The sequence below is a fragment of the Bos taurus genome, chromosome 11, assembly GCF_002263795.3.
Source record: "Bos taurus isolate L1 Dominette 01449 registration number 42190680 breed Hereford chromosome 11, ARS-UCD2.0, whole genome shotgun sequence".
Taxonomy (NCBI): Eukaryota; Metazoa; Chordata; class Mammalia; order Artiodactyla; family Bovidae; genus Bos; species Bos taurus.
The window spans coordinates 77,772,623-77,826,020 of record NC_037338.1 but is presented as its reverse complement, the minus strand read 5'-3'; the positions used below and the strand labels follow the sequence as shown (position 1 = coordinate 77,826,020).

At 38.1% G+C, this 53,398-nt stretch overlaps 1 protein-coding gene across 2 annotated transcripts; it reads left to right on the top strand.

Moving 5' to 3' along the window:
• Window positions 1-7,587: 7,587 nt before the first annotated feature.
• On the top strand, window positions 7,588-52,900 carry TDRD15 (tudor domain containing 15). 2 transcript variants are annotated; one of them, XM_059891820.1, is made up of 4 exons: window positions 7,588-8,303; window positions 14,429-14,532; window positions 17,501-23,741; window positions 51,944-52,900. In XM_059891820.1, exons 3-4 carry the CDS (start codon window positions 17,504-17,506, stop codon window positions 51,970-51,972), a joined length of 6,267 nt encoding a protein of 2,088 aa, XP_059747803.1. In that variant the 5' UTR covers window positions 7,588-8,303; window positions 14,429-14,532; window positions 17,501-17,503; the 3' UTR covers window positions 51,973-52,900. The 2 variants fall into 2 exon arrangements, with proteins under 2 accessions (XP_059747803.1, XP_059747802.1); XM_059891819.1 differs by lacking the exon at window positions 51,944-52,900 and adding an exon at window positions 33,917-34,408.
• The last annotated feature ends 498 nt before the right edge of the window (window positions 52,901-53,398 follow it).

Below are 53,398 nucleotides of genomic sequence, written 5' to 3'. Positions count from 1 at the left end.
CTGGCCCTACCTCATGCTAGGAACACCATATCTGACATATGTAAACAGCAATTCAATATTGAAATAAAACCAAACAACCCAATCAAAAAATGAGCAGAAAAACTGAATAGACATTTTTTCCAAAGAGGGAATGCAGATGGCCAACAACACATGAAAAAATGTTCAACATCACTAACCATCAGGAAATGCAAATCAAAACCACAGGGAGATATCACCTCATACCTATCAGAATGGCTATCATAAAAACAAAACAAAAAAAACCCCGAAAAACATCCAGTAACAAATGTTCGTGATGAAATGGAGAAAAGGGAACCCTCTTACACTATTGGTGGGAATGTAAATTAGTGCAGCCACTGTAAAAAACAGAATGGAGAGGTTTCAAAAAACTAAAAGTAGAACTATCATGACCCAGCAATTGCACTCCAAGTTATATATTTGAAAAAAACACAAACGCTGATTCAAAAGATACATGCACCCTGTATCACACCTGATGTTCATAGTTCAGTTCAGTCGCTCAGTTGTGTCTGACTCTTTGTGACCCCATGAATCGCAGCATGCCAGGCCTCCCTGTCCATCACCAACTCCCGGAGTTCACCCAAACTCACGTCCAATGAGTTGGTGACGCCATCAAGCCATCTCATTCTCTGTCATCCCCTTCTCCTCCTGGCCCCAATCCCTCCTAGCATCAGAGTCTTTTCCAGTGAGTCAACTCTTCGCATGAGGTGGCCAAAGTACTGGAGTTTCAGCTTTAGCATCAGTCCTTAGAAAGAACACCCAGGACTGATCTCCTTTAGGATGGACTGGTTGGATCTCCTTGCAGTCCAAGGGACCTTCAAGAGTCTTCTCCAACACCACAGTTCAAAAGCATCAATTCTTCTGTGCTCAGCTTTCTTCACAGTCCAACTCTCACATCCACACATAACCACTGGAAAAACCATAGCCTTGACTAGACAGACCTTTGTTGACAAAGTAATGTCTCTGGCTTTTTAATATGCTGTCTAGGTTGGTCATAACTTTGCTTCCAAGGAGTAAGCATCTTTTAAGTTCATGGCTGCAATCACCATCTGCAGTGATTTTGGAGCCCCAAAAAATAAAGTCAGCCACTGTTTCCACTGTTTGCCCATCTATTTGCCATGAAGTGATGGGACCAGATGCCATGATCTTCGTTTTCTGAATGTTGAGCTTTAAGCCAACTTTTTCACTCTCCACTGTCACTTTCATCAAGAGGCTTTTGAGTTCCTCTTCACTTTCTGCCATAAAGGTGGTGTCATCTGCATATCTGAGGTTATTGATATTTCTCCTGGACATCTTGATTCCAGCTTGTGCTTCTTCCAGCCCAGCGTTTCTCATGATGTACTCTGCATATACCTTAAATAAGCAGGGTGACAATATTACAGCCTTGACGTACTCCTTTTCCTATTTGGAACCAGTCTGTCGTTCCATGTCCAGTTGTAACTGTTGGTTTCTGACCTGCATATAGGTTTCTCAAGAGGCAGGTCAGGTGGTCTGGTATTCCCATCTCTTGAAGAATTTCCCACAGTTTATTGTGATCCACACAGTCAAAGGCTTTGGCATAGACAAAGCAGAAACAGATGTTTTTTCTGGAACTCTCTTGCTTTTTTGATGATCCAGTGGATGTTGGCAATTTGATCTCTGGTTCCTCTGCCTTTTCTAAAACCAGCTTGAACATCTGGAAGTTCACATTTCACGTATTGCTGAAGCCTGGCTTGGAGAATTTTGAGCATTACTTTACTAGCGTGTGAGATGAGTGCAATTGTGCGGTCATTTGAGCATTCTTTGGCATTGCCTTTCTTTGGGATTAGAACGAAAACTGACCTTTTCCAGTCCTATGGCCACAGCTGAGTTTTCTAAATTTGCTGACATATTGAGTGCATCACTTTCACAGCATCATCTTTCAGAATTTGAAATAGCTCCACTGGAATTCCATCCCCTCTGCTAGCTTTGTTTGTAGTGATGCTTCCTAAGGCCCACTTGACCTCACATTCCAGGATGTCTGCCTCTAGGTGAATGATCATACTATCGTGATTATCTGGGTCATGAAGATCTTTTTTGTACAGTTCTTCTGTGTATTCTTGCCACCTCTTCTCAATATCTTCTGCTTCTGTTAGGTCCATACCATTTCTGTCCTTTATTGAGCCCATCTTTGCATGAAATGTTCCCTTGGTATCTCTAATTTTCTTGAAGAGATCTCTATTCTTTCCCATTCTGTTGTTTTCCTGTATTTCCTTGCATTGATCACTGAGGAAGGCTTTCTTATCTCTCCTTGCTATTTTTGGAATTCTGCATTCAGATGCTTATATCTTTCCTTTTCTCCTTTGCTTTTTGCTTCTCCTCTTTTCACAGATTATTTGTAAGGCCTCCTCAGACAGCCATTTTGCTTTTGCATTTCTTTTCCATGGGGATGGTCTTGATCCCTGTCTCCTGTACAATGTCATGAACCTCCATCCATAGTTCATCAGGCACTCTGTTTTTCAGATCTAGTCCCTTAAATCTATTTCTCACTTCCACTGTGTAATCATAAGGAATTTGATTTAGGTCATACCTGAATGGTCTCATGGTTTTCCCTACTTTCTTCAATTTAAGTCTGAATTTGGCAATAAGAAGTTCATGATCTGAGCCACAGTCAGCTCCTAGTCTTGTTTTTGCTGACTGTATAGAGCTTCTCCATCTTTGGCTGCAAAGAATATAATCAACCTGATTTCGGTGTTGACCATCTGCTGATGTCCATGTGCAGAGTCTTCTCTTAATGATAGTAGTACTATTTTAAACTGCCAAGGTATGGAAGCAACCCAAGTGTCTACCAACAGATTAATGGATAAAGAAGATACATATTTGTAAAATGGAATACAACTTGGTCATAAAAAAGAATAAAATTCTGCCATTTGCAGTAACATGGATGGACTCAGAGGTCATTTTGCTAAATGAAGTGTCAGACAAAAAGGCAAATACTGAATGATATCACTATATGTGGATTCTAAAAAATGCAACAAACTAGTGAATATTACAAAAAAGGGGAAGACTTATACAGAACAAACTAGTGGTTATCAGTGTGGAGGGGGATTAATACAGGAGTGAGAGAGTGGGAGGCACAAACTATAGGCTCAGTGATGTACAGCATGGGGAATATGTCTAATATTATGTAATATCAGTAAATGGGAAGTAATATTTAAAAATGGATAAAATACTTTAAAAATGGAAAAAGCAATAATTCTTTTAGTAGATATCAACTTTATTTTTACCTATGCCCCTCTTCTTTTAAGTCATGTTTACATCACTAACAGTTTTAATTCTATATAATCATTAAATTTGTTTTAATGGTTTCCACTTTTATTTTGAGGAATCTTCAATTACTTCACAGATGTAGCATCAGCAATTATTTAAATTTTTGCTAATTGCTTAATTAGAAGAGATTTCCTTTTCATTTTAACTCTTCTGACCACAAACTCTGTTGGCTAAAGCAAATCAAACCACAAGGCCAGCCCATCAAGGGAAGGGAAATAAACTCATCTATTCGTTTGTAAGATCTGGAGAGTCATTCTGCATTTTAACCTTTCCAGTACCTACCCACCCTCAGAAAAGACTACTATGAAATCAATGGTGTGCCTTAAAATTGATGGCTTCTTAGAAGGGGGTTTGCTACATATACAGTAATGCCAGTTTAGCTCTCTCACACATTAATCCTTCATTAGAAACTACTGAGTATTTGTGTTCAATACACTGTACTAGGTGTAAAAGATATTAGCAGTGAGTAAGATAGATGTGATTCTGGTCCTTATCTAACTTACCTTAGGTCTAGAGTCCATAGTCACAAGGTTCTGTTAATTTGACATTCTAAGTAATCTTGAATCTGATCCATCTTCTCTCTGTTTCCTACCTCTGCTCTGGCTCAAGTCCTTAACATGTCTCACATCTGTAACTGAAAAAACCCCTCCCCACAAATTCATTTTTCCATAACAATCTGTGATTTGATTTCATCACATCTTAAAACTTAATTGGCTCATCCATCAATTCTAAGATGAGGTTCACTGTCTATAAAATATCATGCTCTGTCCTCTGTAGTCAGGTTTCTGCTACCCTTAGGCTATGTCTCTGAACAAGCTTCTTAATTTATCCCCGTGTATCACCGCCCTGAGTTTAGGCTCTGTGCATTTCATGCTATTTTTCTCCTCTCTGCGTTGGTCTATATTATCCTGACAAGCCACTGTCCTTGGTCTTTGGCTTGCCAAATCCTCCTCTTCCTTAAAGGCTTAATTCAGTGTCACCTGCTGGAATTTAGAAGAAGAAACAGAATTGGAGGTTTCAGGAAATACTATGAAAAGGGACATGAAAGCTATGAGGATGGAGCTGGAGGTCAGAATGAAGGAAAGCTGTGTTGACAAATGACAAAGGGCTGGGTTGAAAGGAAAGGGTGCTGGGGCCGTGATGACAGGGTGAAGCCTGGGCACTGGAGAAGGAATAGGACAGGGAGCTCCTAAGGAGGATGGGGAAAAGGAAGACTTATGTGGGAAGTCTTAGAGTGGTGTTTCTGGGACCTGGGAGCAGATTTAGGGAAATGGAAGCAAATGGTGCTTTTCTATGTAGTAATTAAAATTGTCTAGTGTAACAGAGCTGGTTATACATATACCATTTTGGGAAAATATTTCAACACTGTTGTTTTTTAACAGCTGCAAATTCCTGAATTTCTTATTGCTGAATCCTTACTTTGCTTCTAGTTCACATTATTATAAGCAAAGTCGTATGCATTGTCTCTGTAGCTGTATTTTTGCTCAGGGTCACAATAATTTCTTTAAGAGAAATGACTAGGGGTGGGAGAGTGGTTGTGGGAAGGAGGAGTGCCAGGGTAAATGGTATACACCCTTTGAAGGCTTTGGATGGATAGTTTTCAAATTGCTTCAATTAACACTTCTACCACAAGTATATGATGGTACTTGTTACACCACATCCTTATTAACAATGTATATTTTGGGGAAAAAGAGGTCAGTTTTAATTGCATCTTAAGTAGAGAAGACTTCTCACCTTAAGGAAGTGACAGAATGACTGCAGATGTATAGGCATCAAGGGTGAGATAGAGTGAGATCACAAACCAAGTTTGTGCTGCCTCCTGGTGGCACCTAAGAAACCAACATGACAAAAAATGCAGTTAACCAGAAAGGAGACTATGCCAACAAGTCATCAAGGTTAATTTATTTAATGCTAAAGTTCTGGAGAAGGCGGTGGCAACCCACTCCAGTACTCTTGCCTGGAGAATCCCATGGACGGAGGAGCCTGGAAGGTGCAGTCCATGGTGTTGCTGAGTCAGACACGACTGAGTGACTTCACTTTCACTTTTCACTTTCATGCATTGGAGAAGGAAATGGCAGCCCAATCCAGTGTTCTTGTCTGGGGAATCCCAGGGACGGGGGAGCCTGGTGGGCTGCCATCTACGGGGTCGCAGAGTCAGACACGACTGAAGCGACTTAGCAGCAGCAGCAGCAAAGTTCTAGAAAATCGGCAGTAGAAGTCTAGAAAAAAAATGGAGCTAACTTTAGGATATTGGAGGATACGGGAACTAGAGGAAAAATATTCTTACCCACATGTATCACACATGGCATGCTATACTCATAAATGATTAAACTGAATGATTAAAAAAAATAAATGGCATGTTCTGAGGACGGATCATGTACAGCTTCCATGAAAAGGGGTGATGGAAATGACTATATTTTATATGTTTTCCTACAAGATGGTAAAGGCCATGAGGCACAAAAATTTAAGAGACTTGCCCAGTTTATAGTCTTCTGGAGTTAAGTATTTCACTGAAAAGAACACGGTGCTTCCCAGATGGCGCTAGTGGTAATGAACCTGCCTGCCAACGCAGGAGATGTAACAGACGTGGGTTTGATCCCTGGGTCAGGAAGATCCCCTGGAGGAGGGCATGGCAACCCATTTGAGTATTCTTGCCCAGAGAATCCCATGGACAAAGGAGTCTGACAGGCTGCAATTCATAGGGTTGGATAGAGTTGGACACAACTTAGCATGCAAGCATAATAGCAGCTGGGTATTTCGGATTTTAGACTGGTTTGGTGTAGCAGGGTTATTTTTACTCTTGTATGTTTCCTGTGTGCAAGACACTGTGCTCCTTACTCAGGACAAAAGAGGAAAGGAAAAGAGGTGCAAAAACAAATGACACAGTTGTGGTCCTAATCGGAATTGTTAATACACTGTTCTTTTCAAGGGTTCCATCCTCTGCTTTGCTCACATGTTCCAGATAATCTCATCTAACTCCCAGACTGCAGATACCACCTAGACAGTAATGTATTTGTTCATTCAACTTCTCACTTAAAGATTCACTGAGGAAAAATAATATGCTCACTATTATTTCTATGAGACTTGATGTTGCAGGAGAAACAGACACTAATAATCATATAATTATGCAGATGAAACCCCCCTTATGGCAGAAAGTGAAGAAGTACTAAACAGCTTCTTGATGAAAGTGAGAGAGGAGAGTGAAAAAGTTGGCTTAAAGCTCAGCATTCAGAAAACTAAGATTATGGCATCTGGTCCCATAACTTCATGGCAAATAGATGGGGAAACAGTGGCTGACTTTATATTTTGGGCTCCAAAATCACTGCAGATGGTGACTGCAGCCATGAAATTAAAAGACACTTGCTCCTTGGAAGGCAAGTTATGACCAACCTAGACAGCATATTAAAAAGCAGAGACATTACTTTGCCAACAAAGGTCCATCTAGTCAAGGCTATGGTTTCTCCAGTAGTCATGTATGGATGTGAGAGTTGGACTATAAAGAAAGCTGAGCACTGAAGAATTGATGCTTTTGAACTGTGGTGTTGGAGAAGACTCTTGAGAGTCCCTTGGACTGCAAGGAGATCCAACCAGTTCATCCTAAAGGAGATCAGGCCTGGGTGGGTGTTCATTGGAAGGACTGATGCTGAAGCTGAAACTCCAATACTTTGGCCACCTGGTGCGAAGAGCTGACTCATTGGAAAACATCTTGATGCTGGGAGGGATTCGGGGCAGGAGGAGAAGGGGAGGACAACAGAGGATGAGATGGCTGGATGGCATCACTGACTCGATGGATATGGGTTTGGGTAGACTCCCGGAGTTGGTGATGGACACAGAGACCTGGCGTGCTGCGGTTCATGGGGTTGGAAAGAGTTGGACACAACTGAGTGACTGAACTGAACTGAACTATGTATTCACACATTGTAATTATTAAGGGGAAAAGTCCAGCTTGCTATGAGAAAATAAAATAGTTCAGTGGTTCCTAAACCTTTTTGCTATCATGCTGTTAATGCACCTGTATCTCTAATGACTGAATGATTGAGGAATTGACTAAATTCTTCAGTCTTCACTTTCTCTCTCTCTCTCTTTTTTTTTTTTAGTGCTAAAATTAGAGACCACTTGACTTGAATCATCTTTCTTAGTGTCTGGGAAGTTTCATAAAAAGGCCTTATCAAAAATTGCCAAATTATATGTGTTATTCTTTTTCTTAGATGTGACTCACTTAACAGATAAACTCAAGACAAATATTGTTAATTCCTACATTCCTTTTTCAAAGTTTGTGTTTTTCTTTTTTTCACTGAGGTATAATGTAAAGCATACTCAAGTGTACAGGTCAATGGCTTTTTAACATAAAGACAGTGGTAGCAATGAGACCTTTAATAACATTTTAGAAATGACCACTATCTGTTGCAGGGATCCGATTCAAGTTTCTGCAACACAGAGAAACAGAAGAAAATACAATAACGTACAGAAATACCTGATTCATTGGGGCTCAATAAGTGACTTATTTTCACTGGTCTGTTAAGTCTACAGACTGGGGGCACCCGGGTTTCTTTCCTGGGCAGTTACAAGGGGGATTGTCTGCGTGCTCTGCAGTCTTCACACAACCAGATACGAGGGGTGATTGCACCCCATGTGCCACATCCACCAGGCAAGCAACATCCTTTACAGCACCCTAGCCCTGCCCCCTTCCCCAGAGGCCTCCCACAAGGCTCTAACCCAGGTGTTAGCCAGGCCCTCAAAGACCAGGCTGTGAGGGTGCCCACCTGGAGTAGGTAGCTCAAATTGAGCAGCAAGCTTCGCAGAACCGCGGTGGCTGGCGTTCTCAGGCTGGAGGAACAGCTTGCACCTGCGAGCGAGCCTCCCGTGGCGCCCCCGGCCTCCACGTCCTGAGCCTGCGCCCCGCGGCGCACAAGGGGCGAGAACCGGCTTCAAGTTTACCGCCATCTTGGGCTGTGGGAGGAAACTGACCTGCGTCAGGAAGAAACGGACTCCCTCTGAAGGTCCGTAAGTCGCTATCTACAAAATGGTCAACTCGCGGTAGGCGGTATTGTTTTTGAAGGTGACACTTCTGCAGCCCCCTTCCCCCTTTGTTCCTTGACTGTTGTGGTTTTGGCTTCAGAGGAGCGGGGCGCCGGCCCACAGCCTTCGATCCGGGTCGGTATCCCCTCAGCTCTGTGACCTCCCGGCCTCCTAAAGGTGTTCGCTGCTCGGCCTCTGCGTGGGCGCCGGTGCCCTTGACCTGAAAAATGCTATTTTCAGAGAAGGTGTACCCTCCAGGTTTGGTTCAGGAATCGCTGATAGTATTGCGGAGGCCTTTTTTTCTGTGGAGGTCAAAAGATACCAAGTCGGAGTGTGACGTTGCTCTTTTGAAGAGATTGAGCTTTGCTGAGTCACCTCATTGTTGTAACAGTTTAATACACATTCAAAAATAACGTGTTACCTTTTGGAATTTAGAAAAAGAAATGCAAGCCTTTTGGAGTAGAGCAGCTAAACAGACCCACCCCCACCCCATTTTGCCAGTTCCATCTCCTAATTTATCCTTCTTCTCTTTTATCTGTTTGCAGACAGACACATTCCTGTACATATTTAGAATATTATTTTTGTTTTTTGTAAGTTACTCTGAGCCGCCCACCCCAACTTAACAGTATTCCTAAGACCTGTTCCAGTCAATAAAAATTGACTATAGTCCACGGGTCGCAGAGTCGGACACGACCCTTTCACTTTCACTTTCAATAAAAATAGATTGAACTTACTGCGTGGCTCAGAAGGTAAAGCGTCTGTCTACAGTGTGAGAGACCTGGGTTCGATCCCTGGGTTGGGAAAATTCCCTGGAGAAGGAAATGGCAACCCACTCCAGTACTTCTTGCCTTGAAAATCCCATGGATGGAGGAGCTTGGTGCAGACTACTATCCATGGGGTCCCAAAGAGTTGGGCACGACCGAGCGACTTCACTTCACTTTTAAAATAATAGAGACGCCATAATTTTACTCTTTTCAGGTTGTGTGTTTGTAGGGTGCGTGTGTGTTTGACAGCTTTGCTGAAGTATAATTCAGGTACAACAAACTTGCATGTGAAGTGTGTAGTTTGACACTTGACAGAATGTGTGTGACCATGAAATGATTATAATCAAGATAATAAATACATCGGACACCCCCAGAAGTTTCTTCTGCCCCCCTCAACACTGATCAACTTTCTGTCACTATAGTTTACATTTTCTAGAAATTTTATGTAAACAGTGGAATACAGTGTATATTGTCCCAGCTTTCTTTCACTCAGGGTAATTATCTTTGAGATCTATGTCTGCTGTGTGTACCAATACTTTGCTCCTATATATTGCTGTTTAGTTTTCATTGTGTGGCATACAGTCATTGTATGATTCCATTCTTACTTCAGAAACAAACTATGATCATTCAGATTTGGGTATTTTGCAGACATTTTCCTGAGAATGAGTAAAGTGAGCTTGACACTTTAAGGAAAACACCTGATTGTATTTGTCAATGATATAATTTAAGCTTTAAAGCCAAAATTGAAAAGTTGGAAAATATATGGACTGTTAATGCAAGCTTGATGCCTTCCCAGTATTTGGGTTTTCTAATAAAGTTGATGGTGATATTAATTTAACTTGATGTTGGTTAATGTGCTATGTATGAAAGTTTTGTATAACTGAATCAATATTTTCAAATCAGTGTATCTTTGAAATCATTCATGTTTGAAAATCTCATTCAAGGTGCATGATAGACCAAGGAAGTTTAAGGTCACAGAGTACAAAAATTTGTTAATATGATTTAATATTCCATTTTGTAAATAATTTCTAAGAAATGACTTCTCACAGAGCTTTTGTGAATATAAATAAATCCTCAGTTATATGAAAAAGCTGTTAAAGTGCTCCTCCCTTCTCTAACTACATTATCTGTATGTGGTCAGTTTTTATTCATATACTTTAACCAGAACAACCTATTGCATACTGAATGCAGAAGCAGCTGTGAGAATACAGCTATTTTCATTAAGCAGAGATTGAGGTTTTCAAAAATTGTAATTTTTTGGTTCTGAAAAATAATCTTCATGAAAGTACCAAAATTTAATGGGTTTATTGTTATTTGAAAGTGAATTACTAAATATTTTAAAATTTACCATTATTTATAATATGGTCAGAGAAGGCAATGGCACCCCACTCCAGTACTCTTGCCTGGAAAATCCCATGGATGGTGGAGCCTGGTAGGCTGATAGTCCATGGGGTCGCTAAGAGTCAAGACACAACTGAGCAACTTCACTTTCACTTTTCACTTTCATGCATTGGAGAAGGAAATGGCAACCCACTCCAGTGTTCTTGCCTGGAGAATCCCAGGGACGGCGGAGCCTGGTGGGCTGCCGTCTATGGGGTCGCAGAGGCGGACACGACTGAAGTGACTTAGCAACAGCATAATATGGTAAATGTTGACAGAGCCATGTATATGTTCTTTGGGGTCTGTCTTAGTTTGGACTGCTGTAACAAAATACCTTAAACTGAATGGCCTATAAACAATAGAAATCTATTTCTCATAGTTTTGCAGGCTGAGAAGTCCAAGATCAAGGTTCTTACTGATTTAATATTTTGTGAGAGCCTGCTTCCTGGTTTACATTTTTTCACTGATGTTTGTGTTTTGCCTCTTTTGTCTCATGAAGAAAGCTTTAAGATTAGATTGTTTTCTACCAATTCTTTAGATGGTTTTAAAGAATTCTTTTATCTCCCTGTTTTTGCTCTCAGCAAAGCATTTTCTTAACCAGTATTTTGGTATGGATAATTGCTGTGTTTTCATTGTTTCACTGGTCACATTCATGAGAACTCAGTTCTCATGAGATAGTCTTATCCCATCATTGGGAGATACAGTTTCAACATATGAATTTAGGGGGAGAGGACACACAACCTCAGTCCTCATTAACTGGTAGGTGTATAAAAGGGTCCTGAGGCCAGATATTTGAGAACCGGTAATCCACATTGTGTATTATATTTTAAAAAAGATCATCTGGTTACAGTGCTGAGAATCATCATGATTGAGAATAAGGTAGGGTTAAAGACAGAGCAGGAAGATAAGTTAGGGACTTAGCATTACAGATGATAGGAGTTTGGGCCAAGGTTGTAGCAGCAGAGATGGAAGAAATGTCAGAGTTTTTTTGTACTCTGGAGATGAATCTAGTAAGATTCCTTGATGGATTGTGTGTGAATGTGAAAGTCGCAGTCGCTCAGTTGTGTCCGTCTCTTTGCAACCCCATGGACTATACAGTCTATGGAATTCTCCAGGCCAGAATACTGGAGTGGGGAGCTTTTCCTTCTCCAGGGGATCTTCCCAACCCAGAGATTGAACCCAGGTCTTCTGCATTGCAGGCAGATTCTTTACCAGCTGAGCCATCAGGGAAACTGGATAGCTTCCACTTGGTAAAAAGTGGAGTCAAAGGTGACAGAATATATTTGGACTGAGGAAATCATTTTTTAAAATGTGGTAAATTATATTGACTTTTATATATTTTTAAATTGATTTCAATTTTGTTACAGCTTTATTTTTTGTAATATTTTAAATTAAAACTTGGTAGCCTCTTTTGTCTCATGAGGAAAACTTTAAGATTAGATTGTTTTTCTACTAATTCTTTAGATGGTTTTAAAGAATTCTTTTATCTCCCTCGGGTTTGTTTTTACTTTCAGTAAAGCATTTTCTCAACCAGCATTTTGGTATGGATAATTGCTTTTTTTTGTGGGAGGTTATTCTGTCCATTATGGGATATTTAGCAGCATCTCTAGCATATATTAGGCTTCCCAAGTGGCTCAGGTAAAGAATCTGCCTGCCAATGCAAGAGACGCAGATCCAATCCCTGGTTCAGGAAGATTCCCCTGGAGGAGGAAATGGCAACCACTCCAGTATTCTTGTTTGGGAAATCCCATGGACAGAGGAGCCTAGTGGGCTACAGTCCATTGGGTTGCAAAAGAGTCAGACACAACTTAGCGACTAACAAACAACTGGCATATGCCTGGTATATGCCAGTGGGAACCCTGACCCTGGCCCAGTTATGATAAGTGAATATATCTCCAGATGTAGCAAATGTCCCCTATGGGACAACATTGTCCTTGATTAAGGAACTACTTCAGTAAAGAATGTTAACAAAATTGAAGTACTGATTTTGAAATATGCAATTTTAAAAGTACTCTATGCTGTTTTATTTTTACTTTATCAGTATCCTTAAAGACCTAAACCTAGAAACCATTTTGAATATATGGAGAATATAGGAGGAGGAAAACCAAGGCACAGATGCCTAATTTGATCCAGTCTTTTGGAACATGGTAACCTTGCCAGAATGCTAGTCAGAGTTTGACCAGAATTATCTTAAATTTTGAAAAAGGAAGAATAAGCTGATTCTATCCCATAAGGGTGCTTTTCCTATTTTTTTTGTTGTTGTTTAGATTTTTGATTTGTATCTTTCACTTTTTATTTCTTGTCCATGATTACATGGGTTAGTTGAAAGAGCAGTGTGAAACAGTGGGAGTAATGTGGGAGGAGAACTTGGAGAACTGGACTGAATCAGAAAATGTAAATTCAAGCTCCCTCCTGTATTTCCTTTATCTTAAGTTTTTTCATTTGAAAAAAATGGAAGTCTTATTGCAAAGATCTGTTAAACTAATGTGCAGAAAACTTTTTTTAAAAAATGTAAAGTGTTATAAGAAGCTCTTAATATAAGGAAAGAATTCAAATTTTTGTTAGAAAATTTACAAATCAAAAATTTAAATTACTCTCATGACTCATTAAGAGTGGCATCATCTCTAATATGTATTCTGTAGAATCAGGGAATTTTAGTGTAGGAAGGGGTTTCCATATCAATTTTAATAGTTTTATGGATTGTATTTTCACAAACCTTAGCAGAACAGTGATACTTTGAATTTTTGACTTAAATTTAATTCATGAGTTTGTGAACTTTGAATTTAATTTTTAAAAATAGTCTACTTTTTAAAGAAATAAAATATTTCAATATGATATATTAAACTTAAAAGCAGTGATGAGCACTGATTAGTGCCATACAATTAATTTATTTAAATTGAGGCTGTACTGCATTTTTTTTTTTTAAGATTAAGAAAAAAGATTTATTGAGCTGATAAATTGAAAACAGCAAGAAATGGGGAGGTGACAACTAAATGCTTGGATAACTTCCTAATAGTCAATTTATAAACAAACCTTAACATACATTAAGAGGCAAATAGCATGACTCAAAAAAACACAATATGGGTTAAGTGATCTTCATATTTAAATAATTACTAGTGTCATCCTTGAATCCAAAATAATATGGATGTGTTTTTTAATTGAAGTATAATTGACTTACTGTGTTTCAGGTATACAGCAAAATGATTAAGTTATTTGTTTATATTCAGATTATTTTCCATTTTAGGTTATTATAAGATATCAAAGTTCCTTGTCCTACACAGCAAACATTTGTTGCTTGATCTATTTTAAGTATAGGAGTGTGTATCTGTTAATCTCATACTCCTAATTTATCCCACCCCTGCCTTCCCCTTTGGTAACTGTCTGCTCTATTTTTGTTTGAACTTACCTGTATCTGATCATGTACTATTGTGAAAGTGTTACAAATGTCTGAGCCTAATTTTTCCCCTAATACTGTTACCAAATACAATATTAAGGAAAATTATATGATGGAGCTGCTAGAAGACTGTGTTCATCAGAATGATTTTATTATTCTCATTTACTGGCTTTATAATTGTATAAATTTATGAAATTATTGGGGCTTCCCTGGTGGCTCAGAAGGTAAAGAATCTGCCTGCAATTCAGGAAACCTGGGTTTGATTCCTAGGTTGGGAAAATCCACTGGAGGAGGGCATGGCAACCCACTCCAGTATTTTTGCCTGGAGAATCCCCATGGAAGAGGAGCCTGGTGGGTTACAATCCATGGGGAGGCAGAGTTGGACATGACTGAGCAACTTAGCACAGCACATGAAATTATTAGCATACCATTTATGAATCTAACTGATAGATATTTGAAGTTTTATATTTACTTTTTGCACCTTTAGATTAAGAAGGATTTCTACTATTGCAAAAAAAAAAAAAATGTTCAAAAAACCCAAATTTAACTCAGCTCTCTCATTTTACAGATTTGGAATCTGATTCTAAGAAAACAGTTCCCCAAACTTCATACTGTTAATTGAATCTCAAGTAAAACTCAAGCTTCCTGATATCCTAATCTTGTGTACAAAGTGTAAGTACTTTCTGTCAGTGTAATAATAATCTAAGGAATATAATACTGAATAGAGTTTGGATCTAGAACATCTTTAAGTTATATCCTTAAATAATTGTCCCTTGTATAAAATAATTGGTTTAGTTTTAAATTTCCTGTTGATGTTTTTTCCCTAATTTTCTCTGAATTGTTATAGTTTGATGATCTTCAGATACACAAGGGTAGGAGCTTTATCCATGACCCAGTGAACCTTCTTCATGATCGTATTGAGCAAGCATTGGAGAGGCAGGTGCCGGAGGCTGATTGATAGTCATTGAATAAGTTCTGTCTACCTGATTAAGAATCTTTTCCATAGTGAGCCCTTCAATGCACATCACATGTGATCTACAAGTTTTATTCATGTGCCAAGTCTGAGAGGCTCATCCATATGCCTCTTCTTCAGATTTATTTTGTAACAAATCCTCCAGCCTTGTTCCTTCAGAATTGCTAATCATCCTGCAGAAACTATTAGCTGTGGCCTACTAATATGCATAGGTTGTTAACTGAAACAGTTTCTTCTTCAGGCAAAGTAGACGTACTGGTAGTCCTGTCAACTTCAATATCTCCTTTTATTTCTTTGGCAAGGACTCTCCTGGGTTGGGATACAGTGCTTTTGCGGTCCATTTCTGGAAGTTACTGGCATTAGGTGAGAGAGCATGTGCAGATCAAGCTTAGATTTTTTTCCCCCTTTCTCTCTGAAATTCTCCATGAGGCCACTTATTTTGTTTGAAGAAGGGACAGCGGTGTGGAGGAGCAGGCTTCTGGTAGTTGGGATAACCTCATCACATAACTTCCTTTGGGCTTTTCTTTGGTCTATTTTGTATATACCACATTCGCTTCATCAAGGAATCCTTCTGGCTGCATCTGCTTTTTATATCTAAAGTGTGTGTGATTCCTGGAAGACTTAACTATTTTTATCCTTTTCCTATCTACTCAGGTGACCCTTTGGGTGAATACCAAGAAGAATGTTCTTGGTATAATCAAACACAGGATCCTTTCTTAATAATACTTGGTCTTCCCTTCATGTAAGGTATTATAGATTTATAAACTGACTAAAGTCTGGTAATTGAGTAGAGGCCTGTGACTTTAATTAAAGGCGGCTTAGTCTGATGAGAGTCTTTAATGTATTGCTCATTGATTTTTATTCTTAAGGACATCAGGGTCAAATGAGCATTGCCTGGAATCTCTGTAGATCAAGCCATGCTGATTATCACACCAAGTTAATTATCTGGGAGGAAATAAGAACCGTACTCAGTACCCAGATGAACCTACATCATTCCTCTTTCTCTAGCTTTCCAGTGGCCTGTTTCACTGTGTGGACCTGGGTCTTAAGTCTAAAAAAGGGCTTCTCTTCTCTTATCTCTGAGATAACAACATTTATACTTTGGTAAGATTTTATATTCCTGTCCTTCATGCTTGTTTTTCATCTTTTTATCCTTCTGAGTGTTTTGGGTATTTCACAAAATTTTCTTGTCTTCCATTCATCTTTATTTTGCATTGACTTTCCTCATAGCAGTAGGGACATTCCCATTGACTCTTATGTGTGGGTAGTTATTCCTGATTTCAGTTGTTGCATCTTAATGACTACTTAGTCATATAAAGATGCATCATCCTCTTTTGGGCTTTTTAAAAATAGGAATCAAACTATTGAAAAACAATGTTTTGCTGTTTCCTTCAGTACAATGTTTATTCCTGAGGTGAGGGTTTCCTTGGTTTCTTTTAAGTGGTTCCCTCATTTTTTTTAGCTCCAGTGTTTCTGTCTGTCTGTCTCTCATTCTCATAGAAAAAAAAATTGCCAACTATTAGAGTCAAGCTGGAGTTATGCTGTATCCTACCACAATAGATGTTGGTTCTTACCTGAATTTGGGGGCTATTTTATACTTCTTGAATATTTGACTTACAGTTTTTAGAATTCTAACAATCCAGAGAAACTTAGCTGGAGCCGTAGTTGTAGTAGAGAGCTTTGCCTCTGTGCTAAAGATTTATTTTCCTCTCCCCCTCCCTCCACACTTTTTGTGGGTGCCACCCATGCCAGTGACAGAGGCTTCCCAGGTGGTGCTAGTGGTAAAGAACCACCTGCCAATGCAGGAAACATAAGAGATGCAGGTTCAATCCCTGGGTTGTCAAGATCCCCTGAAGGAGGGTGTGGTGACCCATCCAGTATTCTTGCCTAGAGAATCCCTATGGATAGAGGAGCCTGGCGGGCTATAGTCCATAGGGTTGCAAAGAGTCAGACATGACTGAGCAATTTGACACTTACACATGCTAGTGACAAGCCTGGATGTACTTAACCTGTCTCGGGGTCTTTCCATGCCTGGCTTTCATTACTGGTGTCCCAGCCTATCGTCTCAACTTGTTGCCCTCAGAGGAGGAACCTGGAGTTGTATAATGATGCTGATAGGGTCCACATACTGCCAATTGACACAAGGTAGGGAGGATAAACAGTGTGTCCCCTGTTGGGTAACCATCCACCCTTGCTTCTAGCACTCACCCCTTGGAATTATGGGTACTGGAAGAAGTCTGCATGAAGGAGTGTAGTTCTCTAGTAGACTTTATTTGGCTTTCTTCCATTACACAGTATCAGTCCAATATCTAGTAGAGATTTGTTGGTCTCTTGAAAAATACTGCCTTTTTTTTCTGTTTTCCAGTGATTATATTCATCTCCGTATTTTTAAACATATCTTGGTTATTTCAGTAGGATTTTTTGAAAGTGTGAAAGGCAGTGAGTGGTCAGATGCATTTTATTTATTTCGTCATCTTGTCCAATATATATAATTTTTACCAACATGTTCAGTTTGATAAATACAGACATGGAATTATTTTGATATTATATGTTTACATACATGTAAGACTAATTTGGTTTATGTTTACATACATATAAGAGTAATTTCATTTAATTTTGACAACTGTCAGTCCAGAAGCTAATAGGTTCTTATTATTTGCTTTTTAGAAAATGGATCCTACATCTTTGTTACCAACCCTTTTAAATGTGGATCTGACAATATCACATATAGAATGTCTTCCCAAGGACATTCTGGTGAAATTTCAAGGCAGAAATAATATTGAATGTGAGTTTGACTACCACATATTGCAGAGGGAAATACAGCATATTCAAAAAGGAAACAATAATGTAGACATTGATGACTTTTGTTTGGTAGAGGAAAGAGTATCAGGAGAATGGCAGAGAGGAAGAGTTGTGGAAAAGAAGAATGAACTCTATACTGTGCTCCTCATAGACCGCGGAGAGGAACTGAGAGTTGACAGTACACAAGTTGCTTCAGCCTGTGGCAACTTATTTGAGCTACCACCACGGGTAACATTTGGCATTTTGGCCAACATACTACCAGCTGGGGAAAAATGGTCTCCCAAGGCTTTGAATTATTTCCAGTCATTAGTAGGACTACAAGTGAAAGGTTGTGTACAAGCTGTTTTGCCTCTTCAGATGATTCTTCTTGAAGTGCCAAACATAATATCCCAGGTACTTGAATTACAATTAGGGAGACTCATCGATGGAGATTCATTTCGTCTTATTGTGGAAATGGTAAAAGAATTCCCCAAACAAATGCCAGATTCATTACACCATAAAAGACCTGAATCATCATTAAGTAATAACGATACTTTACTTGATATTCAGCATGTTCTGGATAATTTGCAACCATCTTTGTCAGTGGGCAGTACTGAAAGTGTAAAAGTATCATCTGCGTTGAGCCCGAGTAAATTTTATTGCCAATTAATTAAATGGATTCCAGAGTTAGAAAACTTTACAACATGTATGACGTTGCATTATGACATTATCAGCCAAGGAAGTGGTCCCACCTGTGATAATTTTGGACTACTTTGTGCTGCCAGAAGGAGAAATGGACAGTGGCATAGAGGAATTCTTCAGCAGCTTTTGCCCAATAATCAAGTGAGAATTTGGTTTATGGATTATGGCAGTACTGAGACTGTACCTTCAGTTCTCGTAAAGAAACTTAAACAAGATTTTATCTTAGTACCATTATTTTCATTTCCGTGTTCTCTAACATGTTTACACAGTCCAGACAGAGATACAAGAAAATTTCAACTGAGTATATTTAAACAAGCCTTGTTAGGACAGGTAGTATGTGCGCACCTTGATGGGTTCAATAAGGACGAGCATTTGTATTATGTAACCTTAGAAACTCAAGAGTCTACAATTAGTTCTAAGTGTCTGCTGAAGACTGTAGGCACGCAAGTACTTTGTCCAGTGTCTGATTCAAAAATTTATAATAGGCTGAGGGCGACTAGTGCTTCTGAGGTAAACAGCTTTGCAGTTGAGAGTTTTATTGCAAACACCAAGCAGTCAATAGACTCTCTAAGTAAAAAAGATACTTTAAAAATAGATTTTCCTGTTAAAACTGTAGAAATGAAGATAGAAGCTGCCTACATAGCTTTTGTAGTGTATGTATTAAACCCATCACATTTCTGGGTACGTACTAATGAACATCAGAATGAATTTCAAGATATAATGAAAAATATAAACAAATATTATGATTTGTGTGAAAATGATGAACTGATTCTAAGAAATCCAGAACCTGGATTATTTTGTTGTGCTAGATATAGCAAGGATAGACATTTTTATAGAGCTGTCATCACTGAAATTAACGGTCATAAAATTAATGTTTATTTTTTAGATTATGGAAATACTGATTCCATACCATTTTTTGATGTAAAAATTTTGCTTCCAGAGTTCTGTGAGTTGCCTGCTTTAGCCATGTGCTGTTCACTTGCACATATATTTCCTGTTGAAGATTTATGGGTGAAGGCTGCTGTTGATTATTTTAAAAAAATTGTCCTGAACAAAGAAGTTTTGCTTCAGGTTATAGCAAAAAAAGATGACAAATATACTGTAAATATTCAGAGTATTGAAGCCTCAGAAAGTAGTGATATTGTCTCTCTTATGTTACAAGCTGGATATGCAGAATATTGGGAAGTAGAACCAGAATGTTGTCCAAAATTTGTAAGTGAGTATTCAGTGTTAAATTTAAAATCTAAAAACAAAGTTAAGAAAGTCATATCTGCCCTTGAAGGACCTCAGTCTAAAAGGTACTATTCAAATAAGCTAAAAGAAAGTAACTTGTCTTTGTTAAAGTTCCCACCTGTTAATTTCTCTGATTTTAAAAACCCTTTCACCTTGTCTTTGGGACCTGAGTCACCATGGCGTTATAAAGAATATGTGTTTAAACCAGGAACAATCCTTGAAGTTAAGTGTTCTTATTCTTGTGGCCCAGGTGACTTCTTATGCCAGCTGCAATGTCAGTTAGAAGACTTAAAATTACTAATGGAACAACTTCAGCATTATTATAGTGTTCATTCTGATCCTTATCAGGTTGGGCACATGGCTTGTGTTGCTAAATCCTCTAAAGATGGGAAATGGTATAGAGCTGCTATTTTGACTCAAATATCAAAAAAAGAATTTGATGTAGTACTGGTTGATTATGGTTACCAGGAAAGAGTTTTAATTAGAGATCTTTGTGCTATTAAGCCACATTTTCTTTCTTTAGAAGCCCAGGCCTTCAGATGTAGTCTTAACCATTTAGTTGAACCCATTAGTTGTAAAGTACTCAGTTGGTCGAGAGAAGCATGCAGAGACTTTGAGAATTTTATTTCTTCATCTAGAGGGTTATTGACTTGTGTCATCTGTGCCATAGTTCTTATATATCCAAACTGTTTAAGTAATTTAGTGGATTTACAGTCTCCATTTACTAGTGCAAAAGAATTTCTTATTCGTCATGGCTCTGTACAATATTGTACAGTATCAAAGCCATTTCCATCTTCAGTTAGTCTTTACAGTTACTGTTATTCTTCCTTCAATATAAAAGTTGGAAGTGAGGAAGAAATATATATATCTCACATATATAGTCCTCAAAAGTTTTATTGCCAACTTAGTAGAAATAATAAAGACCTAGAGATGATAGAAACAAAAATCAGGGAAATTAGTTACCTCAGTGATTGCCCCAAATATAATTTTAGTAAAATGAGATTATGTATAGCTAAGTATGTAGAGGACGGTCTCTCTTACAGAGCTTTATCAATGCCAACAGATTCATTATCTGACATCCTGGTGTATTTTGTGGACTTTGGAAATAAGCAGTTAGTAGAAGAAAGTATGTTGAGGGCTGTTTCAGATGAATTTCCAGAGTTGCTGTTTACACCTATGCAAGCTATTAAATGTTTTTTGTCAGATCTTAGCGATGTAGATATTCCAGCAGAAATCAATAACTGGTTTGCAGATAAATATTTTGGAAAACCATTAAGGGCAAAAATACTGTCCAGGGAGCCAGATGGCCAGTTTGGTGTGGACTTATATGATGGATATCAACATATAAATCAGAAAATTAAAATGTTGCTTCATGCTTATGGAAAAAAACATTGTGACCAAGCACAGTGTGTGAAAAAGGATCATAAAACAAATGAGAATAAAAAGGAGGCTGTTGCCTTGAAAGGCAAAATAGAAAACAACTATCACCATAACGTAAGTAAAACTAGTCTGATAACATATTCTGAAAGCAAAACACATCAGCTAATGAATCCCAGAAGCATGTATGCTAGGCTTTTGAAACCATCAGTTTGCTGTAAAGTGGAACCTGTGTCAAAAAACAAGGTGAAGTCTTTGCAAGATGAACTTAAAGATGTAAAAATTGTCCCTGGACTTGCACATATTCTTGATGAACATGATGTGGGCCAACAATCAGTAAAGGTTGTATCACAGTCTTTTATCAGAGAATTAAATCAAGCAGCCTCAAAAAACATATATAGTCATGCCAGACCACAAATTAAAGACCTTCCTCAACCCAAGATTTACTTGAATGCCAGCGTTAAAGGATATGTTTCTAATATAAGTAATCCAGCGAGTTTCCATATTCAGCTTGCTGAAAATGAAAATGTAATCATCAGACTAGCGGCTGCTCTAAATACAAGAAGAGCCAGTATAGTGAGAGAGAGAATATCAGTTAAACCCATGGTGGGAGATCTTGTAGTTGCAGAATACTCTGGTGACAATGCCATTTACAGAGCAGTTATTAAGAAAATTTTGTCAAGAAATTCTTATGAAGTGGAATTTATTGACTATGGTAACACTGCAATAGTGAGCACATCTAAAATTTATGAAATTAAGAAGGAATTCTTAACCATTCCTCAGCTAGGAGTTCATTCTTTCCTTAGTGGAGTCAAGTGGAATGAACCTAATGAAATATGGGACAGAAAAACTGTGGATTATTTTGCTTCAAGAGTAAGTAACAAAACAGTTTCCTGTGAGTTTTTGAAAAGGCATGAACAGAAATGGGAAGTAAATGTAATTTGTGATGAAAAATGTGTCATTAATGAACTAGTGAAATGGACAGCATGCTTGAAACTACAGAAAACAGTATTACAGATGCCTCAGGTTGTCTCTCAAAAGGTGGGCCCTGTTGATAATGAAATGAAGAAAGGAGGATCAAATGGATATGAAGGTTCTGTGATCCTTCAGCCATCCTACCAACAACTGGTTAGTATTCCTTTTGAAGAGTTAAAACCTGGACAACTTGAAAAGGCTGAAATACTTCATGTTTCAAAAAGTGGAACGTTTTATGTGAAGTTATCTAAAAATAAAAAGATTTTATCAGATTTAACAGTATTAATTACTAAAGAAGTAAGAAACCCTGATTTTTTATCGGTGGAAAATATTGAGAAAGGCTTGGAATGCTTGGCAAAATCTAAGAACACTTTTCAGTGGTATCGATCAAAAGTAGATAAGTATGTTGATGAGAAAGTGCTTGTTTTTTTAGTAGATCGTGGTAAGTATGAAATAGTGCCTTTATGTAATACTAAGGTGCTTAGTAATGAAATCAGAAATATTCCAAGACAAGCTGTGCCTTGTAAATGGATTTGGTTTGAAAATTTTAGGAAGATGCCATTTGAGTCCATTGTGGGTTTGTTTGCTCATTTGGAAATAAAGATCCTTTTCCTGAAATATTTAGACTCTGCTTGGAAAGTAGACATTTTGATAGATGGTCTGTTACTTTTGGAATATTTAAATTTAAATACAGTTCATGTTGAAGAAAACAAATTTAGATCTTCAGGAATTATTTGTAGTATTGAATCTAAGACTCCTGTATCACCGTGTACCATAAGATCATTTACTTGGACACAGCTTCAAAATGGTAGGCAATATTTTGGTATTGCCACTGCTGTTTCAGATCCATCAGACTTCTGTGTTCAGTTGGAAGATTTCTTTGACACAATGAAATCTCTCTTTATGTTGCTTTCTGATCTACCAGAAGACTTACAAACAGTGCCTCAAGAGCATATAATTCCCGGTTCTGGTTGTTTGTTCAAATATGAATCGGAAGATCAGTGGAATAGAGTAGAAATTTCCGAAGTCTCTGATCAGAATTTACTTCTTACATTGATTGACTATGGATTTTCTGTTTACATACATTATTCAGATATAAAAAATCTTAAAGTTGTTCCTGAAGCACTTCTGAATTTGCCGAGGCTAAGTTACCCTTGCATCTTACATGGTATCTTACCTGCTGAAGGGAGACATTGGAATGAAGAAGCCAAAAGATTTTTTCAAGATTTCCTGAGTAAACCAGGCTTAGTGTTTCAGTTTAGGGAATACAGTTTTGAAACAAAACTGAAGGTAGACATCATTCATGAGAAAAACAATTTGGCAGACGTGTTAGTTGCCTCTGGTCTTGCAATTTATTCTAAAGATTCAGCTCATCTTGACGCAGTTACTACTACTGGATCTATTGAAGTCCAATATAAGTCAGAGAGTAAGCCTATTTGTCAATTGTTAGATCAAAATAATTCCAAAATAGAAAATATAAATTGTACATGCACTGAGAAGCAAGTGCTAAAAAATCAGAAAACTATAAAGAGGAAAGACATCTATAAACACCTCTTAAGGAAAAGCCATATTACTAGAAGATTACAGTCTGGAAACTCAGTACTGAGGAGGAAGAAGGTTGATACTGGAAAACATAATCCCCAAAGTACCATTACATTTGATACATGTGCAACAGCTTCATTTTGGGAACTACCTAATGGTTTGAAGAATAACACCAATTGCATTGAAACCGTTTTTGCAAAGCTAAGTGAAGGATTGCAGGAAAATAATACAGTGGACTTAAGAACAACAGGAAAAGCACTGCATGTTAATGAAGTAATGGTATCAAAACATTTGAAAGGTAAGTGGACATTTTTAAAGAAATCATTCTTTTTTGTAGATTTTGTAGATTCTATTTTTGATTATTTAAAGGTTTGTTATTTACTAAAATTATTCAAGTTGAAAATGCCCTGCAAGATTTTACTAAAAATTTGAATAAATGGATAACTAGATCACTTGAATTATAAAATGATGCTTTGCTCTTTTTACCTTTTATGAATGCTTTGTGAATGTAATGAAGGTAGAGGATTTGAACCACATATGCATGAACACGTGCATGACATTTTGCAAACTTCAGGGGTTTCTCAAAACTCCTGAAGGTCCACAGATCTCAGATTGATCTTACTACTGTTAGAGAGCTTCCTGGGTGCATTTTGAAGGTGTATTATACTTTGATTCTTATCACATTAAATATATCTTGAGGTTTTTTGAATGTGATTTTTAGCATATTGACAATGTAATTAAACTTGTAGAATAAACTGACTCTAGCATATTCATCTGAAAACTTTTAGACATCAAGCTGTTTGTAAACATTAAATTTTTAATAGCCTATGTGCTAGAGTTAAAATTTTAATATTCTGTGTGGAATATTATCTTTTTTTTGCTTATGCATGTTATATTTCATTTTATATATGAATTAGTGAGGATTTATAGGTTATAAAGAATATTCTATGCTTAATGAATGCTCCAACTTGTATATTATTCCACATTATAACTAGTATAACAGGTTACATTGTTTCAATGAATGGAGGTATCTTGTTTTTAATTGATATATTTTAGAAAGAATATTTCATTTGAATTCATATTAGATGTTTTATAGTGAATTGATGAATGCTGTAATATGGGCCCTTTTTTTCTAATTTTTGAATCACTCTTTTATCATAGTAGCAATAATGGTCGAATGCTTATTATGTTCCCAGGTACTAGGTGGAGTTATACATATTAGCTTATTTAAAGCTTTCCACCACTCTTTTAAACTCTACTAAAATGTAAACTAATAACTAGTATCCTACTTCCTTGCCTGAATTCAAAACCACCTTACAGAGACAAGCAGAAAGACAATTGAGCAATATACTACATTTATTAAAAACAAAACAATATTTTAATGTGGCTTACATACATGGGTATATGGGTTTCCCAATACTGAATCTATAATATAGGCTTAACCCACATAGGCACAGAGGAGAGTTTCTCCATGAGGGCTTACCCATGTAAAATTTACAGCTTGAGGTAGCCATATCTATAAAGGGAGAGAGGAAGGAGGAAGAGACTAATAAAACATAGATCTTTCTCACTGTAAATGAAACAGATTGCCTCGACTTCTCGAGTATGAGTAAGGATGGAATGAGACCAGAGGGTTGTTAATCTAGGAATGTGCCTCAATCATGAATACTTCACATGGAGGAAGATCAGGAATGAGAAGTGTCCTTCTCCCCCAAAATTATTATGAATATTTTACACTAAGGCTCAGGGACATTAAGTAAATTGCCCATGGACATAGAGCTGGTAAGTAAGAAACTGAAATTTTAAATTCAGATTTCTCCAACTACAGAATCTACTTTTGGCCATTATTTATACTTTAAAAAATTGTTTATTTTAGAAAGAGTTTTTCTATAAAACTCCTGACCATCAGTCCATTCATTTTGGCACTTACATATCTTTTATTGTTCCTTTACCTGTGAACGTTTTTGCTTTCTTTGTTTTGCTCATCAAATTCTTTAAGATCCCACTTTTGTTCACCATGTCTATCCCACCTCCTGCATCCTTAGCACACAGTGAGTCAAAAACTTAAAAGTGTTGAAAGTAACAGTTATAAAAGGAGTTAGAGAATCAAATATTAAATTATACTTCTAAAAAATTTGAAGTCCCTTCTAAGGAAAGATCATAACTTCAGTGATACAAAAATATATGGTTTTATGGACAAAGAATAGCGTGATAGATTTGCTATCATCATAGTTTTAAAACAAAACAAAATAAGAAAACAACATAAACTGATTTCATTGCCTGGAGTGCAATCTGGGTTCTACCTGTATTACTTATCCAAGGGCGATAGTAACAACTGCTGTTCGCTACTATTATTGGCTGTAGCTTGTCTGAGTCTAGAGCAAAATAGTTTTAGTAGTTCTTATTTGAAGATAATCAATACTTGAGAAACTTTCTTGACTATTAAAAATGTTAGCAGAGGGACTCTAACAGCCATGCTTTTCAAGCTAGGCTTTGCATTGGCGTTAAGAAAGGATGTTTTCTTTTTTTAAAATTCTGATGCCTGTGTGTCAGTTTTACAGATTGTAGATTGTTTTAATTGGTCAAACTGTGGCCTTGCCATTAGGATTTTAAAGCTCCCCAAGTGATTCTGATATATAGCTAAGGTACAGAATTGCTATTTTAGAAATTACTATAGATAGCTGCTTGAATTGTGGAGAAAATAGTAATTTTGCATTTTTATGTGGAGAAAATGTTTAGAATTGTTTCTGTATTTGGAGTCCAGACTATACATAATAAGTCAGACTAATCCTCTGCTAAATCTAATTTAAGGTAATGGACATTGTATTAGAAATGGCCTAGAAGTATATAATGCATTTATTTCTTCTTGCTCAGGTATTGTTTTAGTTATAGAAGTTTGTTGTTGTTCAGTTGCTAAGTCATGTTTGACTCTTTGCGATCCCATGAACTGCAGCACACCAGGCTTCCCTGTTCTTCACCATCTCCTGGATTTGCTCAAACTCATGTTCATTGAGTTGGTGATACCATCCAACCATCTCATCCTTTGTCAGCCCCCTCTCCTCATTCCCTCAATCTTTCTCAGCATCAAAGTCTTTTCCAATGAGTCAGCTCTTTTGCATCAGGTGGCCAAAATATTGGAGCATCAGCTTCAGCATTAGTTCTTCCAATGAATATTTGGGGTTGCTTTCCTTTAGGATTGATTGGTGTGATCTTGCAGTCCAGGGGATGCTCAAGAGTCTTCTCCAACACCACAGTTCAAAAGCATCAATTCTTCAGTACTCAGCCTTCTTTATAGTCCAACTCTCACATCCATACATGAGTACTAGAAAAACCATAGCTTTGACAATATGGACCTTTGTTGGCAAAGTGATGTCTCTGCTTTTTAATACACTATCTAGGTTTGTCATAGCTTTTCTTTCAAGGAGCAAACATCTTTTAATTTCATGGCTACAGTCACCATCTGCAGTGATTTTGGAGCCCAAGAAAATGAAATCGTACTTTGTCCACTTTTTCCCCATCTATTTGCTATGAAGTGATGGGACCAGATGCCATGCTCTTAGTTTTTTGAATGTTGAGCTTTTTCACTCTCCTTTTCATCAAGAGGCTCTTTAGTTCCTCTTTGCTTTCTGCCATTAGCTTGTAGAAGTTGCTGCCTCTAATATTTAGACAAATGTCTAGATTTAGCCTTATAGTAGGCTAAATGGCACCCCACTCCAGTACTCCGGCCTGGAAAATCCCATGAATGGAGGAGCCTGGTGGGCTGCAGTCCATGGGGTTGCTGAGGGTCGGACACGACTGAGCGACTTCACTTTCACTTTTCGCTTTCATGCATTGGAGAAGGAAATGGCAACCCACTCCAGTGTTCTTGCCTGGATAATCCCAGGGACGGGGGAGCCTGGTGGGCTGCCGTCTATGGGGTCGCACAGAGTTGGACACAAATGAAGGGACTTAGCAGCAGCAGCCTACTATAACATATGAATATTTAAATGTTCAAGGCAATTGTTTTTATTTACAGACTGTTTTCTCCAAAATAAAAATTACTAGTCCTTCTCCAGGATGTTTTTACAGGGTTCTTTTGTTTTTGTTTTATTGGTGTGGTTGGTTGGTTGGTTACTTGCTTTTTTATTTTGCTCTGGAAGTCCTGTAACAATTATTTCAAAAAGAATCTTCATGTGAACTGTGCTTGCGTGCATGCTAAATTGCTTCAGTCTCGTCCAGCTCTTTGTGACCCTATAAAATGTAGCCCACCAGGCTCCTCTGTCCATAGGATTCTTCAGGTAGGAATACTGGAGTGGGTTGCCTTGCCCTTCTCCAGGGGAATCTCCTGATCCTGGGACCGAATCCACATCTCCTGTGGCTCCTGCATTGTAGGCAGATTCTTTACTGCTGAGCCAGATTCTTTTCTCATTTGGGTTATTACAGAATATTGAGTAGAGTCCCTTATGCTATACAGTAGATTCTGAAGTGAAAAGTGCTCAATCTTGTCTAACTTATGAGATACCCCCCTACCCCCACCACCATGGACTGTAACCCACCAGAATCCTCTTGCCTGTTGAATTTTCTAGAAAAGAATACTGTAGTGGGTTGCCATTTCCTTCTCCAGGGGATCTTCCAGACCCAGGGATTGAATCCGCATCTCTGGTGTCTTCTGCTTTGGCAGGAAGATTCTTTACCACTAATGCCACCTGGGGTCCTGCGTGTAAGCTTTATCTCTGACTTACATCACTTATGATAAACTTCAGTTCATTCATGTTGCTATAAATGGCATTTTTTCATTCTTTTTAATGGCTGAGTAATAGCCCATTGTATATATTACTACATCTTTATCCATTCATCTGTAACTGTACCAATTTGCATTCTTACCAACAGTGTAGGAAGGTTCTCTTTTCTCCATACCCTTTCTAGCATTTACTGTTGTAGGTTTTTTTTTTTTTTTTTTTAAATCATGGCCATTATAACAAGTGTGAGGTGATATCTCATGGTAATTTTGGTTTGCATTGCTCTAGTAATTAGTGATGTTGAGGATCTTTTCATGTGTGTAAAGGTTTCCTTTGTAGTGCAAAAGCTTTTGAGTTTAAATTGGTCCCATTAGTTTTTTTGTTTTTATTTTCATTTCTCTAGCAGATGGCCTGAAGAAGATATTGCTGTGATTTCTGTTAGGGCGTGTTCTGCCTATGTTTTACTCTAAGAAAAACAGTGATATTTGTTACAGTGATGTTTTCGGGTTTGTGCCAATACCTGTTGTTTTTATGACTGTAGCTTTGTAGTATAGTCTTAAGTCAGGGCACCTGGTTCCTTCAGCTCAGTTTCTCTCAAGATTGCTTTGGTTATTAGATGTCTTTTGTGTGTCCATACAGATTTTAAGGTTTTCTTGTTATAATTCTGTGAAAAATGCCATTGGTTACTTGATAGGGATTGCACTGAATATGTAGTTTGCTTTGGTAGTATAGTCATTTTGAAAATACTGATTCTTCAAGTCCAAGAACATAGTTTATATTTCCATCTGTTTATGTAATCTTCAATTTCTTCCATCAGCATCTTGTAGTTTTCAGAGTACATGTCTTTTGTTTTCTTAGGGTAGGTTTATTCCTAGGTAATTTATTCTTTTTGATGTGATGGTAAATGGGATTGTTTCTTTAATTTTTTTCTAATCTTTTGTTGTTAGTGTATAGAAATACAACAGATTTCTGTATATTAATTTTTTATCCTGCAACTTTACAGAATTCATTGATGAACTCTAATAGCTTTCTGGTACCATCTTTCAGTTCAGTTTAGTCGCTCTGTCATGTCCAACTCTTTGCGACCCCATGAATTGCAGCATGCCAGGCCTCCCTGTCCATCACCAACTCCCGGAGTTCACCCAAACTCATGTCTGTTGAGTCGGTGATGCCATCCAGCCATCTCATCCTCTGTCGTCCCCTTCTCCTCCTGCCTCCAATCCCTCCCAGCATCACAGTTTTTTACAATGAGTCAACTCTTTGCCTGAAGTGGCCAAAGTATTGGAGTTTCAGCTTTAGCATCAGTCCTTCCAAAGAACACCTCGGACTGACCTCCTTTAGGATGGACTGGTTGGATCTCCTTGCAGTCCAAGGGACTCTCAAGAGTCTTCTCCAACACCACAGTTCAAAAGCATCAATTCTTTGGCACTCAGCCTTCTTCACAGTCCAACTTTCACATCCATACATGACCACAGGAAAAACCATAGCCTTGACTAGATGGACCTTTGTTGGCAAAGTAATGTCTCTGCTTTTGAATATGCTGTCTAGGTTGGTCATAACTTTCCTTCCAAGGAGTAAGCGTCTTTTAATTTCATGGCTGCAGTCACCATCTGCAGTGATTTTGGAGCCCCCCAAAATAGTCTGACACTGTTTCCATTGTTTCCCCATCTATTTCCCATGAAGTGATGGGACCAGATGCCATGATTTTAGTTTTCTGAATGTTGAGCTTTATGCCAACTTTTTCACTCTCCTCTTTCACTTTCATCAAGAGGCTTTTTAGTTCCTCTTCACTCTTCTGCCATAAGGGTGGTGTCATCTGCACATCTGAGGTTATTGATATTTCTCCTGGTACCATCTTTAGGATTTTCTATATATTGTATCATGTCATCTGCAAGCAGTGACAGTTTTGCTTCGTCTTTTCCAATTTGAATTTCTTTTACTTAACTTTTTCTTCTCTGATTGCCATGGCTAGGATTTCTAAAACTGTGTTGAATAAAAGTGTCAAGAGTGAACATTCATTTCTTGCTTCTGATCTTATAGGAAATGCTCTCAGCTATTCACCAATGAGTATGTCTTATACAGTTTGTTTATTTACCTGGAAGACATCTTTGAAAGAAATCTGGAATGGCAACCCAGTTTTAGAGAAGAATATTGTTTCACATTTTAAATTTGAGATATCTGGACATCCAAAGGGGAGTGGCTGACAAGCATGCAAAATGCCAGATGGAATTTTGAAAATATAACACTAAGTGATATATATTCATAAATCACCTGTATTAAACCTAGCATGGTAGTGAAAAATATGGGCATTGAGGCCAAATTCCCTGAATTTGAATTCCTTTTTCCATCCTTTATTAATTGAGTAGATAAGCTTTTTAACTGATCTGTTCCTCAGCTTCTTCATCTGTAAAATGGAGATCATCGTAATTACTCCATTGTCTGGTGGAGGATTAAATAAAACACAAAGTGTTTTCACTAGTACCTCAGTTCAGTTCAGTTCATCAGTCATGTCCAACTCTCTGCGACCCCATGGACTGCAGCACGCCAGCCCTCCCTGTCCATCACCAAATCCCAGATTTGACCCAAACTCATGTCCATTGAGTTGGTGATGCTATCCACCCATCTAATCCTCTGTCGTCCCCTTCTCGTGCCTCAGTCTTTCCCAGCATTAGGGTCTTTTCAAATGAGTCAGCTCTTCGCATCAGGTGGCTAAAGTACTGGGGTTTCAATTTCAGCATCAGTCCTTCCAATGAATATTCAGGACTAATTTCCTTTAGGATGGACTGGTTGGATCTCCTTGCAGTCCAAGGGACTCTTCAAGAATCTTTTCCAATACCACAGTTCAAAAGCATCAATTCTTCGGTGCTCAGCTTTCTTTATACTCCAACTCTCACATCCGTACATGACTACTGGAAAAACCATAGCCTTGACTAGATGGACCTTTGTTGGCAAAGTAATGTCTCTGCTTTTAAATATGCTGTTTAGGTTGGTCATAACTTTACTTCCAAGGAGTAAGCGTCTTTTAATTTCATGGCTGCAGTCACCATCTGCAGTGATTTTGGAGCCGCCTCAAAATAAAGTCAGCCACTGTTTCCCCATCTATTTCCCATGAAATGATGGGACCAGATGCCATGATCTTAGTCTTCTGCATGTTGAGTTTTAAGCCCACTTTTTCACTCTCTCACTTTCATCAAGAGGCTCTTTAGTTCTTCCTCACTTTCTGCCGTAAGGGTGGTGTCATCTGTGTTTTAGGTTATTGATATTTCTCCCAGCAATCTTGATTCCAGCTTGTGCTTCATCCACCCCAGCATTTCCTCATGATGTACTCTGCATATAAGTTAAATAAGCAGGGTGACAATATACAGCCTTGACCTACTCCTTTTCCTATTTGGAACCAGTCTGTTGATTCATGTCCAGTTCTAATGGTTGCTTCCTGACCTGCATACAGATTTCTCAAGGGGCAGGTCAGGGGGTCTGGTATTCCCATCTCTTGAAGAATTATCCAGTTTATGTGATCCACACAGTTAAAGGCTTTGGCATAGTCAATAGAAGTAGATGTTTTTTCTGGAACTGTCTTGCTTTTTCAATGATCCAGTGGATGTTGAAACTTTGGTCTCTGGTTCCTCTGCTTTTTCTAAACCCTGCTTGAACATCTGGAAGTTCACGGTTCATATATTGTTGAAGCCTGGCTTGGAGAATTTTGAGCATTGCTTTACTAGCGTGTGAGATGAGTGCAATTGTGTGGTCATTTGAGTATTCTTTGGCATTGCCTTTCTTTGGGATTGAAATGAAAACTGACCTTTTCCAGTCCTGTGGCCACTGCTGAGTTTTCCAAATTTGCTGACATATTGAGTACATCACTTTCACAGCATAATCTTTTAGGATTTGAAATAGCTCAACTGAAATTCCATCCGCTAGCTTTGTTCGTAGTGATGCTTCCTAAGGCCCACTTGACTTCACATTCTAGCATGTCTGGCTCTAGGTGAGTGGTCACACCATTGTGATTATCTGGGTCATGAAGATCTTTTTTGTACAGTTCTTCTGTGTATTCTTGCCACCTCTTCTTAATATCTTCTGCTTCTGTTAGGTCCATACCATTTCTGTCCTTTATTGAGCCCATCTTTGCATGAAATGTTCCCTTGGTATCTCTAATTTTCTTGAAGAGATCTCTATTCTTTCCCATTCTGTTGTTTTCCTCTATTTCTTTGCATTGATTGCTGAGGAAGGCTTTCTTATCTCTCCTTGCTATTCTTTGGAACTCTGCATTCAAATAGGTATATCTTTCCTTTTCTCCTTTGGTTTTCACTTCTCTTCTTTTCACAGCTATTTGTAAAGCCTCCTTAGACAGCCATTTTGCTTTTTTGCATTTCCTTTTCTTGGGGATGGTCTTGATCCCTTTCTCCTGTACAGTGTCACGAACCTCTGTCCATAGTTCATCAGGCACTCTGTCTATCAGATCTAGTCCCTTAAATCTATTTCTTACTTCCACTGTATAATTATAAGGGATTTGATTTAGGTCATACCTGAATGGTCTAGTGGTTTTCCCCACTTTCTTCAATATAGGTCTGATTTGGCAATAAGGAGTTCATAATCTGATCCACCGAAGAAGGCAATGGCACCCCACTCCAGTACTCTTGCCTGGAAAATCCCATGGATGGAGGAGCCTGGAAGGCTGCAGTCCATGGGGTCGCTGAGGGTCGAACACGACTGAGCGACTTCACTTTGACTTTTCACTTTCATGCATTGGAGAAGGAAATGGCAACCCACTCCAGTGTTCTTGCCTGGAGAATCCCAGGGACGGGGGAGCCTGGTGGGCTGCCGTCTATGGGGTCACACAGAGTCGGACACGACTGAAGCAACTTAGCATTAGCAATCTGATCCACAGTCAGGTCCCGGTCTTACTTTTGCTGACTGTGTAGAGCTTCTTCATCTTTGGCTGGAAAGAATATAATCAATCTGATTTCGGTGTTGGCCATCTGGTGATGTCCATGTGTAGAGTCTTTTCTTACGTTATTGTAAGAGGGTGTTTGCTATGACCAGTGTGTTCTCTTGGCAAAACTCTATTAGCCTTTGCCCTGCATCATTCCGTATTCTAAGGCCAAATTTGCCTGTTATTCCAAATGTTTCTTGACTTCCTACTTTTGCATTCCAGTCCCCTACAATGAAAAGAACGTCTTTGTTGGTGTTAGGTCTAAAAGGTCTTGTAGGTCTTCACAGAACTGTTCAGCTTCAGCTTCGTCAGTGTCACTATTACCTGGTTCATAGTAGATGCTTATTGTTAGCCAGTAATCATTATAATAAAGCAACTATATTTACTTTGAAAATATTTTGGGAAATGGTAACATGAAAAAGTTCTGATGCTACTCTGTAAGAAGTGTTTAGGACAATGTATGCGTGTGCACACATCCTACTTAACAGTATGAGATTAATGGTTAAATTTCTATTTTGAAGTTAGGACTTATGATTAAGAGATAATTATTGTTTTAAATAAGCATTGGAATAGGCTATAGGTGTTTCACAGAGGTTATACTTGTTTAAGAAAGCTATTTTTAGTTTCTCTGTATATGGTTATTTGTTTACATTTTAGTGTATGCATAATTTGTTTATGCTGTATTTCATATCTTTACTTTTTATATTGGGACTTTTAGGAATTATGTAGAAATTCTATTTATGTCAAATCTTGAGTAACTATTAATTGAACCCATAATGCTTTGAAAATTGTATTCATCATGTTCATTTTTGTTTGCTTTTTCAGTAGAGGGAGAAGAAAGTTCAGATGGTTTATGCATCAACAGATGGTACATAGGATACACAGTAATTGCTATAATTAGACGTTCCAGATATATTTTAAAAGTTGTAAGTGTAGAACAACTTCTAATATATTAAAACTGTTAAAATAATCTAGATTGTTCAGATTATTTTCTCAGGAGACAGTAACTAGAATGTTAGAGAAATTTTTGACACCAAGAATTGTTATTTGATGTAAAAAGTGTTACTTAGGAAATGTGTTTCACCTCTAAAGTATCTTGAAAAACTTTTATTCAAGAAATAATTTTTACACATGCTTTTACAGTCACTAGATAATATCATTTCAATATTTTCAGCTGTCTTCACTGACTAATGTCTGTGTTTCAGTTGCTGCTTTGTAGGGTCCTAATTTCAGTCCTGAGTTATATACAGAGTTACCCCTGTGTAACTGTATTCCCTCAGAAGTAGAGGTGCTTATAGGACTGACATTTATCAGAAGGTCATGGTTAATCCTATTTTCCCATTTTTTTAGCTCTTCAGTTCAGTTCAGTTCAGTCACTCAGTCGTGTCCGACTCTTTCCAACCCCATGAATCGCAGCACTCCAGGCCTCCCTGTCCATCACCATCTCCCGGAGTTCACTCAAACTCACATCCTTCGAGTTGGTGATGCCATCCAGACATCTCATCCTCTGTCATCCCTTTTTCCTCCCGCCCCCAATCCCTCCCAGCATCAGAGTCTTTTCCAATGAGTCAGCTCTTCGCATCAGGTGGCCAAAGTACTGGAGTTTCAGCTTCAGCATCATTCCTTCCAAAGAACACCCAGGGCTGATCTCCTTTAGAATGGACTGGTTGGATCTCCTTGCAGTCCAAGGAACTCTCAAGAGTCTTCTCCAATACCACAGTTCAAAAGCATCAATTCTTCAGTGCTCAGCTTTCTTCACAGTCCAACTGTCATATCCATACATGACCACTGGAAAAACCATAGCCTTGACGGACCTTTGTTGGCAAAGTAATGTCTCTGCTTTTGAATATGCTATCTAGGTTGGTCATAACTTTTCTTCCAAGGAGTAAGCATCTTTTAATTTCATGGCTGCAGTCACCATCTGCAATGATTTTGGAGCCCCAAAAGATAAAGCCTGACACTGTTTCCACTGTTTCCCCATCTATTTCCCATGAAGTGATGGGACCAGGTGCTTTTTAGCTCTTACTATGGTGTTTTTCTTCCTTTCATTTTATCATTATATCTACTTTTAATTTGGGTTTGGGTTTATTGCTTGTGGATATTTGTGGTATGTGGGTATTTGTGACATTAAAGAACATCCTTCTCTAGTGGTAGGTGTATAGATATTGTCAGAGCATTTACCTGTGAATTGAAATTTATTTTGCAAGTAAATATTGTCGCTCAGTTGGTAAAGAATCCGCCTGCACTGCAGGAGACCTGGGTTCGATCCCTGGGTTGGGAAGATCCCCTGGAGAAGGAAATGGCAACCCACTCCAGTATTCTTGCCTGGAGAATTCCATGGACAGAGGAGCCTGGTGTGCTACATTCCATGGGATTACAGAGTCAGATACAGCTGTATGACTATGTTTAGTTCAAATATTTATTGGGCAAATCCAGTGTTTTGGTGCAAAGATAGAACCTTAAAATTATACAAGTGTGCTTAAGAGTCAGTGTAAATCAAATAGTTTTGAAAAACTAGAGATCTAGGGATACAAAGAATTTTGTGAAAAACTTAAATTTTCAAAACTGGCTAAGGGAATAAGCTTTGTCATTTGTACATATATATTGAGTGTTGAATATGTGTTGGTATTACTTTTTGAGCCTAGGAAATAATTTCCAGAAATACTATTTATGAATATATTGACATTTAAATTTTGTATCCTGAAAGTTAATTTATTCAAGGCAGGTAGACATTATTTATATATTTTTACATTATGAGTTAATATCTAGTTGTGATTATTTTAGAAAGAGTTTTAACATTTACTCATTCTTACCTAATTTTTTTGAATAATTTTGTGTTACTTGCCCTCAAACCTCACCAGATAGTAAAGTTATTTACTACAGTTTAGAAGAGTGATTCTATTGGAAAATAATTCACTCTACATAACTTCTATGACTATTGTATCTCTGGGTTGCTTTTGTTCTTGTGTGGGTGTTTTTTTTTTTTAATGATTTGATTAGTTTTAAAGAATTTGAATGCTAAAGTAAGATAAAGTAGTAATAATGAATTTTTGGGCACTAATTTAATCACGAAGGGCTGCATACTCCTTTAGATTTTTAGAATTCTTTTAACTTCATTTATGTCTTACTGTATAGTATTTTATGTTTGGAAATGATCAGAAATGAACAGACTTATTCACAGAATTGAATTAATAAATCCTGTAGAAAATATTTTTTCAAGTCTGCATTTCAGATTTTAATAAGAATATTGAGCTCTAATATTTTAAATGATAAAACTTTCTTACATTATTAATGAATATTATTTGTGTACACCCAAAGAAAATTATTTTTGTTTTGTGTATTGAATGTTTTGAGTTAAATTTTTTCACTGTAAAATAATTGTGATACTTCCTAAACAGTATATGTGTGTGTATATGTTTTAACAAAATCATGCCATATGCATATTGTGATTAAAAATTTAATTCATTTAATTTTATTTACAAAGATAGTTCTTACTCAAACACATTATAGTTTCATGTGTTTAAAAATAGTTTTGTCTTCTCAGAAAACAGACTTTTAAAAATATTCTTCATCCTTTTCACTTTTAAAAATTGAAGCTCTCTTTTAAAACATTTTTTTGGTTTCTACTCTGAATTCTCATCCATTTTCAGAAGTCTCCAGCATTGTATTTTTATCTCTACTTGACTTTTAGAATAATTTTTCTTGGTATGGATATCATAATATAACCTAGATACGTTTAAGATTTATTCTAATAGTCATTCCCCTTTGGCTATGATGCTTTAACATCTTCGTGTGAACCCTAAGTAATAGTTTTAATATATTTGCTTAGTTTTGTCATAATTTTTTAGTAATCATAAAGTGATCAGTTGCTGACTAAAGCTACTCTTGTCATAATGCTTTCGTGTAGCACAGTGTATTTATTTCTGTCTTTATGTCCTTGAACATAATGATCTTTGAATATCTTCTCGTTACTAAATCATCATCCTTTTTAAACTCATTATATTCTTCTTATGGTGCCTTCATTCATCAAAAGTTTTGAAAGTCACTGTATTAGATGTAGGAGATAGAAAAATAAGTCAAATTCTGCTTCTTAAAGATATGTCATTTACAGTGGTGGAAACCAATTTGTAAACATTTATTATAAAGGTTGATATGTAGAAAGTGGGGAGTGAAAAAGTTGGCTTACATCTCAACATTCAGAAAATGAAGATCATGGCATCTGGTCCCATCACTTCATGGGAAACAGATGGGAAAACAGTGGAAACAGTGTCAGACTTTATTTTTTTGGGCTCCAAAATCACTGCAGATGGTGACTGCAGCCATGAAATTAAAAGACGCTTACTCCTTGGAAGGAAAGTTATGACCAACCTAGATAGCATATTCAAAAGCAGAGACATTACTTTGCCAACAAAGGTCTGTCTAGTCAAGGCTATGGTTTTTCCTGTGGTCATGTATGGATGTGAGAGTTGGGCTGTGAAGAAGGCTGAGTGCCGAAGAATTGATGCTTTTGAACTGTGGTGTTGGAGAAGACTCTTGAGAGTCCCTTGGACTGCAGGGAGATCCAACCAGTCCATTCTGAAGGAGATCAGCCCTGGGATTTCTTTGGAAGGAATGGTGCTAAAGCTGAAACTCCAGTACTTTGGCCACCTCATGCGAAGAGTTGACTCATTGGAAAAGACTCTGATGCTGGGAGGGATTGGGAGCAAGAGGAGAAGGGGACGACAGAGGATGAGATGGCTGGATGGCATCACTGACCCAATGGACGTGAGTCTGGGTGAACTCCGGGAGTTGGTGATGGACAGGGAGGCCTGGCGTGCTGCGATTCATGGGGTCTCAAAGAGTCGGACACGACTGAGCGACTGATCTGATCTGATGTAGAATGCAATAAAGGTATATAAGAGGTGTTTTACGTCCACAGAGGATGGTGTATCTAACTGCCTAGGAACCAGTTAAAAGACTTAAAGAAGTATAATGTTTGAGCCTGATTCTTAAAAGGTGTGGTATAGTTTGGTAGGGAACTTAGGAGTACCGGAAAGAAAATTATAGAAAGCATAGTACAGCCAAGTAACGCTGACTCACTACAAACACACTACTTTTGTTTTGATTCCCAAGGCCTGAGGGGAGGTAGGTGATGGGTATGGGGTTTCTCTTTGGGGTGATGAAAAATGTTCTGAAGTTCATTGGTGATAGCAGTTGCACAACTCTGAATATACTGAAGCTCATTGAGTTTTACACTTTAAAAAAGAGAAATTTTATGACAAGTGAAATCTTAGTTAAACTTCTTAAATTACATGTATGATGCATATGTATAGCTTATGAATTAAGTAAGCTATCCTTTGAAACTGTTGAAGAAAGAAATGTAATGAATAGTTCTGATATCTGTTGGAAGGGTTTCAAAATTAAATGAAATATCAAACCTCAAGGTTTTTTTTTTTTTTTTTTTTAAGACCCAGGAAAGGGAGCACAGCATCCTGAACCAAGAACATTCTTTGCATGTCATCATTAGTTATTGGCATATAATGCATTTTAAACTTTTGTTATTTTAAAATGTAGCATAAAGAAAACTGCACCAAACAGAATTATGCAGTTGGAGGGATTACTTCTGATTGAACACTGATGATAACCACTACACATGTAAGAATAGAACATTGCCAAAACTTCAGAAGTTCTTTCCCTCTCCTTTTTGATATTTATGCCTTTTCCAACTGAACTGCTATCTTGACTATTGCATATTTCCCTTCTTACTTTTTATGTTTTAAAAAGTTTTACCACCTAATATTGCCAACAGTAAAGAAGTAATGTTGCTTTCTTTTCTTTTAATGGTTTTCAGTGGAAATCATGGTCTGTTTTTGTATCTGTAATTTGCTTTTGCAGTTTTTTAGATGTTAAGATTCATCCATTTCATGTATAGCTATGGTTCATTCATTTTCTTTTTCAAATTTGTTTTCAAAACAATTTTTATTGTTAATTTATAATAGTAAGTTTCAGGTGTGCAACATAGTGATCCAGTATTTTTTATAGATTATATTTAAAGTTATTACAGAATAATGGCTATATTTGAATACTTTCACTTTATATATTGTAATTTGTACCTCTTAATCCCCAACCCTTGTTGTCCCCGGCCCCTCCCCGCATTGGTAATCAATCACTAGTTCTCTATATCTGTGAGTCTGTTTCTGTTTTGTCATCACATTCATTTGTGTTAATTTTTAGATTCCACATAGAATTAATAAAGTGTTTGTCTTTCTCTGACTTATTTCACTAAGCATAATATTCTAGATTCATCCATGTTTTTGCAAATGACAGAATTTAATTCCTTTTAATGAATAATATTCCATATTGTGTTTTTTTTGTGTGTGTATGTACGTACCACTATTTCTTATTTGTTATTCTGTTGATGGACACTTGGGTTGCTTCCTTATCTTGGATATTGTAAATAATGTTGCTGTGGACATTGGAGTACATATATCTTTTTGAACTACTATATTTATTTTTTTCAGATACATACCTAGCAGTGGAATTCCTGGATCATTTGGTAGTTCTATTTTTAGTTTTTTGAGGAACCTCCATAGAAATCGTGCCAGTTTACCTTCCCAGCAGCAGTGCACAAGGGTTCCTTTTTCTCTACATCCTCACCAATGTTTGTTGTTTGTATTTGTGATGATAGCCATTTTGACAGTTGTGATGTGATTTCATTGTTTTAGTTTGCATTTCTCTGATTAGCAGTGTTGAGCATTTTTTTCATGTACTTGTTGGACATCTGTATATTTTTGGAAAAAGTGGCTATTCAGGTTGTCTGCACATTTTTAATCATGTTTGAGTTCTCCTGTTGAATGGGCTGTTTATTTTGGATATTAACCCTTTATCAGTCATATCATTTGCAAATATTTCTTCTATTCCATAGGTTGTCTTTTTGCTAATGGTTTCCTTTATGTGAAGAAGCTTTTACATTTAGTCAGGTCCCATTTGTTTATTTTTGCTTTTGTTTTCTTTGTTTTGCTGTGCTGTGCTTTTTTGCTCAGTCATGTCCCACTCTTTGCCACCCGTGGACTATAAGCTGCCAGGCTCCTCTGTCCATGGGGATTCTCCAGGCAAGAATACTGGAGTGGGTTCCCATGCCCTCCTCCAGGGATCTTCCCAACCCAGGGATTGAACCCAGGTCTACTGCATTGCAGGCAGATTCTTTACTGTCTGAGCCCCGGGGAAACCCAAGAATACTGGAGTGGGTAACCTATCCCTTCTCCAGGGAATCTTCATGACCCAGGAATTAGACTGGGGTCTCCTGCATTGCCAGTGGATTCTTTATCAGCTGAGCTACCAGGGAAGCCCTTCTTTGTTTTGGGAGACAGATTTTAAAAAAATAGTGTTACAGTTTATGTTACGGTGTCTTATTATATTTGGGTCCTTAATCAATTTGGGTTTATTTTTGTATATGGTGTGATAAAATGTTCAGATTTCCTTCTTTACATGTAGCTGCCCAGTTTTCCTGCTTGTTCAAGAGAGGCTGTCTTCATTGTATGTTCTTGCCTTCTTTGTCATAGATGAATTGACCATTAGTGCTTTGGTTTATTTCTGAACTCTTTTCTGTTCCATTGATCTGTGTGTCTTTTTGTGCCAGTACCAAACTAAAAGAAAGTGGAAGTTGCTCAGTCCTGTCTGACTCTCTAAGACCACCTACTATACAGTCCATGGAATTCTCCAGACCAGAATACTGGAGTGGGTAGCCATTTCCTTCTCCAGGGGATCTTCACAACCCAGGGATCGAACCCAGGTCTCCCACACTGGAGGCGGGTTCTTTGCCAGTTGAACCATCAGGAAAACTCAAGAATACTGGAGTGGGTAGCCTGTCCCTTCTCCAGGGGATCTTCCTGACCTGGGAATTGAACTGAGGTCTCCTTCTTTACTAGCTGAACTACCAGGGAAGCCCATGTATGATGGTTTTTGTACCATGCTGTTTTTGATTAATGTTGTTAATAGGGAGTTTTGGTCTGTAGGCTTTTTTTTTTTTTCCTTCCTTGTGATGTCTAGTTTGGATATGGCATCAGGATAAAAGAATGACTTGGGAAATATTTACTTCTCTATTGTGTGAAGAATTTTATGTAGGATTGGTATTATTTCTTCCTTTAAAATTTGACAGAATTTACCAGTAAAGCTCTTTGAGCCTGGGCTTTTCTTTACAAGAAGTGCTAATTCCTACTTCAGTTTCTTTGCTTGTTATAGGTATGTTCAGATTTTGTTTTTTTCCTGAGTCAGTTTTGGTTATTTGTGTCATTCTAGGAATTTGTTCGTTTCACCCACATTATCTAGTTTGTTTACATAAATTTGCTCTAGGAATTATTGTAGGGCTGCCTTCCAGGGCCTGTGGAGAATGGGTAGAACTTCTGTGCTAAGAGCTGAAATGGCTGTTAACTGCAGTTTACCCCCTATTCAAACTTTTTGCTCGGCAGTTGTAAGCAACTTAAAGAAGTGAAGTTGCTCAGTTGTGTCTGACTCTCTGTGACCCCATGGACTGTAGCCTACCAGGCTCCTCCATCCATGGGCTTTTCCAGGCAAGAGTACTGGAGTGGATTGCCATTTCCTTCTCCAGAGGATCTTCCTGACCCAGGGATTGAACCCGGGTCTCCCGCATTGTAGGCAGACGCTTTACCGTCTGAGCCACTTCAATTATTTTAAATCTTTGTGTAATAGAATTATTTAATACTGTAGACTTGTTTCAAGTATTCTTCAGCTGCATCTTGTAAATTTTGAAGTGTTTGTTTTCATTTTTGAAGTTATTTTCTGATATATTTTAATTTATATTAATTTGGCTCTTAATAACAATGAATTTTTTCAGTTTTTGTCTGTGACTTTTAATTTTGCTGCTTTAAAAACTAATTAGAGGCATGTTTTCATATCATATACCCTTTTCAAGTGTAGAATTCAATGTCAAGTGGTCTTAGAGAGTCAGGACTGAGCAACTTCCACTTTCTTTTAGTTTAGTACTGGCACAAAAAGAAACACAGATCAATGGAACAGAAAAGAGTTCAGAAATAAACCAAAGCACTAATGGTCAATTCATCTATGAGAAGGCAAGAACATACAATGAAGACAGCCTCTCTTGAACAAGCAAGAAAACTGGGCAGCTACATGTAAAGAAGGAAATCTGAACATTTTATCACACCATATACAAAAATAAACCCAAACTGATTAAAGACCCAAATATAATAAGACACCGTGACATAAATTGTCAGTGTTTTTTTGTAATTAAAAAAGTTGTGAACTGTCATCAGAAATAATTTTTATAACATTTTTATCATCCACTATCATTTCTGCTAAACATTAATCCCTGCATTTCATTGTGTGAATACACTGTTTTAGCTGTTCCTAAGTTTCCACTATTATGATTAGTGCTGCTAAAAAGATTTTATAAGCATTTATGTGAATACATGTGTTCCTTTCTTTTGGCTATATATCTGAGTAGAATTACCGGATCATAGAGGAAAACAACAGAATGGGAAAGACTAGAAATCTCTTCAAGAAAATTAGAGATACCAAGGGAACATTTCATGCAAAGATGGGCTCGATAAAGGACAGAAATGGTATGGACCTAACAGAAGCAGAAGATATTAAGAAGAGGTGGCAAGAATAAACAGAAGAACTCTGCAAAAAAGATCTTCACGACCCAGATAATCACGATGGTGTGATCACTGACCTAGAGCCAGACATGCTGGAATGTGAAGTCAAGTGGGCCTTAGGAAGCATCACTACAAAGCTAGTGGAGGTGATGGAATTCCAGTTGAGCTATTTCAAATCCTGAAAGATGATGCTGTGAAAGTGCTGCACTCAATATGCCAGCAAATTTGGAAAACTCAGCAGTGGCCACAGGACTGGAAAAGGTCAGTTTTCATTCCAATCCCAAAGAAAGGCAATGCCAAAGAATACTCAAACTACCGCACAATTGCACTCATCTCAAACGCTAGTAAAGTAATGCTCAAAATTCTCCAAGTCAGGCTTCAGCAATTTGTGAACCGTGAACTTCCTGATGTTCAAGCAGGGTTTAGAAAAAGCAGAGGAACCAGAGATCAAATTGCCAACATCTGCTGGATCATGGAAAAAGCAAAAGAGTTCCAGAAAAACATCTGTTTCTGCTTTATTGACTATGCCAAAGCCTTTGACTGTGTGGATCACAATAAACTGTGGAAAATTCTGAAAGAGATGGGAATACCAAACCACCTGACCTGCCTCTTGAGAAATCTGTATGCAGGTCAGGAAGCAACAGTTAGAACTGGATATGGAACAACAGACTGGTTCCAAATAGGAAAAGGAATACGTCAAGGCTGTATATTGTCACCCTGCTTATTTAACTTCTATGCAGAGTACATCATGAGAAACGCTGGACTGGAAGAAGCACAAGTTGGAATCAAGATTGCCAGGAGAAATATCAATCACCTCAGATATGCAGATGACACCACCCTTAAGGCAGAAAGTGAAGAGGAACTCAAAAGCCTCTTGATGAAAGTGAAAGTGGAGAGTGAAAAAGTTGGCTTAAAACTCAACATTCAGAAAACGAAGATCATGGCATCTGGTCCCATCACTTCATGGGAAAGAGATGGGGAAACAGTGTCAGACTTTATTTTTCTGGGCTCCAAAATCACTGCAGATGGTGACTGCAGCCATGAAATTAAACGACGCTTACTCCTTGGAAGGAAAGTTATGACCAACCTAGATAGCATATTCAAAAGCAGAGACATTACTTTGCCAACAAAGGTTCGTCTAGTCAAGGCTATGGTTTTTCCCGTGGTCATGTATGGATGTGAGAGTTGGACTGTGAAGAAGGCTGAACGCTGAGGAATTGATGCTTTTGAACTGTGGTGTTGGAGAAGACTCTTGAGAGTCCCTTGGCCTGCAAGGAGATCCAACCAGTCCATTCTGAAGGAGATCAGCCCTGGGATTTCTTTAGAAGGAATGATTGTAAAGCTGAAACTCCAGTACTTTGGCCACCTCATGTGAAGAGTTGACTCATTGGAAAAGACTCTGATGCTGGGAGGGATTTGGGGCAGGAGGAGAAGGGGATGACAGAGGATGAGATGGCTGGATGGCATCACTGACTCGATGGACGTGAGTCTGGGTGAACTCCGGGAGTTGGTGATGGACAGGGAGGCCTGGCGTGCAGTGATTCATGGGGTTGCAAAGAGTCGGACACAACTGAGCGACTGAACTGATGGTAAATTTATGTTTAACATTTAAAGAATCATTGAACTGTTTTCCTGAGTGGCTGCACCATTCTTCCATTTCTACTAGTCATATGTATGCACCTGATTCTCTGTATCTCTGTTAATATCTGTTACTTGCCATTTTTATTCTTGCCACATTAGTGTATGTGAAATGCTGTTTTCTGGTTTTAATTTGCGTTTCACTAATGACTAATGATATTGGGCATTTTTTCATGTGGTTATTAGTCATTTGTATATCTTTTTTTGTGTAAATATGTCCAAACTTTTTCACCGCAAAAATGTTTTTGTCTTTTTATTGTTAAATAATAAAATTTCTTTATATATTCTGGATACAAGCCCCTTATCCTGTATATGGTTTACAAATATTTTCCTCTGTTCTGTAGGTTATCTTTTTACTTCTTGATTGATGCTCTTTTGAAGCATAAGAGTTTTAATTTTGGACTTCAGTGTACCTGTTTTTTCTGTTGTCACTTTTGCTTTCAGTGTCATATATAACAAATCATTGTATAATCCAGGATCATGAAGATTTACACGTTTTTCCTAAGAGAATTTTAGCTCTTATGTTTAGATCTTTGATCTATTTTAAGTTAATTTTATATATGGTATAAAGCCGGGTCTGCATTTTTTTTGGCAAATGGATTTCCAGTTTTTATAGCACCACTTTTTTAAAAAAGACTATTCTTTGCTCATTGAGTTGTTGTGGAAACTTTGTCAGAATTAGTTGACCAAAAATGTAAGGATTTACCTGGGGACTCTTAATTCTATTCCATTGATCTGTATGACTAGTCTCATGCTGGTACCTCATTACTTTGATTATTACAGCTTTGGAGTATTTTTGATGTTAGAAAGGTAAGTCTCCATAGTTTTTTTGTTTTTCTAATTGTGGGGCTCCATTGGCTATATTACATTTTTATTTGAATTTGAGAATCATCTTGTAAATTTTCACAAAAAGCCAGCCAGAATTTTTATAAACATTTGGTTGAATGTGTGGATTAATTTGGAGAGAATTGCTTTCTTAGCAGTAGTATCTCTTCCAATTTGTGAACAGGGAGTATCTCTACATTTGTTATTTAATTTCCCTCAGCAGTGTTTGCAATTTTTAGTGTACCAGTCTTGAACTTCTTTTGTTTCTAAATATTTCATTCTTTTGATACTAAATTTTTAAGTTTCTTTTTTCAGTTATTCATTGTTGATCTATAGGAATACAGTTGATTTTGAATTTTGATCTTCTGTCTGGTGACCTTTCTGTCTTTTTCATTGGTTCTAATTTGTACATGTGTGTATATGTATGTGCGTGTGTGTGCCTTTGAATTTTCTGCATAGAAGATAGTGTCATTTACAACTAGATAATCTTCCCTTTCAAGTGTAGATGCCTTTCTTATCAGATTACATGAGGTAGAACTTTCAATATAATGTTGAAAAGTTGTGAGAGCACGCATCTGGGCTTTGTAGTCTGTCATGGAGGAAAGACCTTCTGTCTTTTCACCATTAGATATGATATTTGTGGTAGGTATCTTAACTTCTAATCATGTTGTGCAAGTCCTTTCTATTCTGAGTTTATTGAGAATTTCATCATGAATAGATGCCTGATTTAACCGATTATTTTCTCTTGGTTATTGATCAGTCTTTCCTGCCTTTTTAAAAAATTATATGATGGATGGTGTGAATTTATATTATAGTAGCTTTGTGGTTGGGAGAAGGCAATAGCACCCCACTCCAGTACTCTTGCCTGGAAAATCCCATGGACGGAGGGGCCTGGTAGGCTGCAGTCCATGGGGTCGCTAGGAGTCAGATGCAACTGAGCGACTTCACTTTCACTTTTCACTTTAATACACTGGAGAAGGAAATGGCAACCCCCTCCAGTGTTCTTGCCTGGAGAATCCCAGGGATGGCGGAGCCTGGTGGGCTGCCATCTGTGGGGTCACACGGAGTTGGACACAACTGAAGTGACTTAGCAGCAGCAGCAGCAGCAGCAGCTTTGGGGTTATGTTATTTTCTTCTTAAGTCTTTTAAACTTTTTGTTCTGATAGGTAGATAAACTGCAAATGCATCACCTGAATCATACCAAGATTTAGTTTAAGGAAAGATCTATTTCAGTTTTATTTTAAGGAAAGATCTGTTTGTTTCTCCACTTTGTTCATGGTCCCCACTTCTATGGCATAAGTTTTCTTGGGTCTGAACTGAATGCCAGGGTTGCTTTATGGGGTGCTTATGCTCTAGTTTGGCCCCAAATGCAAAATCTTTCAGGCACTCTTGTTACCTCTAGAATTTCTTTTCAGTTTCAGCTTCTTAACACAACCAATTAGAATCTTGTCCTGTAAATTTGCAGTTTAGAATTTGGCTAAGGACTAAGGGCTTATCATGCAAGCCTGAGGGATTCACTCTTTCTGGCCCCCCTCAGTATGGCATTGCGAATTCTACCTACCACAAGGTGCACTGAACTTTGATTTCTGCATCCTTAATTTAGCAAAACTACTGTCCTGTGCTTCCATTTTCTGAACTTTGGCCTGTGTAATTTTCCGAGGGAGAGAACTTGGATGACTACGGGGATTCTCTTGTGTCTTCTTTCTTACAGCCCTACATAGGTGCTTGAAGATTTTATATATTCATTCTTGGTTTTGTCTCCAGTTGTATTTAATAGGAGAAGTCTAATACCAGGTACTCATAGCCAAGACCAGAATTTTCTAGTTTTTCATTAACTTTTACCATTGGACAGCTCAATCTTCTGTTTATATGCTTGGTATTTTGATTACGTTTCTTGATCTTGAAGTAGTAGTCTTAGGTAACGAATGTCCTGTAGAGCCCAGAGGCATGCTCCCCTCTGGTTAGCAGAGCCATGTGCTCTAAGAATGCCCCCTATATGTTCTGTGTGGTCCCTTCTGTTGGGGCAAGGGCTGCTGTGGGTACAGTGGTAGGTAGTATTGGTCCCTGGCACAGTTGACTACAGTCTGCATCAAGTGGCTGCAGGTTTACTGGAGGGTGGGTAGGCTTCTTGTGTGGTTGGCTCTGTGGCGCAAGCCCTCTTGGCACTATTGCTGGCTCACAAGAGGGTAATTCATTATTCTGCAGTCTGTGTGGCTTCTGGCAGCTTGGGGCTAGGGCAAGCCTTGGTCCTTGCAGGGCTTCCTGTGTTGCCTGGAGTTTGGGAGCTGGGCTGGGTCCTAGAGTAGCTGACTATGGGGGCTCTAGGAGCTCAGGTTTTGTGCTAGCCTGCTGGTGGACAGGTAAGCCACTAACACTCACAGGCTAGAGGGAGGATCCAAAATGGCACTTGCCAGCACCAGTGTCCTCTTCGAACAAGATCTCCAGATGGCTTCTGACAGCATCTGTTTCTCTGGGGGGTGGGGTTCCCCATTGCCTCCCATCTCTATGGGTTGGAGGCTCTTTAGGATTAACAACAGGTGAGTCCTTTCAGATCACTATCTTTGTGCTGGGACTCAGAGCCTGTGAGATTTTGCATGTGACTTTTTAATCTGTTTCCTATAGGTTTCCAGCTCACCTGAACAAAAACCCTGCTGGTTTTCAAAGCCAGGTTTTCTGATGCCTCGTTTTCCCTGTGCAGGACCCTTAGACTGGGGAGCCCAATTGCTCAGACACCTCACTTCTTAAGGAGGAGACCTCTATGATTGCACTATTCCTCTGTTTGTGTGTTGCTGAAATGGGGATGTGGGTCCTGACTGTACTGTTTCTCCATTCCTCCTGCCCTGTATTATTCTGTTTCTGCCTATATGTCTTTAGTTGTTGAAAATATTTTCTGCTAGTCTTTTAAGTTGATATTCTATCATATGATATCATAAATATCATAGACGGTTGCTCCTGTAAGTAGTTGTAATTGTGGTGTGTCTATGGAAGGAGGGGATTCAGTGTCTTCCTGCCTTGCCATCTTAGCTACCTATCCTCAACAACTGCCCATCATTCTTACTGATTATAGTGAACCCATAATAAAGGTAGCATGAAAATTGAACGTGAAAGTCACTCAGTCATGTCCAACTCTTTGCAACTCCATGGATTCTAGCCCGCCAGTCTCCTCTGTCCATGGAATTCTCCAAGCCAGAATACTGGCGTGGGTGGCTATTCCCTTTTCCAGGGGATCTTCCCAAACCAGGGATCAAATCAGGTCTCCCACGTTGCAGGCTGATCCTTTACCATCTGAGCCACCAAGGAAGCCCCATATTTCACTTTAATAGCTGGCATGCTGATAATAGTCAGAGCCTTTGCCCCAGTATATTTCTTTTTTTCCTTTTAATTGGAGGATAATTGCTTTATGATATTGCGTTGGTTTCTGCCATACCTCAGCATAAATCAGTCAGGGTATACATATGTCCCCTCCCTCCCACTCCCTATGTCCCTCCCACCCTTCTGGGTTGTTACAGAGCCCCGGTGTGAGTTCCCTGAGTCATCCCAATGCATTTGTTAAATCAGTTGTGAAGAAAATGTTTTTTGAGTGTTCTTTGGGAACTAGGGAATTAGTGAACAAGTCACATAGTAAATACACTTGCATTGTTAAATCCCTATGAATTTCTTCTATATCAAAGGTTTTCAAACTGCATATATCCTATCTTTTGGAGGATTTGTTAAAACAGGGATTTCTGGGTCCCAGTGCCAAAATTTCTGATTTAGTAGCTCTGAAGGAGGACTGAGAATTTTCATTTTAAACAATCCCTAGGTAATGGTGGTGTTGCTGGTCTGGGGAGGCCATCATTTGAGAATTGTTTTATATTATACAAATAGAACCCTGGAGAACCCTGGGTCAGGAATATCCTCTGGAGAATGAAATGGCAACCCACTCTAGTATTCGTGCCTAGGGAATTCCATAGACAGAGGACCTTGGCAGGCTACAATCAGCGGGGTTGCAGAGTCAGACAGGACTGAGCGACTGACACTTTCACTTTCAAATAGAATTCTGGACATCTCGATTTCCATGTGTAGCACCATTGAGTCCACATTTTACTCAACCAGTTGAGCAAGCTATTGGAACCACTCTCAACTACTTAACACATTGTAATAGTTACACAGGTAAGATAGTTGAAAGTGTTCACAAGACTCTTGTATACTCGTAAAATACTTTAATAAAGGTTGGACATACAGTGTGATAGGAGAAAGTAAGCAAAGGCAGACATATGAAAGCTTTTCTCTGTCACCCAGGACATGCTTCATACTTAAATTGTGACCCATCAGAAAACATGTGAGATCCCTTTGACTTAGGAGAGCCACATCCTCATCTGAGAGAGGATCTTTCATATCCTGGGGTTATTTTTTTATAGATCTGTGTTCTGTTTTAGTGATGCAAAAATGTTTTTAAGTTTTATTTTGTTCTTTGCACTGTTGGTTTTGTTCTCCTAGATTTTCCTCAAAATTTTTTTTTTCAGTCCACTCATGTTGGTTAGTGAAGAGACTTAAAACAATGATTGGAACTTCTCCATTCATATGCTGAGGTATGATCTTACAGGAGCAAAGCATTTTGTTATGTTGGCTTCTCTTTGATCCATTTTCCCTGCTAACAGTCCTCTTATCTACTACTTGGTGGATATATGCCAGGTTGTCAATCTGGAAGCTAAATTAGGAAACAGGTTGGTGAATTCTATGTATAGTATTTCATTTTGTCTCTAAATTTTGAACACAATATGTTACCCATGCCTTCTGTTGCGCTTGGCATCACCAAATTAGGAGCCTCTCTTATTTCCGGTATAAATTCTCTAGAGCAGTGGATTGCAAACTTTTATTCTCAAGTTCTCCTTACAATCTTAAAAACTAGTGCAGATCCCAAAGAGCTTTTGTTTATGTGGATTATATCTATCAAAATTCACTATGTCAAAAAATTGAAGATTAAAAATAATTCATTGACAAATAGCAATCTAATTATATTTTAATTTTATAGTGTGATTTTAAGATTAGCCTAATTCTTTGAAGGTATTTCTGAAATAAAAAAGCAGTGAGAACAATGTCATTGTTTTAAATTCATAAACTTAATGCCTGCCTTCATGGAGGATGGCTGGATTTTCATACTTGCTTTTGCATTCAGTCTGTTTCTATATCACATGTCGTGTGGTTCTTGGAAAATTCCCTTCTGTACTCATGGGAGAATGAGAATGAAAAAGGCAAAGCACATCTTAATATAATAATGAAAACAGTCCTTATCTTTATCGACTGGTAAGATAAGAAAGGGTTTCAGGGCCCCAGTAGTAGTACCCAGACCACAGTTCGAGAGCTGCTGCTTTAGAAAATAAATATACCTCTACTGAGTAGTGGAGAGGTAATTACCTAGGCATTTGGGGTTGGGCTGAGGTCATTGGTTTAATTCTTCTGTACAAAATCTCAGTAAATCCTTTTTTTTTTTTTTGAGCTTTACCTGCTTACCTCCTCCTTCATAAAAATAAAGCTCTGCTGTAAGGTATGTCCTTGGAAATGCTGTTTCAGATATTAAGTGATTGGCTCTGATCCTCTACCATGATTCTGCTTTTAGAGAAGTTGGGCCAAAGTTGTTATCTGGGATTAGAGAGGAAGGGAAAGTTGGATCAAGATGGCAGACAAACTCTTAGCTAGAATGAGATGGTGTATCTTTATCTCCACAGCCGTCTCTTAGCAAAATCTGTCTAGGTCAGACTATTCGACTATTTGAATAGATATCAACTAATTTTCTCTTTCCATTGCTGTCTTTATTTTTGTCCTTTGGATTTATCTTTATTTTTTCTGTTATTCTAATAGGGCTTTAAGAGGCAGCACAGATATGTGTTGTAGCCATTAGTTCTTCCTTCTGTCATTATGCATGGTTGACAATAGTACTTTGATCTTCTTTACCATTTATTTCTTGATTAGTTGGTATAGGGGATTTTCCAAAAATGGCCACAGTGCTATTTCCTGTCCTTATTTTCTTCTTCAAAGAGTATAGAAAATGATGCTGTGTGACTTCCAAGACTTGGTCATGAAAGCTGTGTTTCTCTAACTTGTTCACTGGAATACTTGTGCTTGATGCTGAGCTGCCGTGTAAGGAGGCCAGTTACCATGAGCTAGCCACTCTATGAGGAAACCCATTCTACATGGAGAAGAAATGTTTAGGTACTTTTTTGATAGCTTTAGCTTATGACTGTTTTAATATCCCTGTATAAGGCCCAGACATTATGAAGCAGTGCTCCATCCTGTCTGAATTTCTACATCACAGAATCTGTGAGCATAGTAATACCATTATTTTTATCACTAGGCTTTGGGGTAAGTTGAAATAATAACTGGAACAGATTTTGGTTACCAGAAGTGAGAGGCTGACCTAACTTTTGGATTGAGCAATGGACAGAAGCTGGAAGGGTCTTAAAGAGGAAACATGATGCAGGCTTCAAGGAGGCTGTCAGTGAGGGATTTGAGGAAGTTGAGGAAAATGTTGGAAGCTGAAAGAAAGGAGACTGGAAATCTTTGTTAGATATAGTCAAGAAAATTTAGCAAAATGGTTACTGCCACAATATGGAAAACTGAAAATGTAGCTAACTTGAGGAATCCAGATAGCAAGGTTAAAGAGATTTCTAAGCAATTACTGTATTCCTGCTGGCTGTCCTCCTTTTGAATGAGAGTGTATACAGAGGTTAACCTGTGCTTGTTCCATAGTTGTGTGTTAAATGCATGTGGGGTAACATGCCGCTTTGTTTTGTAGATCTTCAGGGCGAGAGGTGCTGTACTTGAGGAACCACTTCTTGGGAGCTTAATCTACCCTTGGACCTGATTTAGATAATGAAGTTCAAGATTGTCCTGATGCCATAGTGGATTGAGACTTTGCAGGTCTTGGGGGAGGGTACAGTGTAGTCTGCATATGGGAATGATGTGAATTGTGGCCCGAGTGAACACTGTGTTACATTGTATTATCCAAAGATTGTCACAGTAATATTTCCATTCTCACATGCTTTTATCCAGTGTGCCCCTTGTCATTCTTCACCATTTGGATCTTAACAGGCTTGTGAATGCTTTGATCGAAGCATAGGGGAGCAGTGATGCAGTGTGACCTTACAAGACTGGCTCATAAACAGTGATGCAACTTTCACCTTATTTTCTGAAACATTTGTACCTGGTTCCCTGGACCATCATGAAAGAAATCTACGTTTAGCATCTAGGCTGGGAAGAAACCCAAGTTACGTAAAGATTCCTGTCAGCAGTTCCAGACCCCAGGCATTTGAGTTGTTCTTGCTGAGGCCATGGGCATTGTGCAGAGACAAGTCAATTCCATCATGCCCAGATTCCTAAGCTGCAGGATGCGTGAACTTGATAACACAGTAGTTTTATGTATTAAACTCTGAAGTAGTAACTAGAACAACTGGATAACTTAAATACGTTATAAGAATCATTAAGACCTTTTGGTGTATAGATGTGGTAAAGATGCTTAGTAATGTATACAGTATGAGTTTCAGTGAAAATGTGTATGACACACATATTAGCTGCCTAATGGCTTATTTATTCAGTTATTTGGTTTTGGGATACCATGTCATGTGACTGTGTCTGAGTTCTAGATAATTCTTATGCTGTTGTACATTTAGTGTGTATTGGTTTATTTGTAAACATTCTATTCAGTTTTCATTTTGTTCTACTTGATTAAAAATTCAATAAATGATTCTTTCAATTTGTCTTCTTATTTTACACATAAAAGATTTGAGATAAATACATATTGAATAAATACTAAGTGTGTCGTCTTTTCAGACGACATAATTCATAAGTTTTAAAAAATGTGAATGTTTCAGATGACTTAGGAAATGGAGAGTTATATATGACTATTAACTCCTTTAGGACTTCCCTGTAGCTCAAAATGGTAAAGAATCTGCCTGCGATACCGGAGACCAGGGTTCAATCCCTGGGTTGGGAAGTTCCTCTGGAGAAGTGAATGGCAATCCATTCCAGTATTCTTGCCTGGAGAATTCCATGGACAGAGAAGTCTGGCAGGTTATAGTCCGTGGGGTCGCAGAGTCGGACATGACTGAGTGACTAACACACATATTAACTCCTTTATTATTAAAGGTTATAGTCTGTCTTTTAAGGAACTTCATTCCTGATAATCATCTAATTTGAATGTTTTTAATGAGGTAAAGAAAGATGTTTAGCAGTTAAGAAAAATGTTTCTATA

What these genes read in the sequence shown, in the direction of transcription:
- TDRD15 (XM_059891819.1), top strand. Translation starts at nt 17,504, where the DNA reads ATGGATCCTACATCTTTGTTACCAACCCTTTTAAATGTGGATCTGACA. An exon ending in GGTATCAAAACATTTGAAAG is followed by an intron (nt 23,742 to 33,916) that starts GTAAGTGGACAT and finishes TTGCTTTTTCAG; the next exon opens with TAGAGGGAGAAGAAAGTTCA.